The sequence below is a fragment of the Hemicordylus capensis genome, chromosome 2 (assembly GCF_027244095.1).
Source record: "Hemicordylus capensis ecotype Gifberg chromosome 2, rHemCap1.1.pri, whole genome shotgun sequence".
Classification (NCBI taxonomy): Eukaryota; Metazoa; Chordata; class Lepidosauria; order Squamata; family Cordylidae; genus Hemicordylus; species Hemicordylus capensis.
The window spans coordinates 334,724,645-334,796,733 of NC_069658.1; the positions used below are offsets into that span (position 1 = coordinate 334,724,645).

The 72,089-nt window shown below is 43.2% G+C and overlaps 1 long non-coding RNA gene across 3 annotated transcripts; it reads left to right on the top strand.

Annotated features, from left to right (window-relative positions):
- The first annotated feature begins 4,542 nt into the window (after positions 1-4,542).
- On the top strand, positions 4,543-39,216 carry LOC128344599 (uncharacterized). Of its 3 annotated transcripts, XR_008315939.1 has the most exons (8): positions 4,543-4,690; positions 7,750-7,917; positions 10,692-10,771; positions 10,860-10,927; positions 18,204-18,346; positions 21,503-21,610; positions 34,763-34,971; positions 36,209-39,216. It is a non-coding gene; the product is annotated as an uncharacterized LOC128344599 (long non-coding RNA). The 3 variants fall into 3 exon arrangements; XR_008315937.1 differs by lacking the exon at positions 10,692-10,771; XR_008315938.1 differs by lacking the exons at positions 10,692-10,771; positions 21,503-21,610; positions 34,763-34,971; positions 36,209-39,216 and adding an exon at positions 19,268-19,399.
- The last annotated feature ends 32,873 nt before the right edge of the window (positions 39,217-72,089 follow it).

Below are 72,089 nucleotides of genomic sequence, written 5' to 3' on the forward strand. Positions count from 1 at the left end.
ATGTTGAAATGGGCAGGGGGGCTGGCAGAGGGCATGCATTGACAGCGTCCTCATAGCAGTTACCAAGACAGGAAGGGCTATTGGTGGGTACCCTTCCCCACAGCTTGCTTGTATAGAGCATCGGCTGCCCAGCCCCCATGACCTGGCCCTGTGGCCTGGCACTCTCATGACAGAGCAGTCTAGGGGAGAAGGGATGTTGTCACACATTATTAGAGATTCTGCCTGACACCCCTGTCCCCACAGATTGTTCTTCTCATGCGTTGTGAAAGGGCATGGCCTTACACTCTTATGAGTGAGTGTTCCGCTCAGAAACAGCATCCACCCTCATCACATATGAGGAATCACTCCTTTCAATGGGGCAATGCTAATCCTGCTGCCCAGTCATCCTCATGAGTAAGCCTAGGGACCATACAGGTACACCCAAGGGGTTCTGGGGCCCCATTCACCAGCATCATTGTACAAAAAATAGACCTTAGTACTCCTGGTTGAGGCTGCTTTTTAAACCAAACCCCTGGTATAACCGCCTTGCCATTTGTTTCCATTCCAGTACTCTAATGGGGTTGCCCTGCCTGTGTTGCCGTTTTGAAGGGATGTGCTTGTGAACATACATCTTTGTTGCTTCATTTTTGGAGAGCACAGCACTTAGTGCCCATCTTGCCATCCCGTCCTCTTTCTCTCCTGATTGTCAGGATGTGGGAGCAAGGGACTTTGCCATTTGACAGGCTGCTGTCTCTATGATTACGGCCCCAGAAAGTGGACAAAACCGTGCTTATGGCTTTGTCCACATTTGGACATAACGCTATAAAAAACCTTAGGTTATGGTGGGAAAACTAACTAGAAACCTAACTAGAAACCAAAGGTTCAAATTGGAGTTTGACGAGGCAAACCGCAGGTCACTTTTGCCATGAAACCATGGTTGCACACATTTGAACATAATTTAGTTCCAGCCTCTGTCCTGTTTACCTCCGGTTTCACATTATGTGCAAATGTGGCCACTCAGTGTCTAACTGAAGCTGAGGAAAATGTCACAGAAACCTAGTACATAAAGTGAGAGGAGGAACTATTAACTGTACCAATGGTAGCAGAGATGTAAAGGGGCTGGTTCAAACAACATGAAGCACACGTGGACATGAAAGGATGTGCCAAGCATGCACCCATCTGAACATCTCCCATGAACATTCCAATGCCCTCTCAGCCTATTCCTTAATAACATGTGGGCTGTTCATTCAAATAGCCCTAGATATGTGGTCCAAATACTTGTTTAAACAGGCATTTGGAGCACATGATTAGAAGCCATTCAGATGAACAGCCCCCACATGCTCATGGAGGATATCCAAATGGGCATGCTTTTGGATCTCACCTTCCTGTTCATGTGTACTGCCAGGCTGTATCATTTGAACTGGCCCAAGTAGTAAGACAGTGGTGGTGGTCAATTCGGTACCATCTGGGGGACCAATTATTATTGTGACTTTTCGGCAAGGTCTACACCCCTAGAGATGGAAAATAGGTGATGGCATTACAATGATTCAGCTTTCAGTGTGTTACAATGCTTTTCATTTATTTTTTAGTTTCGCAGCCAAAACCTCAGTTTTGAAGGTGGCATTGTGTCATCCGGACTCTGCCATCAACACTTCTGGTTTGTGCAAGCTGCACAAACCAGAGTTAAGGGAGGAAGCACTTCCCTCTCTCATTTGCAATTGGCTGCTTCAGCTGTCCTTCATGCAAAGGAGGAAGCCCCCGCAGACAGTTTCTCCCCCATTGCAGTCTCCCAGACTGCAGATCAAGATCTTCTGGGAGTGCGGCAGGGGGAATGGAGGCAAACTATGGGATTACTGGATCCATAGTTTGCCATTATGTCTGAAGGTGGCCTAAGTGTTTGGGGGGCAGGGATAAAGAAGGGTGATAACACAGAGAAAACTGTATATGCAACAATGCTATCACCTATTTGCCATCTCTAGGGGGTTAAACCTTGCCAAAAATCACTATGAGCATCTACCCTCTGAAATGGTACTTATGGCCAAAATATGTGGGCTATTTAACTAAAGGAGGATGAGAACCGCATAGACAACTTTGGATTTGGTAGCAAGCTCCATTCTTGTTCTTCTCAGCAGAGATACCCAATGGAGAAGAAGAAAAGAACTTGATGCAGGTCAGAGTAAGACTCTGAAGCTCTTTTCACTATCAGTGAGAAGAGCTTTGGAGTGGGCTTAGCCCACTCGTCCTGCAGACAAGCAGCCGCTCGTAGCTGGGCTGCTAGATTGGCTGCCCACACAACTGCCGGCTCCATTACGGAGCCAGCAGGGGCGGCAGGGATTGGGGGGGCGCACGGCACCCGTAAGTTCCAGGATGCCCCACGCGAGTTCACGGGGCATTCTGGAGAGACTCCCAAGCCTAGGAGGCTACTCGTGTGTTGCCGCACACTGCACTGTGGCAACACACGAGCAACAATATGAAGTTAACGGAGCACTCGCTCCATTAACCTCTTCTTAGGGGAGTGGTAGTTAGGCAGGCTAGCTGCCTTGCGAGCACTGGGCTCTCCTGCGAGCCTGGTGGCTCCCACAATCCCTGGAAAGTGGGGTAAGCTCCCTTAGCCCGCTTTCCAGTGATCGTGAGAATAGCTTCTCTGTGCAGCAGGGAGGCAATGGGCTACAGCTCCCTGTGTGGAGTGGAAAGAGAAAGGAGCTGCCTGGCCCTCCTTGCTTCTGGCCAACATGGCCACCTGGAACAGCCATACAAGTGTTTATTATACAATGGGGCTGTTGTTGATCCAGCATCATGGAGATTGCTTTGTCTTTAAAGGTTAATAGCACTTGTGTTTATGTAATACACCAATATTTGTATTTAGAGTTGGTTGGGTATAGTCATCTTTGTTTGCCTGGGGAAAGTAACTGCAAAATACATTTTGATTTTTTTATGGGTTTGTAATAGGTTCAGATCTGAATTTTGCATTTGGGGGCTTTTTAAAACCCTTTTCTTGAAAATGAAGGTTTCCTATTTTCCAGCAAAATTCTGCTCCTGAAACCTTAAGAAGAGGTTTGTTGTTGCATTAAGATGGAACAGACATTTGGAGAAGGACATTTGTATGCACGTGGAACTTCTTGTAATTTCAAAAGCACTCTTGTCTATATATAGAGAGAAAATCAAAGATATTGCACAAACTTTGAAACAACAAAATATCAGGATGGTTAAAAAAAAAAAAAAACCCCAAAAACCCAAAGATCTGTTATTTTGTGGGAACATTCTTTGAGGAACAATAGGATAGAAAAGTAAATCCTTCTTCTAAAAAGAAATGTTCAGAATAAAAGGCTGCAGACTGCCAGTCCAGCTGGTGTAGCATTTATTATTTATTCCTGGGATCTCAAAAAGGCTCAGAGCTGTGACCCTGCACTAGAGGTGGGAAGAAAGGAGGCAAACAAGTTCCTCCTTCTAGCTTGCAAGAGACAATTCATGCTTCAGCTGAGTTACACAGAGAGGTGTAGAATACAACCTTGCAAATACATTCAGAAAATGTACCAGCTTTCCAAAAGTTGCAATAGCCCACCAACAAATACATACGTGGATTTTTAAAAACGCTCTAATCACAGGTTCTGAAAAATACAGATAGAAAACTCAGCAATTCTAGAATTGTGAAAGGGGGGGGGGAATCCAAAGAAAGAAAAGCAATGCTATTTGAGGTTTTTTAAAAAAACACATTTACCTTTATGTAGCTTCAAAAGAACACGGAGGAACATATAAAACAGGAGTGTCCAACCTTGGCCCTTCAACTGCTGTTGGACTACAACTCCCATCATTCCTATCCACAGTGACCAATAATCAGGGATGATGGGAGTTGTAAACTAACATCTTCAGGAGAGCTGAGGTTGGACACTGATGATATAGAACAATCACGACTGCAGCTGCATAGGAGGCTTTCATTGTTTGTTCCCCTTCCCAGACTTTAGTTAACCATTTGACCAAAGTCAAAATAAAAGAAAGAAAGAAAAAACACTAGCCCCTGTTTACAGCAAAGCTATGCAGGGGTTGGAAGATGAAATCCCATAATTGAGGCAGTTTCCTCAGAGACCGGCCACAATTTGCTTCTATGCCAAAATGTAGCCCAAGTACATGTGAAGCGATAGGGAACTCTGAGCATAAGCAACCTTAAATATCTATCTGATATAAAAGCAGTTTCCAGGCTTTTTCCCCTTAAGGCAGCTGCAGGAATGCAAACAGCTAACTAGAGTTCATTGCACCTTTCCTATATGACTTGACCTTAAGGCAAGAAAAAGGTAAATAGAAGATATTTCAAAGACAAAAGCCCCAGAGCTGCCACTCATCCCCCCCACCCAGCCAGTCACTCACAGTTATGGCTCTGTTGGTCTGAAGTGGGAAGCACCATAAAAGTGACGGCCGGTGCTTCGGTGAGCAGCAACCTCGGGCAGTCATCAGAGTTATGATGCTTTCCCCTTCAGACAAATGGAGCCATAACTGGCAGGAGCGGGTGAGTGACAGCTCCAGGGCGGGACTTCCTCTCTGCTTCCTGAGCTGTAACTGTGAGTGCTGCTTGCACTCATAAAGTCTGAAGAGGGCTAATGATCATAGAGGACAGACACCCTGCTGACTGAGTCATCATCTTAATTTACTAGGCCTTGATCAGCACAAAATGGATACAAACAACTGCGCTCTTTGCAAATAGGCTTCCAGTGTGAAGGTAATGGCTCGTAATAGTAACCATGTGGCAGTAATAAACAAGTCAGCACTGAACTGAGTATGTCCAATTGATCTTTTTTTAAGAAACTCATGCTGAGGATTGTACTGCAGACCAGTTGTTCTGAGTCACCATCTACTCACCTGGGAGGCAATTGCTCCTCACCAGCAACAAGCACCAGGAACTTGTTAGTGGCACGTTGTATGGCAGTTGTGTGAATAGAAAGGATATTATTTGTTGGGATTTCATTTCTCCACAATTGCTCTACACAAAGACGATCTGGTTCTGTATTCCCCTTTCTTTTCTTTTAATCCAACATAATGGCTACTCAAATGGCACATTTAAAACTGAATCCTGTTTTTAAGTGCCATTTGTAGAAAAACTGATAGTCTTCTCAAAGGAAAAAAGATAAGTTTAGGGGAGAAGGGGGAATTCATTTTGGTGGCTTAAAAAATGGGTTCAACACATTCATGTATGCCACATTCATGTAGAATAGTTTACCAGCAACTAGTAGCCATAAAAGGTCAACAGAACCTCCATTTTCTGATGTAGTACACCTCTGAAAACTAATTGCATATGGTCAAGTGAGGACATTAGACTCTGGAATAGAGATGTGCAAAATGTTTTGATTCGAAATGGGCCGTTTTGACTTGAAAAGGGCCTTCAATTGTTTTGAGCTTCAAACAAAACACCCTCTAAATAAAGGGCCTGTTTTGAGCTTAGAACAAAACAACCCCATTTCAATTGAAATGTTTCAATATTTTGAGTGCCATTTGGGAGGCCTGTTTTTCCCTGGGGGGTTAGTTTTCTGGCATTGGCTTCCAATTGGCTTGCGATCTCCTTGCTTCTTGTTCAGAGGCGCACTTACCCCCGGACGCTGGAGCACCAGCCTGTGACCTCCAAAGTCCCAGGGGGCCTCCTGCCACCACCCCACACCTGCCGCCAGTGCCCCACCATGAGGCCAAACCGCCATGGCAGCAGCGGTAGCAGGCAGAGCAGGAGAGGCCACGGGGCCTGACCATCCTGCCTAGCGGCCCCTGAGCACTGTGAGACACTTCAGCGCGCCTGCACAGTTATAATAGAGTGTTGTGACTCTCTATTCAGCTGTCCCTTTTCCCAGTGGTGGGGACAATTTGGGGGGCTGATGCACATGCCCCCTGGCCATTTGCGTGGCTGGGTCATGGCCCAGGTCAGACAAATGGCCAGAGTGCATGCATGGCGATCTTAAAAATGGCCGCCACCACCAGGAAAAAAGGCCAGAATGGACCAAAAACAGGTGGAAAGGGCCCTTGCACGACTGGGGGGAGGCCAGTGGAGGGAGAGGAAGACTAAGGAGATCCCCCCTGCAGACGCAGCAGCACCCTCCGAGGCTGCCGGACCCGCGCTGCTGAGTTAATTAAAAAAATAAAAAAAAAGTTTAGAAGCCCCAAACCGGCCCCAAGCTAGCGGGGGTGGGGGGCGTTCAGTTCGAGGTTGAGCCTAACTGAGCCTGGTCCAACTCAAGGGTGAGCCCTCAAGCTAGATCAGTTCGATGGTGAACTGGCTCAACCTCGAGCTTGTTCACAGAGGCGGATCAGTCTTTTTGCCACCTGTAGGCAAAAAAGATTTGCCACAATGGCTTGAGGAGTTGGGGGCAAGTTAAATCTTTTTTTAAAAAACAAAACGTTTTTCAACCGCTGCTGTGCTGTGGGGATGGTAGTGGAGATGGGGGCTGGCCAGCAGGGTGAAGGGAGGGGAGACTGAGGCGGGGGAGGTGGCAGCAAGAGCTCCTTCCTTGAACCCACCTGCAGCCCAAATGACAGGTCGGGCCATTTATGGCTCATTTCGGGGCTGTGCGCACACACGTACCTGTGCAGAGGCTCAAAAGTGGCTGAAAAGGGCCCTACCTGTCATTCGGGTGGCAGGCGGGCTCAGGGAAGGAGCTCTTGCTGCCACTACCCTCTGCCTTCCCCGACTCGGTATCTCCTGACCTTCACAAGTTCCCATACCCCGCCAGTCATGCCCATCTCTGCTATTGTCCATCCCCGCTGCACAGCGGCAGCTAAAAAAAGTTTTTTATAAAGATTTAACTTGCCTCCAACCCCAGAATTTGCCACCTGTCATAATTTGCCACCATAGGCAAGTGACTATCTTGCCTCTGCATTAATCTGCCCCTGCCTGTTCGCACATCCCTACAGTGCACTCTGTGAATGCAGCTTGTTCTGGCCATAGGGATCAATGAGGAAATTCGAAACATCCCATTGTTTCCCTAAGGCAGCTCCAAAGTGGCTACCACTCACCCCACGAAAGAAATGGGCAAGCGGGCTTTTTTAAACAAATGTTTGTTAAAATCATTTGTATAACAAACATAGGATCCTATGGGGTTTGGGGAAAAGGTTAAAATATCATTTGCCCATTTCTTTTGTGGGCTGGATGGTTGGTAGGTAGCACCCATTGTGCCCTACCACCCAACACACTCTGGTGTCCCTAGGAGCTATCCATGGGAAACAATGGGGTATTTTGAGTTTCATGTTGAGCCCCCCCAAAAGAAAAAGTAGAATAAAACAAAACAACACATCAAACCAACTTATAACTAGAGGAAAGCCACCAACAATCTGATCCTCTTTGAAGGATCAGATTTGGGGATGAGGCTGTAGCTCAGTGGTAGAGCATCTGCTTTGCAAGCAGAAGGTCCCAGTTTCCACCACCACCCCAACACCTCGAGGTTGGGCTGGGAAAATCTCCTGCCTGAAACCTTGGAGAGCCACTGTCAGTCAGTGTAGACAATACTGAGCTAGAAGGACCAATGGTCTGACTCGGTATAAGGCAGCTTCCTATGTTGCTATCCATAATAGCAGTACTATCGCAATCAGTGGTTATTGTGGCATCCTAACTGGTAGCAAAAGAGGTAGAACAACCTGGGCAAACCCTCCATCTAGCACAGTATTGTTACCTGTTCCATTTCCAATAAGACCAAAGGTATAGGCCATTCAACACAGATGGGAATACTAGGCTTGAGTACAGACCTGATGAGACAGACTCCAGAATTTCTGGACATCATAAAGAATCTATTATCATTGCAGTCACTTTCAGCTACATTGGTTTCATTGCCATCTGTCTTCATCCACTGGTGCTTCAGGAATTAATACAAAGATGGAGATTTTTCCCCCCTGAAGATAAGTCATTGAATGCAGGCGGAGAAGCAGCTCTTCAATTCTATGATCTCACACCATCATAGGATGGGAAATAAGGTAAGATCATTAGGTCCATTGAGTTGAAAATAAGGTTTCGTTTTTCAGTTGAGCAATAATTCTCTTTGTAAGGTGGGCAATGTTTAAGCAATCATCCCTACAAAATTGTTCATTACCACTGGCTAATGACCGATTTGTGAGCTAATAGCCCAAGGTGAAGCCAAGGGCAGCAAATGCTCTTGCAAACCACTCATTGACTGCGGTATTAACAGATTTCAAGGGCATCATTGCTATTATATACCATGTTCATTGATTTATAACAACACTAATATGTTTTAGAAAAGAGCAGGTGCTGTGAGCGGGAAAAATGAATTGTTTCCTGTTGCTTCACAGCTGATTGTCCACTATACACAGTGCCAGTATAAGATATCCAGTCTTGTACTTAGTGGACCACTTAGACTGGAAAACTAAGAAGCATTGAGGGAGACTGAATGGACAGAAAAATGTAGTATTTCTTATGCAAAAGCTCCTGCCTGCTGTGGAGCAAAGCTCAAGTCCTGCTTGCTATAGCAGCCAGAAGAGAAGGTCAAGCAAAGGGACCATTCAAGAAGGAGGTTGGAGGTAACACTGCAGCACGCTGTCTCAGAGTCTCTGGGTTGGAATCTGGCAACTCTTTCCACACAAGTTCTTCAGCCTGCTGAGGTACAAGGGTGTGCTTGAACCTTTCCCAAGGACTTGTCTCACCACTGAAAATTTCAGCTGAGATAAGGATGCCCATGACTATCACAACAATCCTTTTTCATGCTTATCCCCAGTTCTTGTCCTTATGTCTGTTATGGTACTGGTGCCCTGCTGCTTTGGTGCACTGACAGCTAGATATCTCAAGATTGGCTATAAGCATGTAAAAGGGCTATCCAACTAGTGTTAACCTGCCACTGATATCCATGTTTACTATGGTGAGGTGGGGGTTGAGGAAAGATTGCCATGTTCATCTGGTACCAAGGGAAAGAAAGTTACTGAGGCAACTTTGATAAAATTGAGACAGATTGCATGCTACTGGCTAAGGATACAAGGCAGGGATGGGCAGGGTAGTGGGTAGTAAAATAACAGAGCCATCAATTTTAGAGTGGGAAAGGACCTTGGCGGTTCTACAAGAGGTTCCAAATTCTTGTTCAGTGCAGGAAAATCAGGGAGTGTATTTCTGTGACACAGAATGGATTGATTTGAGTACTTCTGAGTTGATTAAATGTTTGGGGCTATGAGTGTTTTTGTGTGTTTGGGTGTATAGGTCTTCCAAAAATAATTCCAAAATAGTCCTCGGCTCACTGTTCCTCACTTGCAAAACCTAGAAGGATCACTTCTTTTTCACACAAACTATCACAGGACTCCTTCCCCCTCTCCTCCCACTTCCAACCCTTACCCTGTGTTTCAGCAAGGTGACACCAAATACAAGATCAAAAGTCTGATTTGTCCATAGACAAAGCTGAGCAGCAGCTAAAGATATTTGTCAAACCTCTCAGACTCGCTAAATATAAAGAAGGCTACCAGTTCCCATTCAGCATTTATCTTTCCATTTCCCAGCCCTGTTAGTATCACTGTAGGATACTTTGACAAATGTAATTGATTATGATGATTTAGCTAGTTCCTACTATACTTTTTGCCCAAGTTGTAAATTATTGTTATTGTTCTCATTTTTTTAAAGGAAACTCAAATCCCATACAAATTATTTGCATTGGGATCATGGATTAGATTTCATCATGGCCATTTCCCTTTGACTGCAAATGGGAATGATTCCAAGAAAAGTACCAGTTACAAGAGGCTATTTCTCTGGATTAGCATCACAACATGGCATGTCAGTATTTTGAGTGTTCTCCAGGGCCTCTTGTGAGGAATCCATCATCATGTCTCACAGAAAGTCCACCAGGAAGAATATTCATAGAGAGCATCAGCAAAAAAATGTAGACTTTGCATCATTTAGCTTTTCTTCACTTGGCAGATTGATATATTTTGAAAATTGCTGCCATATTTAACACACACACAAAGTAAGAAATTTTTGACAGCTGCATCACACATTACTGGTTATGTGGCTACTTCTACATAGAAAGGATTTTTGCTATAAACAAATTCGTTTCAGTTCTTTATATTGACCCTTCAAGGCAAGTCCAAAGAAGCCCAGAACATGAAGAAATTAAGAGAAGAAACCCAGTCTGGCAGCTAATTAAATCCTACTATGCTTCAACCCTCTAGATTTCTAAGACATTGCTGTGCTACAGTACAATAATGGTTTCTAGAAGTGCAGGGCAACGGTCAATGGCTATGAGATAGATGTCCATTATGTCAGCAGTTTGTTGTTTATGGCATAAAGAAACAGAAAGAAATCTATGGCCTTCATCTGAACTCAAGATAATATGAAGGAAGGCCAGTGAGGGGGCAGGTAAGACCAATGAACTGCTGCCAGAAACAACCAATATATGTTTCCTGTTGTGCTACTCACTAAATGAGGTGCTTGCTGCCTGTATTCTAGTGTTATGAAGATTTACCTGCTGCCTCACTGGCTTATCCTCACTTTGGGTGGACCCATGGCCTGTGCAGTGGTCCCATATCCACCTGCCAGGAGTGTCGCTATAATTGAGCAGCTATAATTGAGCTAAATGGGTTCAAAGAATCCACGCTCAAAGGCTCCTAAGGGCCCCCAAGCTCCACCCCTCCCAATTTTCTTCATTATCTCCCTGTGCCAGGACACAGGCAATATTCTGTTTGTGCAGCAACTTCAAACTCCTTCCTCCTTGACCTGATATTTCTTTAATATCATCATGTCTGGTACCATCATATAGCAAAGGCTGACCACCTTCTCCCAGACCAGCTGACCAGCTCTGAGAGAAGAAAGTGGGAGCTGGGATGACATTGTGGCTAGGTGAGTTCCAAAGCTGGCTGAAACTTTAGTTGTAGTCCCCACTGTTTCAGTCTGCTAACCTGCTTCTGCTTATGTTTCTTTTCAACAGAAGGCAGAACTACGCATGAAGTAGGAAACGCATAGTTCTCAATCCTGTGTTTCCCTCATAATGCCAATGTAAGTATGTGGAAGGGACATGCAGAAAGAATCAATGGGCAGGAGCAGGTGCTTACTCCTTTCCTCTCCACTAATTCTTCCCTTCCCCCTCGCCAACAACTGTATTTGGTTCCCTCTTCCACATCTGGGCTTCAGAACTGGAAATGAACTTCACTGGGGGTGGGGTGGGCAGGAGCAGTCTCGGGCATTTGCAGTCAGTGGGTACTGATTAATTAATTAAGCCTCCCAACTACTGATTCTCTCTGCAAGTGGATCCTCTACTTTTGTACTGTGGAAACACAAATTTCTTGAAATAACATGCAGTTCTGCCCTGAGACTTTAACTCTGAACTAGTGTGACTTGATATATTCCATTCATTTAGTCTGATTCTGGTCCTCTTTCTGGACTGCTAACTTGGCTCTGCAGAGTACCCCTGGCTAGATGAAACTACAGTATGCCAAAACAGTGTTCTAACACTTCACAATCTTACAAGTTCTTATCCTCAGCATGATGACATGAGACGAGCTAGCTCTCCTGCCCCATGCATACAGTAAGGTAACCAACCAACAACATACAGTAAGGTAACCAACAACCAAGCATTGGCACATGGGCCAGTTAAATATACATGATCACCACGTGGTGATCTGCATTCACCCCATTATGGGCTCTGCATGGTGGGACCCAAACACTTGATGGACTCTCTCAAAAGTTCTTTGTCATTCTCCTCATGAGAAAACAGTAGATAACATTGCATATGAGGGGGGACAAAGACTTGTAAGCATGTGCAAAGTCACACCAAGAAAACCCAAAATTAGTCCCTGAACTATTTGTTCAGCCTACAACATATATTAATCCTTATTTCTACCATGATCCTGGTATTCTGGTATACCTAATCATTTTGACATAAGTTGACATCAGCCAATGAATGGCATCTCAGTCTCAATTACACACCAATTTGAAGGTCATTGAGTGAGAGGCCACCAGTGTCAGCCAAGTACACATTCTCTTGCATAATTCTGACCTTTTATCTCCTAAAGCAAGTCTCCAAACTCAGCATCCTTCAAAAAAGACAGACTGTTTACCCGTAGATTTCAGTACGTATGTTTTTGCCTGTAAATATAGATCAATCATAATAAGAATTCCAAGTGGACATTTCAACCCAGTAATTTTAACGGAAATGAGGCTCTAAATCTGTATTATCATACCAAGAAAAATAGAGCTATTTTCACATTTCAGTTACCTAATGGACTAGATACACATTTTCCTTTGTCTTGAGGAATGAGCTGTAAGCGACAGGCTTTCCCTTGGCAGTTAATGGTGTTCTGTTCTGTTGGCTAATTCATAACAGCCCATGGTGAAGCCTGCATTAGGACTTCTATTGGTATTCTTTTCTTTTCAGCAGTTGTAGCACCATTTTTGCACTGATCCCACAGGAGTTTGGAAATGAGGTGCAAATATATAAAAGTGGATTTTTTGCTGTAGATTGTGGAAGGACGAATGGGGAATCTTCGTCTTGGGTGAAAGCATATTTGCCCCTCTTATATTTTAAAAACAAAAATGAACTCCTGAATGGGTGGAACATCTATACTTCAAAGAGGGGGTGGCGGGGAGAAGATGTCAGATATTGATGGTACACTGCTGTAAAGGGTAGCCTTGTACTTTTTTTCCTGTTTAAAGAGTTATGTGGTACATAAGATAAGTATTCATATTTTACAGAAAAAGTATTGATAAATAATCTAGAAGTACAAGAAAGTTGGAGACATGATGGGGAGAGATGACTGTTTCTCATGACAATAGTGAAATATTTAATAGGTGCCTTTGAACTATTTAATAGGTGCCTTTGACAGTCACACGTCGATATTACACTCCTCTTTCTCAGGTAACAATTACAATGAGAATAGTATTTTCATAGCATTGCAAGTCAGGGTTTGAGTGCTGTGAAAAGAATATTCTGCTTACAGAGGGATGGCCTGGAAGGAAGACACCTGTCTCCCTTCTAATTAAAGAGCTACATGTGTGCCTTCTTGAGTAGGCTAATTCACATGGCCAATATGCCCTGTGATAGGGTAGGTTGACTGTCCTTGCAGCCATCTGATGGATGAAACAACCATCTGATCACTTTACCCACACTGGTGATCAATCCACAATAAACTACATAATCAGGCCCGGCCCCAGCTGACCCAACATCTGAGGTAGCTGATGATCTGCCACTGTCCTACCATAGTGTGTGGAGCATATCAAACAGCAAAATTTCCACTCCTTTCACAGTCCTATTCCAAAGCCTCTTTCCAATGCAATGACTATGTCAGGTGGTAACTTCCACAGCTTTAATTTCCACCCTCCCCCACCACTTTCTACTTGGTGGTGGTGGTGGTGGCAACAACCACCATTGCTATTGCTCCTTCTCCAGGCTGTAGCTGAAAAGGTCCTGCTTTCAGCCTGCCTTAAGGCAGGGGACAGGGAAGGGAGTGTCAGGAAGTATGGAGTCCATGTTTCCTGCCATTCCATTCTCTAGCCCCTGTCTCTTGGAAAGGCAGAGAGAGTGGGACTTGAGCAGCTGGGGCAGGGGCAGCTATCACCCCCAGGTCAGATAGGGCTAGGTGGCCGAAGGCAGGGTTGGGGGTGCTCTTGCTGCCATATGCCATATGAGGTGCCACCTCAGCTGTGGTCAGCCATGTACACAATTAACACAATCAAAACATTATGTTTTTCATATTTTTAAATTTTCTCCAGATTGCTTGGGTTCCCTACATCTCTGGGTTTTATTTCATTACAATTCATGCAAACTGCAAGAGAAGTTTTCCATCATCTGTTTCGCTGATAAACTTTCAGTATGGGTTTATCAACTGTGTGTCCCACACCAAATTAACTCCCAAACACTGCAGAATGTATTCATTCGTTTGTTTGGGATTATTAATGTTCCTTTATCCCCAAACCTGCACAATGCAATTTGGATTTTTAAGCTTGAATGATATATAGGCAGGGAGTTGAACTGAATCAGAACCATGAAACCAGTTCAATGTGGTTTCTCAGTTAACTAGAACTGAACTTGAACCTAAAATCTCATGGTTGCTATGAACCTATGCCAGAACCAAATCCCTAAACACAAGAAGTAGTGACTGGTTCAAAATCAGTAATCAGGCATGGAGGAGATTCTTCTGAGAGATGGTGAGGGCTCCCATCTACTCCAGCTTTATTTGAAGAAACTGTATTATTCACGAGAGCAGGAGAGACTATAGGCAGGGCCTTGGACAGGTAGTCCTCACAGTGCTCAAGTAAAGACCTGCCCACTCACAGCCTGTTGTCCAGCAACCTGGCCTCAGTATGGTGGATTCTTGAAGTGATGCTGAAAGTTTCTTGTGTTTTCTTGGCTCTGCAATTCCTGCCATTCTACCATTCATCCTAAACAGGATGTTTGTGGAAAAAATAAAAATAGGGGTTTTGGAGGGGAAGTGTTGTTATCGAGTCACATAATTATCATTGTATTCATTTATAGGGCTGCACTGAAAGCAAATTAGCTCAATATTATCCTGCATGAAATGTATCTAAATTGGTTCAGAACTGATCCAAACTATCTGAACCACTTTTTAAAGGCAGTGCCTTAACTGGAACTGGACCAGAGAGCTAAAAAAAAAAATACTGGTGAATAAGAATCAGAGCTGAATCCAAATTTTGAATGGTTCATCTCTCTAGTTAAAACAAAATATTATACATGGTTATTCAAATAAATCTTGGCACCAGTTTTATGGAAGAAGCCAGAAAAGATAAATTTCACTGGCTCTTTTGCCTCTGGGATCTCTTCAGTTCATCGGTCAGGTATGATCACACACAACATATCCATGATCCTTATCCTTAATAAAATCAGTTATTTATCTGACAATAGAAGAAGCTCTGCCTGAATCAGGGCTGAAGGATCTGGTCAGTCGCATTTTGGTAGGCATGGAAAATATGTCTGGAGGCTCCTGAGAATCATTATACAAGACATTCCAAAATTGGCCCCATCCAACAGAACTAATAAAGAGTGTCAACTGCAATTAAAGAGCATTGACAAGTAAGGGAGAACAATTGGAAACATAAATTCATTCTGTTGATCCAGGCTGGCACCTCAGCAAACATTTACTGCTTGCTATTCCTCCTTTTCTCATGGAACGCTTGTTTAAAAAGAAAGGAAAAGAAAAATGACAAAGAATTAACTGTACTATTGTGGTTTTATTGGGTTTCCTAGAATTTATTGCATTGCCAGAAATTAATTTATGGATAATAGTAGGCTTGGGATCACAAGGACCTTCATGTAAGAACAAAAAAATATATATCTACCCTTGAAAATGTTCTAGCTGGCAGGAAAAGATCTAATCCATCTATTTCAATGCCAAAAAAGAAGAATAAATTTTGCATACCAGCTTTGAAAATCTTTTAAAATTTTCATATTATAACATATTAAAGATAATAGTACACTGTCGCACCTAAAAGACTGTTGGCCTTTGCCCTTTTGGTTATAAGCTTAGCCAGCTCTGGAATTGCATTGCATTATGGATGCAATCCAATTGTAGTCAATTCCCTTTGAAGGACGATGGTTATTCTTTATTTATTTTATTTTATTATTATTTTTGTTTGTTTGTTGCATTTCTATACCACCAAGCCATTAAAACGTTATGGATTTATTTTTACAAAACAAATTAACCCTTCCTTTGTTGATCTTCAGTACATCCAAGGGCTTGTTCTTATGGCCTTCCTGATATCTATCCCAAATGACTGCCAGTCTGACAATGGGGATAGATGGGTACAATTAATTTAACCTAATGGTTTACCCCTGCTAATTTGGCCAAGAGGTATCTTAAAGTGGTGCCTCTCATATTTAGCAGGGGGAGAGCAACTGTCCCTGTTCAACCTTATGTAGCACCCCATTCAATGGTTCTTGCTATGTTGCCTTGTGTTTCTTTTAGGTTGTTAGCCCTTTGGGGACAAGGAATCATCTTATCACTGTGTAAACTACTGCATGAACTTTATGTTGAAAAGCGGTATATAAATATTCTTAATAATTAAAAAATAGTTCCCCTTATCTTGGGGAAAAGCTGTTCCCCATATTTGAAAGGAGTGAAAGATCATGACTAGAAATATGATTGTTTAGAGCTTGAATCTACAATCTCATGTGCTTTTATTTAATCATTGGGCCAGTTTGCTTACTCTGCCCCTGGAGCTTCATTCACCCAAGTTCATTCCAGAACACTCTTGTGAACACAGGCCCAAATTCAGACCGCTCTATTATTCATGAATGAGCTTGTACATGTAGCACACTGATCTGCTTCCCTAAACAGCATTGCCTTGTCATCAGCGACATTCTCACTCAGGGCATTTTTAAAGCTTCTTCTGATGCAACATGCACATATCTTGACCTGGAGCCACCCAGAGTTACTGACCTTTATGGATTCTTTGTTGAACTGTGAAACAAAAAGTTTATCTTGACTATTCACATGGAATCACCCAGATGCATATTCTCACTATGATAGCAGTACAGGCTCCCTTTGGGGACCTGATGCAGCTAAAACAGGAGGTAATATATTTCAGAGGAAAAGCAATGTGTTCTTTATGTAGGCAAACATTTAGTGTTTTTTAAAATGCTGTTCATTGGCCTGAGTGTATGAATAGGACAGTATATCAACATAAATACATATAGGAATTGTACTTATGTTTATTCTTAAAAGATGTGATGTGTTAACTTTTGGGGCTTTTTAAACATAATATAGATTCTGTAAATACCATTGAGATTTTTGGCACAGAAAACAAAAGTTGCTGCGACTTGATATATTTGTGATGTTCCCTTCCATGCCAAACTCTTTATTGTCTCAGTGTGAGCATAGTAGGGATCCAAATCAGAATAGAATCACTTTATACATGAATGATAGAATATGGAACAGCCTCCTCTAAGATGAGCAATAGCATCACAAACTTTACTGAAGGAAACTGTCTTAGGTGTGCAATTTACTCTGTTGCAGCAAAACCTGCCTTGATCATGATGTATGGAATTATTAAAACCCACTAATTTCTGCTAAGCATGTATTGAAGTGACAAAGCAACTGGTTAAAGTGTCTTAACCCTTGCTCCACTGAGCCTGGCTGATTCCAGCTGATGTAAATCAGCTTCTTCCTGTATTTTAATGGGTGACTGACATGTCTCCCTCATTCTCCAAACTTAATAAAGGTGAGTGCTGTCAGTCAGAGAGAACAGAAGAGTGGACACATCACCAGTGAATGACAGTTCGTCCATTTTCTCTGCTTCCTACCCTCACTAAGTGACAGCCCTAACGTCCACTTTCCCTCTTCCATCCAGTGAATGACAACTATCTCCCAGCACAAAAGTGGAAAGGTCAAAGGAACTTACATACAACAACATACCTAATGTCAGTGGGAAGAGTTGAAAAACTTGTAAAGAACCATCAACAGCACCCCGCCATAGCTCTGTGGCTGAAGATATGGTGGCCAGATAAACAGAGAGAGAGCATAGGTCTCCTCCTGTATTTTTAATAGTGATGTGGCAGAGGGAATTTCAGCAAGTACAGCTCCTAACACATGTATGCGCACACACACACATCATGACAAGCTGTGCCTGTCAAAACTGTCATTGGCCTGCTTGTCATGTTATAATCATTGAAGAAGAAGAAGTTGCCCAGATGCTACCATGATGAAACCTGAAGGTGTTTGCAACTTATTTATTTATTTTAGTTTCCTCTCCACCCCATTGCAAGAGATATAATTAACTCTTTATTCTCACATCCCTGTCAGTTAAGCTGTGACACAGCCTAAGCATACTGAGTGAATTTCATGGCCAAGCAAGAATTTGAACTCGGGTCTATTTGGTTGCTCACAGTCATACAGAAAGACAATTTAGTGCAATGTGGCAAAAAAAAAAAAAGTAGAGTGTAATGTGGGGATTTCTGGAAATAGACCTTTGTGGCTTGGTCAATGTCTCACTTCCTGTATGAATTCATTGCAGGCACAATGGAAAATATGGGGGGGGGGTGGTGGTGGTGGTGGTGGTGGTGGTGGTGGTGGTGATGGGGAAATACTGGCATGCTTCATCATATAAAGAGTCATACTACATTTAAAGAGACAGTAAATCACATTTAAAATGATAAATAAAAATAGCGAACACCATATACTGATAAATCATTAATATTACCAATATTATAATTTTATAGACAGGAAACTCAGGTTAGTAATGACTTGTCCATGACTACCCTAATAGCTTGAGGCTGGACATGGATCTGAACTAAACTCTTTTGTTTAAATCCATCATCTAGATCTGAGATCTGTGTGAGAACTTCTTTCAACTACCCTAATCTTCTGCTATCTTCTAGAAGATCTGAAGTTGCACTTTATTTGTAATTACTTCAGCCCCATGGGATAGGCAAAAAAGAATGACAAAATTCAGAAAAGGAGGAAGGTTGGTAACTGCTTTTAACATAAGGCTTTTCAATATAGTTTTATGTTTGAGTCATAGAGGAGTAATGGAGCAATCCTGCTTTTGCCCAGATGAATTTCCCATGACAGATTATACTGGCTCATCCTTTGTGCTAACGTTAAGACTCCCAGTATTTTCCTTTCACTAAAGCATGGGTAAAAAAGCAAAAGAGCTCTTGTTTTCCTTGGGACATTTGTTTCCAATTTTGCAAACACCGTGAATGTGGTTATTTTTATAGCCCTGTTATGAAAGCATGGCATTTGAGTCTTCATCTTTTAGTTAATTATAAATCATTTCAGAGCTGCACTGCCCACAACAAAGTTCTCAGACCCTGAAACTGAATCGTTTGTGATCGCTGCTCTCTCAGCCCCCTCCTCTCTCGCGCTGTCAGATCCTCTTTGAGGGAGGGAGAGGGCGTTATTTTAAGATGTTGTTATTGGCTTGGAAATATATAAAGTGTCAGTTCCAAAGTCTTTTTTTTTTCCCAGAGCAAGATAAACTCCTTTGGATCATCCATCATTGGGCTTTTGCATTACTTGACAGGACCCCACACTTAAATGCCTTTCCAGGACCATATCTGATGGATTATGGGAGGGTTGCCGTTTTTCATGAGGCTGTATCATGAAAAGCCCCTTTCAGAAGCATTGGGCCTGGACCCAGGTTTGCTTCTTTTTTCCTCTTCTCCTGGTTTTTTTTCCTTCCCCTTTTTCTTTTTAAACTCTGCCTCACTTGAGCTCTGGCACACTCTAATTTCTGATTTAGGGTGTGTGTGTGTGTGTGTGTGTGTGTGTGTGTGTGGTGTTCCTTTGTTTAGCTGCTGCTTTTGTTCTTAATATTAATAGTTTAGCTCTTTTGAGGATTTTGTGGCCAAATTTGACTCACACATCATGTTCTTTAAAGCAGATTTTAAAAAGAAAGCAAAACTTCAGGTCAAGAGATCACATCAAGTTCAGCTGAAGGGGGAAAAAAATTAAGCTCCTCTCTTTGTAACTTGCATTGTGCCAGCTCCAGTTGGAATGTATGGTGCTTATAAGAGTAAAGAATGAGATCAGAAACACTTGTTTGCTTCTTTTTTATAGAAAGATGAAAATCCAGGTTCTCCTTGATTTTTTTTTTTTAAATGGGTAAAAATCCATGGCTTGATTTTATTTCTCATTCATAGTGGATGTGTGAAATTGAATTTGTGACACTGAACTTTTGTCACAGCAACTTGTATAAGAGTTAGTCCCACTGATATTAGTGGCCTGTCTTATTTTAAACATGGGATTTTTTGTATAGAAACGTTTATGGACAAAACCGTGCCCTATCACCTATGGCAGTGGCGATGGAGGGTGTATCACCATATGTGTGATACAGTGACTGGGAACCCCTCAAATCTTTTCACACGGGGCTTTTGAAGCCCTTTAACTTGCATCTCCTCTGGAATGGCAGTAGTGCATTCACATATTGGCTAGATATGAGTGAGTTATCAGGGAGCAGTTCACACACAATTTGGGTTTTTCACTGTGCATTAGAATGTACTTGATTTATATCCAGGGGGGAAAAATCCACTATTTGTGTTGGGGTTTTGGGACAATTTTGCAGTAAAGCCTCCCCGTAACCTCGTGGTAAAACCTGTTGTGCGTAAAAACCCCTGGAGAACCGAGAAAGATAGAAAGTGTCAACAGCCACTTTGTGGTAAAATGAAACCTACCAATCCAGATCCACCCAAAGATACCATGGATTGTGCAACCAAAGAATGTCCTATATCACAAAAGGTATGAAAGACCTAGCAAAGTATCTGGACTGGCCCGAACTAGCATATCAAACTAGCAACAACTTCTGCTCTGTATGAGACTGACATTGTTGTGGTCCAGGCCTGATTTGTATACTAAATATGCTCATTAGCTAGCATACAAAATTAGGCCTGTTTCATCAGTGTCACCAAGTGACCAGTTCTTTTATATAGTGACCATGTAGGATCTGGGAGCAAGGAAGAAAGGAGATCGAACCAATCCTAAATGATTCAATGGGCTTTACTGAGTATAAAAAAATAACAACATCAATCTAACTGGGCAGAAAGCAGAACATTCTATCAGTATTACTAACAATATTTCAACTCTAACCAGCATCAATATTCACCCAGTGTTCCTAACTAACATATGTGTGTGTGTTAAATCTTCCTAGAGCCTAATATAATTCAGATATAGATGGAAGGGGGGGGGGGTAAGGAAGGTTGAGGACTGGCATGGGTTGGGGAGATCAGGAATTAGTCGAGGGACGAGGGGAAGGGAGAAGAAGGGAAAAGGATGGAGGGATCCAAGGCTTGTGGGGTGGCATATTACCCAGATCAGAGGCTTGGGAACGGTGGATCTTTCAGCTGAAGGAGAGAGGCTTTGGCTGGGGACAGGAGCTTTGAGAGCGCTGATCAAGCATGCAGTTTGCTCAGAGCACGGCTGAGAGTCAGAGCACCATGGCTGGGGAAGTCTTGACTTCTCACTGCGCAGCAGAAGTCACAGAGAGTTCCTGTCCATGGACAGAGTTCCTGCTTGTTGCCCCGCGGCTTAGCAGCAAACTCTGGGATAGCTCTTGAGCAAGTATGCTTGTTAGGCAAGATTGCTAGGGAGTATCATGGCTGGGGAGTCTTGACTTCTTACTGTGCAGTAGAAGTCACAAACAGACAGTCCCTTCTCCCATGGAAAGAGTTCCTGCCTCTAGCCCCGCGGCTTGGGCAGCAAACCCTTGGATTACTCATAAGCAGATCTTGCTTGTAGGCACAAGATTGCTAGCTCTCTGTCCAGGAAGCCTCATTCTTTATAGTTGTATGTTCCTTTGATCTCTCATAGAGTCTATTCAAAATATCCTCATCCTTCCTGTGTCCCAAAAGGTGACAACTTGCTGTTAACTTCTGGATATGTCTTTTAATTATTCAGCCAGCCCAGAGAGATCTGAATCCAATCTTCTGTAAGCTGTAAGCTTAGAAGGGGAGGGGGGGACATTGCCCAAAGCAAATCTTCATCTCTGAGTTGCAAATGGGCCCCTTCTCTTGTCCCAGATTTGCTAGCCTGATTCCATAAGGTGTTAAGGTGTTAGTAAAGTAAGAATTAAAGTCTATAGGTGTTTTCTTTATGTGCATTTACCTATTTTGAATTTCTATAGAGAGCAATTGAGTATAGGAGAGCAATCATTGACAAGGATTAACATAGATCTCTTGCAACAGGAAAGGGGAGATCAGCCTCTGGCCTCTTCCACAGACATTATCTGATGGTGAGTTACATTTTAGCATATTGATTAGCTCAGGCTTAGCCCTTGTGTTTCTGTGAGTGCCCATTTCACAATACAATGCTGGATCGCCTCTTCCTTCTCAAAGCAGTTGAGATCTGGGTGTCAGTTCATCCTGTGTTCAGGCATTTAATTCATTTCTTAATAAAATGGAACCAGACACAGGCCTGAATTCCACATACTTCTGGGTTGGTATCTCTGGGTCTAATGTTGGGGTACATGTGCCCCCAACAACATGCCACAGTAAAGAGTTCCAAACTCAAAAAAGGAAAGGGTTTTCTCTGGGGGACCCCCTGGTCCATTACAAGGAAAGTAAACCTGTTCTTTATGAATGCTATTTTCATGATGTGTAGTAGGAAGGGAGGGAGGGATCCCAAAACATTTGAGCAAGGAAGCTCTGCCAGATGAGTGGACACTAGTTGGGCCAAATCATACATGCATAATAAACTGAAGGAACGTTCATGGTATGAGAAAGTGAGGGCATACACCCTTTCGTAGTTGGGTGAGAAGATGAAAGTGGACTGCAGAATGTCTTCCACCTAATGCCTGAGCTGATGGGGGCAAGTTTAGGAGGGCAGGTTTATGCTGGAAGACACTAATCGTGTTTTCTGTTTACTATGCACTTAAATATGTAATTAACTGTATACTTATCCTGATTTGTTTCTGCATCTAAGCTCTTGTGGTTTCAATGTACTAATGTGCATTTATTGTGTACTTACCATTTCCTGTAATGGAGTTCTAATGTCTGCACATGTAAGAGTTGCTTAAATTTTTATTTTTTTAAAACAACCACCTGATTTTAGTGGCACTACTCTGGATTAAGTGGTTTGAAATTAAAACTAGTATCCAATGCACTCTAAAGCAAGAAACATCAGTGTAAAGAAATTTTGCTTAGCCAATTTGAATGTATTTATATTTAGTATGCCATTGCTGGAGTCAGATACTAGAAACTTTACATGGAAGTTATGGCTTAGCACAAAACCCAGCAGTGATTGTGAATAAAATCTTTCAGTGTGGGTAGTGAATGAAAAGCTCTAATCAGATGTTACTGAGCACAATCGCAATGGCTGCAAAAATGAGGAGGAAGTCCCGCCCTGCTGCTGTCGCTCAATCACTCCTGCTGCTGAATACTCATGGTTAAGATGCTGTTTGTGTGAAGGGGGGAGTGCTGTAGCCATCATAGTCAGCTGTGATGAAATGATACAGTGGTGCATGGAGCAGAACTATTCTTATGTAAATTAGCTTAGAACACAGTGAAGCTGTCAATCACAAATGGCAATTAAAGTATGACAATTGGGAGTTGAGTGTTAGCAGTAGAGAGAGGAGTGGATTTTGGGGTCTGGTGAGAAGCAGTCTCAAAAGGAGATGCTTTAGACTCAAAGGATTAAAAACAGTCTGTGACAAAGACTGGGAATAAGTCAGTCTGTGATCAGGACTGAGTAAAAAGAACAGTTCTAGGAAGGAACTGGGTTAAAGTTTTACATACTGAGTGAAACACAACCAAGCTCTGTAAAAAGAAACATCAATACTGTAACCAAACAAGTTAATAGCCCTACTTAATAGTAGTATACACAAACTTCAGAAAGCATCTTTAATAAATTTTTATTCTTGTTTTTGTATGAAACATCTCTGAGTGATTCCTGTCAACAACCTTCCCCACATCTGCAAAGTCACTTTACCAGAGTAAGAAACACTCAGCATTACAGAAACTTCATAACAAACAAATGGTGGTAGCAGAGATATAGGTGAAGTGAACAAGCCTAGGTAACCTTAGAGATGAAAAACGTCTGGAAATAAACTTCACAAACACAACAGAATCAGACCCAAATGCCACACTGGCATTTTAAGGAGCAGCAGCTTTAGGCCATCCGGGCTGCTCACAGAAACATCAGCCATCATGGTTACAGTGCTTCCCCCTTCACACAAATGGCACTGTAATCATGAGGACCTGGCAGGCAGGGGTGAGAGACAGTGGTGGGGCGAGACCTCCTGCCAACTTTAACATCTGTAACCATGAACTCTGCCACACTCAGTAACATCTGAACAGAGCTAAACTCATTCAAGTGTACTGGCTGTCTAAAGATTCATGCGTATTACAGAACCATAATATCAAACTTCAAGTGGCTCTTTCAACCCTTTAATTTAAATACTTGTTGCTTGTGAGGGAGAAAAGAAAGACTCAATGGCAAAAACTAGCTCATAAATATTATTATTATTATTATTTTGCATTTATATCCCACTCTTCCTCCAAGGAGCCCAGAGCGGTGTACTACATACTTAGGTTTCTCCTTACAACAACCCTGTGAAGTAGGTTAGGCTGAGAGATACGTGACTGGCCCAGAGTCACCCTGCTAGTATCATGGTTGAATGGGGATTTGAACTCGGGTCTCCCCGGTCCTAGTCCAGCACTCTAGCCACTACACCACGCTGGCTCTCAACACCACGCTGGTGTATAATATAGGCTTTCCCATTAAAAACAGAGCATTTCTTGCCAGATTACACTTTTATACTTACATTTTCCTGTGTAAATCAACTGTGTAAAGATTTGCCTCAGGTGGCAAAGGGGTGGAGGTGGCACATTAATGGGATGGGCACAAGAAGGAGGGAAGTGGAAGAATAGCACTGGCTGCTGCCATCACCAAATAAGGGAAAGTTGAGGGGAGAAAAATGGGCTTGTAGTGTGCTCCATGTGTTGGGAATTCTCTCTGGTAAGAGAGACCCTTCTATTACAACAGAGTGCACAGAGGCAAACCACAGCAGAGTATGCCCAGGCATGCATGTTTGCTGAAAGCAAAAGAAACTTGGAACCAGTTCATAGTTTCAAATCAGTATAAGGAGTCTTTATTGGAGAACTCCATTCTAGATAGGAAAGTGAAGAGATAGTATCTCTAATCTATCTAGCTGGCTGGATGCAGAGAGATGTTGCATGACTCTCTGCACACATGGTGCAGAGAGAGAGGCGAGTGTGTGTGTTAGGGAGAAGAGAGGAAGGGAGGGAGGCAGGGAGGCCGGAAGTAAGTAAGTCCCTGAGAGTAGCAATCTACATGTCAAAGGGATAGTGTCAGAGCAGTAGAGAGGATGAATGACCAATGTCTTGACCCCTCTAGCCTTCTGACTCACTAGTTCGTCCCCCATGTCACTGAGGCATGAGGCAGCGCAGGAAAGTGAGGCACCATACCATTTCCAGACCTTCCTTCTAAAGTGGCAAGATGGCCACTAACCTCCCGCAGCAGGGTGATAAGCCACTTGGAATCAGTCATTAATGGCACCTCAGAAGACCCACGAGCAGGCCCCACTCCAGCTGGGACAAGCCCTTCACAGGATCTGCCCACCGGCAGCCCACTCAGACTCTAAGCAGTGGCCATTGCTACTGGTGTGGTACGTTTATAGCCAGGCTACAGCCACCTAATGGCGTTGCGGGGAAATGGCTTGATGATCAAGCCGGTTCGAATCCCCGCTGGATTATGGAGCTGTGGGAAACCCCTATATTGGGCAGCAGTGATATAGGAAGATGCTGAAAGGCATCATCTCATACTGTGTGGGAGATGGCAATGGTAAACCCCTCCTGTATTCTACCAAAGTAAAACCTCAGGGCTCTGTGGTCACCAGGAGTTGACACCAACTTGACAGCACAGCTTTACGTTATTTTACAGTTGCTAAACTGATAATGCTGGTAGATTTTACAAGATGTCCTGCAAAGCCAGCAATATGCAAGGAACACAATTTGAAAGGACATTTTGATAAAATTTGTAAGTCAGCAGTTGCTAGTGTCAGAAGCAGGGGCATAGCCACCACAGAGACAAGAGATGTGCATGACAGGGGGACACAGGTATCCAAGGGTTGTGCACTGCTCTACGCGCTGCCCCGCCCCCGCCCCTACTTCCCCAGTCTCCAACATCACTGACAGAAAGAGCATGTGGCCCCTTTAAGGCAGCCTGTTCTCATTGCATGGGGCAACCCTGTGTCACCGAGTCAGCGCAGTTGCACCTGCTCGGTGACATCACCAAAGAGCATTGACCACACAGCTCCTCTCTACTTCAGCTGTAGAGTGCACAGGGCTGGTGGGTGAGGACAGTGAAGGTCCAGAGTGGGCCCTAATAGAATCTATTTTTATAACCAAACCTATCCATAAAATCTTTTTTTCCCCCAAGATCCAAGAAACAAAGTCCCTCATTGTCTTGGCAAATCATGCTATAGGCTAGAGTTTAAAAATGTTAATTTGCCATTCTAAAGAAACTTGAACAGCTGAAAGTTATTTTGCAAACCAAAAGGAAGAGTCATTAAGAGGTATTGGGACTATTCACAGGACCACGCACGGGTGGGTGGGTGAGGGGGAAGGCAGGGTTCAACTTACCTTCCCCCAGATGATTGCTCTTTGCCCCTGCAGTGCACAAGCCATACGCCCACACAACCCGCCCTGCCAAGAGCAGCGGGGATGATTATCTGTGCTGCTCCGGGCAGTGTGGATCAACAGAGGCCAGGACTCATTATCCTGGCCTCTGAGCATCCCACAGTGCACTGCACATCGCATGTGGTGCACTGGAGAATTCCCCCAGGAGACAGGCACTCTAGGTACCTGTTTCTGTGTCAGTGCGAGCTGCAAGCAGCTCACGCTGACACATGATCCTGGAAGCCGGGTTATGGGTGCATTTGTGCCCTTAACTTCAGCTAAGATCCAGGCTTCAGCACTGGGTTTGGAACCACTGGAACACCAGGATCCACATGGATCCTGGCAGTTCTCACAGTTCTTGGCTGCCTAAGCCTTGGGCTTGGCTGGTCATGAGAACAGCCTCATTCAGTACACTATCGACCCCTCTTGTGTCTCTCTATTCAGTGAGGCCTGTTACTGATTTATCCATACTGTTCACTCCGAGTATGTGCTGAGTGTAAGACCTCAATCCACTGTGTATGAATGTAAGTATGTCCACAGTTCCTGGGCATGTGCAGAGTCATAAACTTGGTTATAAAATTAAATAGATTCTATCAGTGAATCTCTGTTTATAGAAAGCAAGCAATAATCCAAGCAGTCTCAATGGCTTCTGTGCCCCTCACTTGCTGCTATTAATTTTTCTTTCTTTCTTTTTTCTCCTAAAGAGCCCCTGGTGGCGCAGTGGTAAAACTGCCGCCCTGTAACCAGAAGGTTACAAGTTCGATCCTGACCAGGGGCTCAAGGTTGACTCAGCCTTCCATCCTTCCGAGGTCGGTAAAATGAGTACCCAGAATGTTGGGGGCAATATGCTAAAAATCATTGTAAACCGCTTAGAGAGCTCCGGCTATAGAGCGGTATATAAATGTAAGTGCTATTGCTAAGTGAGGATCATGCTTGGGGGTGGGGTAATTCCTAGAAAGTCAGCTGCTGTGTTGAAGAAAAAGACCCTCCTGAGAATTTCTGAGAATATTTATAAGCTCAATAGAAATTTCTCAGGATGCTCCCCACCCTCATATTCTCCTCCTGAGAAATTTCAGAGAATATATTGAGGGTATATTCTCCTCAAGTCTACCGAACTATATGTGTTAAGTGAACAGAAATTTTATTTTCTCATCAATAATATTTTTCCAACCTATTGAAAATCTATTGAAGAACAATTTTAAAAGTCACAGGAAATATGACATCCAAAGATGGTGCAAAAGTCCACTTCATGGTATGAGCTGTTCAATCCAATTTAAATATGTTTTGTTGGTGTTGTGCGCCATTACGTGTTTGGTCTTGTGAAGATATTGTGGAAACTGTCTTCAGTCCAGAGAAGCTCATGCAACAGAATGTTAAACAGGAGGGGAGAGAAAGGAGAGAGATAGTGCAGAAGAGTCACTTAACAGAGATTTACTTCATTAAAAAAATTATAGATTTAAACCCAAATGTCTCTCCTAGTCATCTGAGTGAAACCCAAGGCTTAAGCAATGCATACCAAGATCCAATGCCAAGATGCTACAACCAAGTTGCTAATTAAGATGAGCATAATCATTATTCATTCAGTACATGATAGAAATACACCTGCTCCTATTAAGTAAAACTGCTGCAGCTTATGAAAAAAAAGAAGATTTCTTATTTTAAAGTCATCAATCTTAATTTTATTTAAGCACAGTAAAAGCCCAATTATATCCGAGGAGAGCAGCAACAGATAGTATATGCTAATTCAGTACCGATGCAGCCAATTACACAAACTTCACAATATTTGTTAAACAATCAAGTCTGTTCTTAATTAGCATGCAGCAGCCGTTTTATTAAAAAATCTCAATTAAATTAAGATATCGGTAGTGTGACCAAATTGTGTAAATTTTAAATAAACCCATCTGCAGAAGTGACAGCTGTGTGTTTTGCACTGCAGTGGGAACCTATTGTCTACCAGACACAGAGAGGTGACAATAGAGGTAATTACATATAACTAGGGGAGGTCTGCAAATCTATATAAGCATCATGACAAAGTGTAGAACAGAGCCTCTGACACATTTACATTCTTTCCAAATGTTCTTGAATATGAAGGGCATGATTCTTCCCTGTTAATTAGTCCATTTCCCCCTCTTCTGATCATATTAGCCATGGTGGCCAAAGGAAACCTCTAGAATTAGAGGTACTGTAGGATGCCTCAGACCCCTGCTAACTGAGCAAAGAAGCACCTTTCAAAGTGGTGATTCTCTTATATTCAGCAGGGAGCAAGCAACTGGCCGTATCCAACCCCAGCACAGCATCCCTCCAGTGGCTGTTGTTGATGTCTACCTTACGTTTCTTTTTTGACTGTGAGCCTTTTGGGACAGGGACTCATTCATTATTATATATTTATTTTTCTATGTAAACCACTTTACAAACTTTGTTGAAAAGTGGTATATAAATATCAGAAGTAGTTGTAGTAGTAGAAAACCTATGCTGTCAGAAAAAACAATGGCTTCATGCCCTGCTGTAGATTTCCCAGAATTATCTGGCCAGCCTATTAGAAACAGGTTGCTGGAATAGAGGGATCCTTGGTCTGATCCAGCAGGGCTTTTCTTGGGTTCTTATGCATTCTCTTCAATTTTATATAGTTTGGCATTGCTCACCTCCTTCCCAAAAAGCAATTTCCTCCTTTCCCTACAGCTGAGAGCCATTTCACAAATTATACTGACAAATGTCAGGAGACTACTCTAAGCTCTCCAGTTAAGTTACCTATATAGTACACAAATGTCACAAAGTAAATGGTATGGTGGCAGTTAACTCTGATATAGCACAGAAAGATTATTCATTTTGATCCCCACCTACTGACTCATTCCCTCCCAAATGAGGCTCACTTCTACTTCTTCTTCTGACTCCTTCTGTTTGTCTCATGTGATCAAGAGAGAACTAGGGATATGCAAACAAATTCGACGTCGAACCTGTTTGGTTTGACAGTTTTGGGGTCCATGCCCATGTTAAACTATTTGGGTTGGGAGAGAACACCCTGTTTCTTTTTGGAAATTTCAGTTTTGTTTCCCCAGATGATGATGGTGTCTCAAAACTAGTCTAAGGCACTGTATAGTTCTGTGATCCTGAGTTAGGAAGGCAGATTAAACTAGCTCCTCCCACAATGTCAGATCCATTGTATGGAACAAGTAAAGCATTCAGAAGCATCTGACTTCACAGAAGCAGTGATTTAGTCCACAGAACAAAGCCGAAAGGATCTCAACAGCAGCAACCACAATCTGTCAGCTTCCGTAAGCCTGGTATCAGTTAATCAATCATCTGTAGTACATTTCTAGTCTTTTCCAATTTCTGCTACAGAGATACAGCCCAGAATGTGAGGTGTTGGGGCTTGGTACCAGATGGAGTGAGCAAGTAGATGTAGATGTGGGTTGTGTGGCACTGAACAGTCTGCTGAACCTCATTCACCTGCCAGTGAAGGTACCAAGATAATGCGTTACATAACAAGCAGAAATGGCAAAAGGTGGTCTTCAACCAGTTTATTATGAACATGACAGAGGTGGGGACTGCATCCTTCAGTGAGAGACCAGCAGGAGGAAGTAGTGAGTGAAGCAACTCCCTGTCCTGCAGTGAGCGGGGAGGGAGAGAGGACCATCATGAACACTGAGGGAGGAATCCAAATACTGCCTGAAGTCCTGGAGAGCCACTGCCAGTCAGAGTAGACAATGCTGATCTTTACGGACCTATGGTCTGACTCAAAAGGCAGAGCAGTCAGAAGCAGTAAGCTTCCTGTGTTCTGTTGGAAGGACCTTAACCTAACAGAACCTAAAGTGTATCTTTGCCTGCTAGTCCCAGCTGGTGTGTTTTGACAATCTGGAAGCACTGCAAGGACTATTGGCAATACATTTGGGCCAATATTGGAACTTCTGTTCCATGATGCAGCTGAGATGATTGGAGGACATTACAAATCATTTAAGATTCAATGACGAAGCCACATGACGGGAGAGAAGAGTAATTGCCAAGCTGGCAACCATTATAGGTTTCTGGACCTTGTTTGTGCAGAAGCTGCAGCACAGCTACATTCCTGGGTCTGGCCAGCAGTTGATGAGCAGCTATTAGGATTCTGAGATGCCTTTCCTTCTAGCAACACATTCCAAGCAAGCCAAAGAAGTAGTTTGAAATTATGGTGGTGCTGTGATGCAGAAACATCCTACCCACTGGCAGGAGATGTTTACCTTGGGAAGCAAGCTGGAGGATAAAGACAAGTAGTCTTTCAAGTTGTGCAGCAATGTGTACAGCCATGGAACAACCCTTAGGGCCACTTGCTGAAGTGCTTGTAGAAGGATGATTCAGATGAGGGATAATTCAAGTGATTAAAGGATGTGCCATGAGTGCATCAGTGTATCCACCAGTGACATCAGGGCAAGTGTATTCTTGCCACAGACCTGATGTTCTCATGAGTGCAAAGCCATGTTCATCTGAACCTGCCCTCAGAGAACTGTGGTGAGGGATAACATTTCCCCCCAGTGTATAGCTGACAGAGACTCACTTGAGCAAGGGGTTGACTTGTGTAGGCACTGTGAAACACAACAAGCCAGACATACCCCCAGAGATGCAACCACATTCACAAAGGAGCACTGTTGTGGTTTGGATGGACAGAAGATGTTGGTATTGTGTGTACCAGGAAGTCTGTGCCGAGGACAGCTGACAAGAAACCAAGCAAAAGATGTGATGTTTGTGGGCGACTGACCCGTAGAATGTACTTGACAAACTCCCAGATGGTCTTTAGGTAAGTTACAGCATGTCCTTTCAGCTGAAATGCTGAGAACAGAACTGTTGAAATATGGATCTTCATTAGTCTGGGGTTTGAAATGTTCATTTTTGTTGCTAAAAGCTCACAGTGAGTCATACAGTACATGCCACAGGGCCCCATGCTTGGGATGTGGGGGTCACAGCTAAACTCCCCTGGACTGACATGTTAAATGATTACGGGTTCTGTGGCCTGAAAAAGTTGGGGGGCATTCAATGTAACCAGTGGGCCTACATGGGAGTATGAAGTTCTACTCATGTGTAAAAAATCATGATTCCAGATGAGGGTTAATATGGATATTTAATATGGATGACATCTTCAGTATGAAGTGATCTGCTTCAGTGCAGGAGAAGATATGCTAAGTTGACCCTTCCAAGTTCACTATTACATGATTGCCTATTTCCTATTGTTGTTTGAGCTGGGACAGAGTTTCTTGGCCATGTGATCCTTCCCTTAGTTCCTCCAGGACACCAGAAACTTCTGTGACCGTAGGCAGGATGTGGGATGCCATGGAGATGTACTCAAATTAAATTTTCCCAAATTATTGGTGAATGAATTTTACTGTTGAACAAAATCTAATTGCTCACCACCATAGTTGTGGTCATGAAGCAATTTTCCCTCCATATTTCATTTGCAATTGAATGAACAAAAGTGGTATAAAGTGTTTAATGTATTTAATTATGCAGAACTGTGGCTGAAGAGTCCCCCCTGCCACACACACACACACCCTTAAAATCAGGCTTGTGAGACCATAGGCAAGATTCATAATCTGGATATAAGAGGTCTTGGATTCAGTTTTCAGAAACGGCAGAGAAAAGAGCAGGTACATCTTTTTCAGTGACTGATGAATAGATTGGTTATTTGGAGATGCACATGCGGAACACAGGATTGCCTGTTTGCTTTGCAAACAGAAGTTCCAACTTCAGTCTGTTGCACCTCCAGTTAAAACAGCTCAACTATCAAGGAAAGGATCTCTGCCTGGAACTTTGAAGAATGACTAGAGCAGACAATATTGAGCTAGATGAATCCTGGCAATATTTTGACACCTTCATACATGAATTAAGAAAAAGAAAGAAAAGGGCCACAAGTCTAAAGCTACCCACAAATGAATGGCAGTAATAAAAATCAGCCAAACTTCCCATGAGTAAGCAGTTCCAGCTTTGCAGCCTACGTGACTGACTTGGAGGGATGTAGCACGTCTGCCGTAGACAAGACCATATGATACAGAGGATCATGTTAAGTTAGCAGCAGGATTCCAGCTTCCCTGCTGAGAAAGACTTTATTTTAGCTGAGTTTTCTGAGCCAAACTGCACAGTCAAAACAGAGAGACACAATTCCTCCATTAGCTGCCTGAATTAGGCAAAATCCAGACCTAAGATATTATTAAATTTCTAACATTCCTGTTTGTGCCTCATTATTTTACATGCAGCTCATATGTCGCAGTTACTCAGGAGTTACCTGCCCGAGATCAGAATCCCTACCCTGTATCAGATGTGTTTCCCTCCCTGAGAGAAGCAAGCACAATTTTCTGTGAGTCTGTAATCAAAGGGTGGAAACTGGCTCTCTGTTGCTCTTTTACACTTAAGTGCCCATATCAGTTTTAATCCATATGTAAGAATGTGTTTCACTGAGATAATGAGAAAGGCTAGCTTTGTTCTTCCAGAAGCATAGCTACAATTGGCAATGAATTTTCAAAAAAGTGAAAAACAAAGCTAATTTCAGGCCTCCTCCCAAAACAAAATATCTGAGAATGTTCACAACCAGCCAAATGACTTGCTACAAGACAAGTGAAATTTCTCAGGGGGTTTCTGCACATCCTTAAATTGTACCAGGAACAAAAGGGAAAGAGAACTCAAGCTGCAGAGATCATTAATTCCCCATGCATTTCAAGTAGGGGACAAATCATTCCATCAGGGACAAATCAAATTCAGTGCTTTCAAGGAGATACCAGAAATGTCTTCTTTGCCATCTTAAAAGAGCTTAATCAGAGTCACCCTTGATGAAAAGCTACAGTACTTGAAATACATTTGGCAATAAATTACCTTTGCTGTACCTTAAGGTCTCTGCTCCTTTTGTTCCTGTATTTATTGAGGTTATTCACATGACCTCATTTCCCAAGGAAAGGGAGGGTCAGGGAGAAGGCAGGATCAGTTCTTTCTTCCCCACATGACCACCACTGCCACCCCAGTCACCTCCCTGCACACCCAGACAAGTGCCACTGCAGCAAGCAAGCAACAACAGAGAGAGACCGGATGCCCGGCCTCCAGAAAAATGCCCAGCCTCCAGAAAGCCCACAATGCACCATGCTGATCATGCGATGCATTGAATTCATTCTAGAGGCCAGGGCACTCCTCCCGCCAGTCTCTATGGTAGCATGGGCTGCTAGCAGCCCAAACAGAGCTGCACGCAGTCCGTGCTGACACACGACTGGATGGTGGGATAGGAGGGCACACCTGCACCTTCCTACCTCACTTTTTGCCTGGGTAAAAAACCAGGGCAGTGCTGGGATTGGTCTCAATTCTGGCACTCCACAAGCACAGCCCTACCCAGAGGCAGTGCAAGCTTGGGTAGGGCTTCTCGTGTGAATATCCTTGGTGTCTTTTCCCTTGTTGTTCAGAATCATTGACAGGCTGTGGTCATCAAAGTACCAATAAATACTAGCACTTTACAGTTTATATCTACATCACAGTAAAAGAATGGATGGCAGAGATTTGTATAATCTGACTTGATTTGTACAGCTTTAATCTGATTGCAAGACAGGGTTTCCAAATGTGCGGGGGGAGGGGGAGCCCTTCCAAGGATTTTAACAGTGCATGCATTTGAAGAAGAACAACAATCCTGCTGAGAATGAAGAGAGTTGAATGGAATCAGGACAGTATAGATGACAACAGTGACAATGAAGGCAATGTTCAGGATTCTGTGGTGACCAGTGCTCTAATTCAGAGCCCCATTCAGGCCTATGGAGAGTCCATAAACCTTTCTGAAAGCTAACATCTGGCTTTTCATCTCCATGCTTGAAATATATAATTATATATAATTATATTTTTATAATCTCCAACTTGGATTTGGACCTGGGGGGGAGGAAGAGGAGAGAAAACCAAAGCTGTTCCAGCTGGGCTGACTCTGCAGTTTTGTTTCTGCCTCACTCACTTGCAGATATAACTTGGCTGAGCTTGCCAAAGGCACAAGCCTTTAGCATGGGCCTAAGGGTAAGGGCCAAAGGGCTCTCAGCCTGTGGTGGACAGTTTGTGGGCCAGAGATTATGAGCTGTGAAGAGAGAAGCCTTCATGGGGGGGGGGGGGGAGAGACCACAGTGAACAGTAGTACTGGCAGACCACAAGCAACTGGAGGACTTGTAAAGACTTTCTATAGCCAAATATGGTGTCATCTAGAAGACAATGTTCCTTAGGTTTTACTGCACAGTCACCCATTTCTGTCAGGCAGAAAACTAGGATTCCATTTTTCCTCCTGCTATGCAGGATAATGTGAAAGATTCTGACACAGTATGGGTGGGGGACCTGGGTAGTCCAGAAGTGAACCAGGTTGCATCTACTGTGGACACTGGAACTTTCACAGGGCCTGATGCCACAAACTATGCTACCTCCATTTTTTATTCAAATGACCCTATAGTAAAATTGTTTGACAACCATCAGTTCCTCAGGCTACCTGAGATTAGCCCTCAAAGGCAACAAGATAATTTAGGTCCCCTTACTTCACCACCTGATTTTAACGTGTTGACACCAAAGCCTTTTCATCAGAAGAAAGTCATGACTCTCCCTCCCTTATCAGCTTTGGGAAAACACTGTACTCAGTCAGGACAGTCAGTATTAACACTATTTGAAGAGGTCTCCCAAGTAAAGAAAGTTTTAATGGGGGTTCAAGCAACCTTATCTGCTATTTGTTCCTTGATTGAACAAGGCATTTTGAAAATTGCTTCTTCTTACTCTATTCCTGATAGGGATAAAACTACAGAAACTAAAGACCAGGCTGCCATAAAGGTAACTCCTTTCAAGATGAGACTTGGAACTACCGAATGTGGACAGAGATACACCTCTTTATTCTGAAAATTTTTATGATAGGCCTGTGGAAACAATGATCTGCCCTACATCTGATGAGCCTAGGAGCATTGAAGTCCCAGTCTCCACAAGCTTTGAAGAGGATGCTCTGGTAACAATAGACTCACCGCCTAAAGTCTTTGGAGGAGGCGGTGTATAAGAAAATTTAGATAGATAGATAGATAGATAGATAGATAGATAGATAGATAGATAGATAAGTTCTGGGATAGTTCTGAAATAACACCCATAGGGACAAATGACATTTCAGTGGAAAGGGATAAGGTAGATGAGGCTATCCTGGCTGGAAAGCCCATTTTTAAACTTCATGACCAAGTCAGTAGTAGGGAGCAAGGGGCTGCCCAATATAGCCATTCTTCCTTGGGTGCTTCCAGGGAGCCTGATTCCAAAGAATCTTTTATTCTTACATTGTCCAACTGGACAATAAAGGACAAAGCCAGCTCATTTGTAGGGGACAAGGCCATCCTACATGATTCAAGATGTATTGCTGGAATAACACTGGTCTGGGAAGAGGTGGAGATCTTAGAAATCAAAGCTATTCATGGTCCCATAGGCACAATATTGGTAACATTTCAGTCTGAGGACATTGGTTTAAAGATCAAAAACTGTATAAAGAAGCATCTGAGACTCAGGCTGCCTGCCTATAACCTAGGGATCACACACCCCTCAATAATTGGAAGGCACTTAAAAGAAAATAGGAGACAAAATAGTTCTACCCAGCTTCCCAGGGGGCAAAAACAATTTCAGTGCCTTAAGAGGGCTTCTCATTGGAGACCACATGTCTGACTTTTCCAACTTGGATTTTAATCTGAGCTGGGGAGGAATTTAAGCCCAGCCCTGTCTGCCTGCCTGCCACCTACTCCCAAGCCCCCTCTTCCCCTACTTATCTTTCTTGCAGGTAAGGTGCCTTACTGGCACCGGATCCTCTAAACCCTGGGTGCTCCCCGCCCCCCACTGCCGCAAGCAGTGTGGCCTGAATGACAGCTGTGCCTTTCCGGCATCTGTGCATGTGTGGAGGCTAGAACTACGCCACTGCCGCACAGACCGTGTTGCTGGGGGGCGGGCAGGGTTTAGAAAAACTGCCGCCACCATTGCAACTGCCAGTAAGGTGCCGTCTTGCTGCTCCCCCAACCACCGGATTCCCCTTTACAAGCATAGCCAAACTGGGTCAAACTAGTCCATTAAGGACCAAGCCTGGTTTGGTTCAAACTCGGACTGGCCATCTTTTGGGGGGGGGGCAGTTCTGTTTGGGTTCAGACCAGTCAAACTGGACCCGGACACTCTTAGACAAGAATAAGTAATGCCAGACTAATCTCATCTTTTTTTAACAGAGTTAAAATAACAGACCGAATCTCAGAAGATAAAATCAAGATTCAGTCTGATCTGAACATAGGCTTGAATATTGGACCAAAACAAACAAGATGAAGTTCAACGGAGAGAGATGGAAAATCAAATGCACAAACATAAGAAGTCACATGGCTTGTCAGCAGTACCTGTGAAAAGAAACGAGGTATCTTAGCAGATGACAAGTTGACCATGATTAGCAGCGTGATGCAGCTGCTAAAAAGCAAATGCACCCTTAAGCTGCACTGCATCAACAGAAGTATAGCATCTAGAGCATGAGAAGTCATTGTTCCACTTTATTCTGGTTAATTTCACTTACTGTTGTGGGCCCTGCAGAATAGTATTGGTCAACCTCACTTGGATTACTATTCTGGGCCTCACATTTTAAGAAGGATGTTGATAAATTGGAATGGTTTGGTTTCAGGGCAGGGCAACAAAGACAGTGAGGAGTCTGGAAACCAAGTCCTATGAGGAACACTGAAAGCAGCTCTGTATGTTTAGCTTTGAGGAAAGAAGACTTAGGGGAAATATGACCTTCAATATGTGACGGGCTGTCACATAAAGGAAGCCGTGGACTTGCTCCCTTGTGCTCCTGTGGGCAGGACTAGAACCAGTAGTTGAAACTACATGGAAGCAGATTTCGGCTGCTGCTACTACGAATTTACTATGGATTTTTATATACCGCTCTCCAACCAAAGTTCTCAAAGCGGTTTACATAGGCTAGACAATAGGAAGAATTTCCAAACTACACGCGCTGTTTGTTTGACAGCAGAAGAGTCTGCCATGTGTAATTGTAGGCTCTCCTTCACTAGAGGTTTTCCAACAGAGGCTGTATCACCATCTGTCAAAGATGCTGTAGGAGGACCCGTAGAGACTACAAGGTCCCTTCCAGCTCTAGATCGCTGTGATCCTTTGATTATGATTACCAGCCCTCCTTGCATCTGGCACTCTGTGCTGGCTCACATCAGGGAGGGAAGAAAGGAAAAGAAACATGCTCCATTCTCTTGCCATGGGGAAGCCCATGAGTCAGGGGAAAGAACTTTGGAAAAGACGGAGGAAGTTTCTTGAAGCCAACTGTGTCTGTGTTGGATGTCCTTGGCAATTTTCAACTTCATATATGTTCCGTTTGATAGCACTCTGGTCACTGTTCATGTTGTCAGCACAAGATGTGTTGACAACACATCTCATACCAGGCTCTGGGTGCCATTTAGTATTAAGGCCAGGTCATTTCCCATCTGGAGGTCTTTCACACAATCAAAAACCGTTCTACCCAGTTTTGGGGGCTGTGTGCTCTCCCAATTTTTGATTGTCTGGAAACAAGGTAGGAAGAAAACAGGGTAGCTTTTCCTCCTACCTTGTTTCCACACAATCACTTCTGCCCAGGTTTTCCTCTTAACTTGCTTCCACACAACCAAAAATTGGAAGCACACACAGCTCCCAAACCTGGGTAGACCACAGTTTTTGATTGTGTGAATGACCTCATAGTTAGTTTCATGACCAACTGTTCTAAGGCAGTCATTTAGGATATCAAGAAATCTGGTCTCTTTGTCATAACCTGAACATGAATTTATCCAGTATATGTGAGGGTAATTGAAGTCACAACACCTTTCCCTTGGGTGCTGCCCTGACTTTTATTTCCAACATAAAATCACCCTCAGCACTTTGTTGAGGAGCACAATGGCCCCTCATAATAAAATACTTTTTGTCTGTTTCTACCACCCACAAGGATTCGGTAGAGAAGTCCAGTCCTCCTAAATATCCTGCTCTGTTGGGTTTCATGACATACACAACTACACCATCCCCAGAGTGTCCCTCCCTGTCCTTTCTATAGGGTTTGCATTCAGGAATAGCAGTATTCCACTGGTTCTCTCAATTCCACCAGTTTTCTGTTATGGCCACTATATCTATGTTCTCATCTGCAATGAAGCACTCCATGCCCCACATAATGGTTCAGAGGCTTCTAGTATTTGCATATAAACACCTCTGTATTATGTCCTTTTCCAAATGCTGTGTGTGAGTGCGTCTTCTCCCCTTAGACTTTTGGTCTCTTTGACCAGCTGTCACATCCTCATATCTCATTTCAAAAGTGTACCTTCTCAGTCACTATACAATTAACATCTCTCTGTGAGTCAAACTAAAACAGAGGTGCAGCAAAACATGACTCAGGCACTCCACTCAGTCATGTGTATGTAGAAATGCAGTGAAATGTAGTTACCTGTTCTAGAATACGAATTTGGCCAACTAGTAACGACTGAGTGTATTATGAACATCGTCTTCATAAGTTCTTCTCTGGCTCAGAATGTATCTGGAATTCGCTACATGCACAGTCATTGTTTAGGTGCCCAAAACTAGTCACTTTGTAGCTGCATGTACCAAAGGTCATTAATGATAAACCCTCACTTTCAGTGAAACTCTCATTGGTTGCTTGAAACTACCTACAAAGCTAGCTGATATGTAAACTATTTGGGCAAATAATGTTTAACTGCTTACACTTTAGGAAACTCACATTGATTGCTGCAAACTATGTGACCTGACCACCCAATCAAGCAGCCTTTTGTTTGGATAATATCTTCTCTGTTTAGATTAATCCATTATTTGAATGGATTAATGGTTTTTTGGGGCATTGTTGTTCCCTACCCAGATATAAAATGTAACTTTGTTCCTGGGTGTATTTGTTGTAGAGACAGTTTTTTTATTTCCAGACACCTCTCCAACATGGCCAGTGCTATGAGTTCTGTTCAGGGCAGGTGCAAGAAAATTACAATCCCTGGGGGCAGTACAAGATTGCACATACATGCAGCATTATTAACACACATGCACCAACATTGCAAGCTGAGAAAGAACTCTTGCAAAACAGACAAATGTATTCCAAACATTCACAAGCCCCTTCAGACATTATAAGCACCATGGGTACTCATGCTTACAACTGCAAAGTGGGGAGGAAGTCCTGCCCCACTGCTGTCACTCATCTCCTCCTGCTGGGTGTACAAGCTTGTAGCGCCATTTGTCTGAAAGGGAGATGCCATAAGTGTGTTCACCAGCAATTCCATGAGTGGCAACCTGGATCGATCCAGGTTGCCGCTCACAGAATTGCCAGGGAACACACTTATGGCACTTCAGACAAATGGCACTGTAAATGTGTGTGCCCGGCAGGAGGAGGTGAATGACAGTGGCAAGGAGGGACCCTCCCAACTTTTGCAGTTGTAAGCATGAGTGCCCATGACACTCATAACATCTGAAGAGGGCTTCAGAGAAAGCTGGAAAATAACAATCCAATTCCAAATCAAGATGAGAATGTTGTACCCAACTTCACTACAAGTTTTAGGTGTCCTACAGATCATTTAGTAACTGCTTGAATCCTGAGGGTTTCACTTCAAGAGTAAGAAATGTTCTAGTCATTTTCCCCCAGACAAAAGATAGAAAACTTTAGGCTTGAAAAATCCATAAACATAATGCATGCCGTGTTTAAGCTAGCGATTTAATTATTTATAATTTATTTATTTATCACATCTATATGCTGCCCACTACCAAAGTCTTTAGGCAGTTTACAACAAAACTATTTTTTAAAAAAAAATTAATTAGAGATGTAAGTTTTGGGTGGTATAGAAATACGTTAAATTTAATTAATTAATTAATTAAACACATTTAAAACATGAATAAAATTTAAAGTTAAAACCGATCAATAAAATTCAACTAAAACATCAGCTAAAAACTTCAACTAAAAAGCTTGGTTGAAGAGAATAATCTGAGGGAGAAACTTCATTTATGTTAAGCTCTAGAATATCGTTTGCAGTGAAGCCTTCATCAAGAAAAGAAAAGTTGCATTCTCCACCACTAACGTTGTTCATCTTGCTTGATGTTCAGTTATATCACTAAGATTATTTTCAGTGCAATGAAAGTTCTGCTCCCAAGGGAGTTATGTCAGGAAAGCAAGAGATCTTGAAATATGGATTACTCTTCTTATGCCCCCAGGGTGGTCATCATAAGATGGTGAAGTCAATTGATCTCCAGCAAGGCTCCGAGAGCCTCAACAGAGGCGGCTTCTTCATCAGCAGCTAGTGGGATCAATGGGTGGGTCAGTCAGCCCGTCCCCCTGCCTTGTCCCTTGGGCCTGGAGAGCACTAGCTGTTGGAGGAGGAGGAGGCGCCAGAGCTTGTTGCCTGCCGCTACCATGGTAGCTGCTGCTCCTGTGTCCACCTCACCTGAAAGAATCAGCAGGGAACACACTTATGGCACATCCATTTTTCCACTGACCTTTTATGCATCTGATTGCAAATAATGTATTCTGAAGTGCAAACCGAAATCTCACATTTTTGAACTCAATTTTTAATTTATCCATACAAGAATAGTTTGTAGTCTGTCTTCCAAAGCTAAAACACTTCCATTAAAACATGATTCCAGCATAGTGTGGTGGTTAGCGTGTTGTACTAGGACCAGAAAGACCTGAGTTTGAATCCCCATTCAACCATGAAACTCACTGGGTGACTCTGGGACAGTCATGTATCTCTCAGCCTAACCTACCTCACAGGGTTGTTGTGAGGATAAAAATAAGCATGTACATCTCTCTGAGCTCCTCAGAGGAAGAGTGGGATATAAGTGTAAAAAATAAAATAAAATACGTGTATGTTATTGCTTGTAAGCCGTCCTGAGTCCTATGGGAGTAGGGCGACATATAAATCTAACTAACTAACTAAAATAAAATAAAATAAAATAAGCCATCCCAATAGCTATGTGTTTGTTGCTTATCATGCTGTCACAAATTGTGGACATGATCCAGTCAGAGTAAAGCACTTTTGAGACCCACTGTTTTCACTGAGTGTATTAAATGCATGCTTTACTACTGTTCCAGAGAAACCAGTAAGAAATTTGGCTGTATTGTGCCATATTAATATGAGTAGCCTTCTGCATCTCTGATACATTTTAACTTCGGCCAAGTTAAAAGATTATCCTCCTGCCAGTCAATCTGGGAGAAACTGAAGTATAACAGACCCAGCTTTGTTCATGTGGAATTTTGTTTTCCACAGTAATTTCTTATGTAGCTTTTAAGTACAATGGAAACCATTACAGTTGTGTTAGGAGTTGGTGGAGTAAACTGTTGTGTAAAATCGCTCCGTGAAGCAAGCCATTGTTTTGTGTTTGGTGCCCTATTCCAAGTGCTCCACTAGATGTCAGAGCAGAGTCCAGAACAGCCCAGATTTTGATTAACCACTTCTTACATGCTCTACACTTTCTTGTGACTGCTGACACATAGAGGAGTGCTGTTTTCCTTTACCCTCTCCTGACATCAGCTATGTTGAAACCCAATTTATAACTCTGGTGCCTTCTGTGTGTCACTGGAAAAATGACAGTGGCACTCTTTTGACAAGGTTCCTAGAACAAAAGATTTGCATGCCTGATTGACTTCACCAAGGAGAGTGGAGTTAAGTGTCAATTGAATTCTCCAGTACACACTGGCTGCTAGGAAACCAAAGAACTCTGGTCAATACATTGCTGCTCGTAGCACACAATCAACGTTAATAATTTAGGCAGTACTACTTCTGCAGCCATTTTATTATCTTGTCTTCTTCAAAGGGCATTTCTTGCTCTAAAAATGCCCTGGAATGCTGCTCTTGGTCACCATAACCTCAGTTTTTAAGCTCCTCAGAAGCCCACTGTGATAAATTACTCCACCAAACCTTAACCATAGCATGAACAATTGAAAGGTACCTCTACATTGATTTTTCTCTCGCATCTGAGCTGCTGTTTTTAAATGGTGGTGGCGATAAGAAATGGCCCACTGGGCTTCTGGTCTTTACCAGAGCTCCTCCGCTGTAGAACTATGGAAGCAGAACTACCTCCTTCTTCAGTGTCTGTCAGCCAAACACAGACCCACAGTGTTCCTTACAAACTGAAGGGCTCCACTAGGGGTGTGCACAAAACTGGATCACTGGTTCAGTTTGAACCAAAACTGGTTCAGTTTGAGTCTGGATTGGACTCGAACCAGACCATGCATTTTGGGTTTTGGACACCCTCGGACATTCCCAAACACCCTCCCTAGTTCGGTTCAGTTTTTAAAAGTGTTTAAACTTTTTTTTTTAGTCATAAAACTCACTGCCTCTCCCTCTAGGGGCTTCTCCAAGGCTGCAGAGGGGTCTCCAGAGGTTCCCCCTCACCTCCGTTGTGGTGGCCATTTTGGAGGCTGCCATGCATGCCCAATGGGCCTCTGCGTGGCCTGGGTCATGACTAGGCCACGCAGAGGCCCATTGGGCATGTGCCTCAGCCTCCAAAATGGCCACAGCCATGGAGGTAAGGCCCAGAACAGGCCAAAGACCACCCGAACTGGGCTATTTGTGAGTAAACTAAGGCCAGTGGGGGAAGGGAAACCTCTGGAGACACCCATCCCCCACAGCACTGTTCCCCCTAAAGCATGCACACATGCACACACTCATAGGTTTTCTGGTGTCCGCTCAGTTAATTTTAGATCCCACACAGTTTGAATTAGGAAGGCCCCACTCTGAATGCATCTGTGCCTTGATACTGCCACCCAGAACAAAACTCACTCCATAAAGAGATGGAAAAAATTAGAGGGACCACTGCCCCACAGCCTCAGAGAAGCCCCTGGAGCAGGAGGCGGTGGGTTTTATAACTGATTTTTTTTAAAAAAAATTCACATGAACCCCTGAACCCAAACCAGGGGGTGTTCAGTCTGAGATCGGGCCAAACGGGCTGGTTCAGATCTAGGGGTGGTTTTATATCAAACCATTGAACCAGTCATGTTTGATGTCAAACAGGTTCGAATTTAAACTCATTCACACATCCCTAGTCTCTAGTACTATATTTTAGCCTCAAATATGTGTTTAGGGTTGTCACTTCTGAATCTCCATATCCTGATGGGTCCCAGTTTTATCATGAGCTGCTGGCACACAGCCCGCCCACATACTCTGTCCTCAGGTGTATTGGCTGCACTATGCACTCAGCCTGCCCTGAAAGTGTCCACCTGGACAATTATGTAGTTGTTTGCATTACCTTAGAAGCACTGTCTCTACCTCTATTAGTTGCTTTTCTGGAAGACAGTTGACGGGCATTACTTCCATTCCCACAGCATGTGGCAAGATAAACCCATAGAATGCCTTTGACAAATGGCCATCACACAAGGGATATACAATGGTTCCATTCTAGTGGGGGTAATTTTGTAAAAAGAGACATGCTGGTTGGGCTCAAGACTGACAGTGGCCATATTCACACGTAACATGGAACCAGATTAAGGGACCAGAGGTTGTCAAACCATTCTGTCTGAATGCATGCAACTCTGGTTCCAGGATACAAGCAGCCTAAGGTTTTCTCTCTGGAACTCCAATTTGAACCTTTGGGTTGTAGTGAGTTTCATCACCCCAACCCAAGGTTCAGTGCAGCCTGCATTGTGTCCAAATTTGGAACTGCGGGCTGTGTTCCCTTCAGCTGGAGTTGAGGGAAGATGCTCCTCCCTCTCTCTGGCTGTGATTGGCTGTGTGTGCTGTCCTTCATGCAAGAAGGAAGCCTGAGAGCTTCCATCTCCTTTCTGCAGTCTCGCTGACTGCCGGCTCCCTGCTCTCTGTTATGTCCAAATTCAGACAGCAGAGTGGGGGTGGAGTGGGGAGGAGGACCACAGGTCCATTGGACCCGCGGTTCCATGTTACGTGTGAATGCAGCCAGTAAGTCAGGTCCTCTGACATAGGAATCCTGAGCTTTCAGCTTCAATAAGTGAGGAGAGTTTACTCATTACTGAGGGAGATGAACTCTGCACATGCTCATATCCATCATCTTCCTTATTCTATTTCCATCAGAAATCTGACATGTTTTTGAATTAATCTCTACATAGTCCTGGTTCATCTTCAGGCCAGGAACTGGCACCCTTATAAGGGTTTCTTCTCACAGACAAAAATTGATACTCAGGCATTGCAATGTTGCATTGCAGGATAAGGGGAAGTGTGTAAGCAGAAGAATGAGAGAAAGAGACAGACCAGTCCTGTTTCTTTTCTGAATTCCTTTGTGGGTTTTATGACAAAATGCTTTGTATTCGAAAGGTCAGGTCGAGGATGACACCCTGGGACTAGCAACTAGGAGCATGTCATCTCTGACTTGGCGCTTTTCCTCTGCTCATGCCTGGGTGCCCAAGCTTATCCCATCTCCCCAACATCTGACATCCTAACTCTTCCAGACAGGGGAGACACGCGACAGAGTCCTAACGTTAGCTGTCAACTTGAAAGTAGCACAAGTGACACTAGGAACAGATTGATGTGTATTAGCCCTTTTACTCAAGGCCAGGTGTAATTTTCACTCAAGGGACCCTCCTTTCCAACAGAAATACTGTTTGTACAATGGAGAAATAACTTCACAACACCAGCTTCTGAAGCGCTATTTTCCCTTTAAAATCCTTTATTCAGCTGCTGCAATACATGCAAAAAAAAGATCTGCCAGTATTGTGCACGTGCACACACGCACACACATTCTGATGAGTGCATAGCTAGCAGAAACATATTTCTTAAGAACACAGTCAGTCTTCCATCTTCGTTTTCCTTTCAAGAGGCCTCTCCACCCACTTTCCAGCAGCCTATAATTCATGCAAGGAAACACCCGGAATTGTTTAACTCTTTATATTTCCATGAGGGAATCCATTTCCCCAGTGACCTGCTTTGACAATTCATCTATTAGCAGGTGTGAATGTGTCCCCAGAATCCCCTCCTTTTCTTCCTTCCAGCAACCCTGGGGAGCCACTGATCATTCTCTTAGCATGAGGAAATGTGCTGTCAGAGTTAAGGAGAGAGCAAATGACTCCTCAGGAAAAGAAGGAATGTTTTGTTTGGGTTCCCCACCCCCTGCCCCTTTTAAACCAACAGAATGGTGAATTTATACGTTCAGAGAGTTGGGTGCCCTGCAGGGCAGGGAATGACTTTTGCTTTGTCAGTGTACTTCCTTTAGAAAACATGCATGTTGCGATGCCATGACACTGGAAGTCACCAGAATGTCAAAGGAGATTCAGGAGGCAGCCACTGATAGGGCTGGTTTTCATCTACACATCTGCGGTTCGTTCCAGAGGCATTACTAGCCACTGTTGTCAAAGAAACGCCTGGCTTGTAAGCACGCAGAAGAATTATCCTCTACCCTTAACAGTTCTGCAGACAGTTTCTGCAGGGTACAGCTTATCCTGTCACAGGGCTGAACAACAAACAAGAGCAGTTTTTAAGTACGGCTGTAACACAGGGCAGACAAGAAAAGAAGCAGGTGCACAGTAAGAACAGGCAAAGAATGCAATAACTTACCAAGATTTCTAACTTACTGCCTCATAGCTATGATCTGTCTCAGGTGGTTTTGATATTGTTGTTTGTTTGTTTGTTTGTTTTTGCTGAAGGCCTAATTTTTTCAAGTCTTATCCACCAATAGAGAAGCAGGAAGTGCCAGCCAGTCAGGGCCTATAAGGTGGACTATAGTTCTAGAATCATAGAATTTTATATTTGGGAGAGATCTTGAAAGTCTTTTAATCCAACCCCTTACTCAGAGCAGGAAACTGCTACAACGTCCCTGCTAGAAGACCACTGAGCCTCTGTGTGAAAACCCATCACTGATTGCACAAGGCAGATGGTTCCACTGTCCAACCGCTCTTACCATTAGGACATTTATTCTAAAGTCTAGCCTGAATCTGCTTCTTTCTGATTTCAACCAGTTGGTTCTAATCCTGCCCTCAGGAGTAGCAGAGAACAGGCATGCTCCTTCTTTTATGTGATAGCCCATCAGATGAAGACAGCTACCAAATCTCCCATTAGTCTGCTCTTCTTCAGGCTAAACAAACACAGCTCCATTCCCCATAGGATCTGACTTCCATCCAAACCCTTCAGCAACTTTATTGCCCTCTTCTAAACCCACTCCACTTCACCAATGTCCTCCCTCCTCCTTAAAATGTGGTGCCTAGAACTGAAAGTGGCACACATATTGCACAAGGGTATGGCAGTCCAGTAGAGGTGTGCATTATATATGTTACATAAGGTTGTACAGATTATGTCGCATAAGACTAAGCCCATTATTCCCAAAATAAACTTTATTTATTTATTATTGTAAACCGCATTGGCGACTTCTGTTGAAAAGCAGTGTGAAAATATTTGTTATCATAGCTGTAGTCGGAGAGGCCCTCTTCAGAGATTTAAAAAGCATAGCATCCTGGAAGCCAGCCCACATGCCCCACCTCCACACACTGGTGCACTCAGAAGCCCCACCCACCCACTGTCCATACTTAACAGCATTTTCTGAAGAGACCCACACTGTAACCGTGGACAGATTCTGCCCATGATTCTGCACCCATCTTCCAGTCATGGAAAGAGGACTTAGAGTGTCTCCCAAATATATTCTACTGTGGAAGGCTACTTTCTCCAGTCACAATGCTTTGTGTTTCCCTTCTATCTCATGTTAAATGTCCTGTTCACAAGCTACTGTTCACCAAAGACTGATAGTCACTTCTCCTGGAAAGGCAATCAGGTGTGCTTAACTGTTGACATATGGTGAGGATAAACAATGACATATATGGTCATTTATTGTGCCTATTTTGCATTTTTGATTCTGCAAATCTATGTTCCACTAACCTTAATATAAGCCTGAATGGAAATTTTGTTCCAAAAATGAACACTTTAATATGTGCAAAGGGAAATTTCATGAGGAAAATCTACAAACACTGGTACTAGGGAGGGGGGTTTCCTTTTTGAGGCAGCCCCTTTGGTGGCTTAGTGATGTAACTACTTAGCTCAGCTCAAATTTCACTTTCCTGAAATAGAATTAGGCAGATTCTACCGACTTCTTTATTGAAAAATGATTCTCCCTTTGTTATTCCAGTGAATATACTATTCTTTTGCTCTTCTGTGTGTGTGTGTGTGTGTGTGTGTGTGTGTGTGTGTGTGTGTTTAACTTATTTCATGTATTGCTAATGGAGAACAATAGTCAGAAAAACAATAAGGTTATTTATAGTTTACAAAAACTTATAGGAACATAGGAAGCTGCCATATACTGAGTCAGACCATAGGTCCATCTCGTTCAGTACTGTCTACACAGACTGGCAGCGGCTTCTCCAAGATTGAAGGCAGGAGTCTCTCTCAGCCCTATCTTGGAGATGCCAGGGAAGGAACTCTGCTTAGCTAAGGGACAAGTCATGCTTGCTACCACAAGACCAGCTCTCCTCTATAAGACATACTAGCACTGTCCTATAAAAAAGACACATGCTGGGTACACTGCAGATAATTGTCAATGCCAACATGCATTAGTATATTTTATGAAGGAACTATAGATACTTCCTCCACACTGGGTTGTGGTTGTTACTGTTATGAAATATTATGAAATGTTTAATCACACTTATTGGTGTTGGTCGCTTTCTTTTCCAGCTGTTACCAATGAAGTACAAAGCAGTGCATTTAAAAACTTATCAGAGCTATCAAGCCTGATATATACAGAATGTATTTGCCCTCATAAACCCTGCGAGGGACAAGATACAAAGAAACTGCCAGCTACTGGTGCCTACTGATAGGAAGAAAATGGGAGTGACTGAGGAGAAACATGATAGAGGTCTATAAAATCATGCATGGTGTGGAGAAAATTGATAGAGAAAATTTTCTCCCTCTCGCATAACACTAGAACCAAGGGATCATGAAACTGATTGCCAAGAAATGTAGGACCAACAGAAGGAAGTATTTTTTCACACAATGTATAATCAGCCTATGGAATTCTCTGCCACAAGATGTGGTAACAGCCAACAGCCTGGATGGCTTTAAGGGGGATTTAGGTACATTAATGGAGGACAGGTCTATCAATGGCTACTAGTTTGGGGTCTATAGGCCACCTCCAGCCTCAGAGGCAGGATGCCTCTAAATAAGGGAGCAACAGCAGGAGCAACAGCAAGAGCTGAACATGCCCTCAACTCTTGCCGGTGGTGGGCCACTGTGTGAAGCAGGGTGCTGGACTAGATGGGCCTTAGGCCTGATCCAGCAGGGCTGCTCTTATGTTCGTATGTAAAGAAAAGGAAAGGAAAATAAATTATAAAAGTTGTCAATAGAAGGCACAGTCTCTGTGCATACAGAGATAACCTTTCTCTTTTTAACTGCAGGCTCCTGCTAAACGGTTACTACCTCTATCTTGCTATATTGTCCACAAAATAGGAGTGGAAGGGTTCTTAGCATTCTTTTAAAAACATATCTATCTATCTATCTATCCATCTATCTATCTATCTATCATCATAACTTATTCCCTGTAGAATGCTATGGATAACATCAGTTACATGAGCACACTGCATGTGTTTGGCAGGATGGTGGGTTAACTCTGCACACTTTTTATATATTATAAAAAATAATATAAATTATTTATATTATGTTATCTCATTCTTCCTCCCCCACCCCATTTTTAAAGCCCCCTTTCCAGCCCACTTTCTGGTGCTTGTTGGAACCACCAGGCTCGCAGGCGAGCCCGGCGGGTCCAAGGCGGCTAGCCTGCCTAGCTACCCCTCACCCTAAATGGGGCTAATGAATAGGGATGTGCGAACCGGTTCGGGTCCAAACCGGTTCGGGTCCAAACCGGTTCTGGTTCGGAGGTTCGGATCGAACCGAACCACCCCCGGTTCGGTTCGAATCCGAACCGAACTGGGGGTGGTTCATTTCGAACCGGTTCAGACCGGTTCGGATTGGTTCGGAAAGCTGAAAATTGGTCAGATGGTAGCTGGTACCCAGGGGTACCTGTCACCCAAACCCCAAAGCAATCGGACACTCGTATGATTTTTTATGATTTTTTGAAAAATATTTTTATTTTTTTCTCATAGGATATAATGGGACCCGAACCAGGCCATTATTTCTTATTGTGGAGCACTCATGGGTGCCAACAACCATGCAAACCCTGAAGCAATCAGACACCCCTATGATTTTTTATGAATATTTGAAATATTTTTAATTATTTTTCTCATTGAGTATAATGGGACCCGAACCAGTCCATATACCCTGTTGTGGAGGACTTAGGAGCACAAAAGCAGGGTGGGTGGTAGACAGGCATGGGTGCCTACCACCCAAAAAATCTCAAGGCAATTGGACACTCCTCTGATTATTGGTGAATTGTTAAGTATTTTTGAATTCCTCATAGAGAATAATTAGGATTGCAGCAAATGTATAGCTTCACGTCGGGGGGAAAGGGGTGTCGTAGAGTGCAGTGTGGTGGGTGGTAGTTCCTAGGGTGGGCAAGGAATCTATCAGAATTATTTGAAAGGAATTAGGCAAAGAGGTGATTTTTAAGTGATTTTTGAAGTTTACGCGTCTTTAAGGTTTTTCCTCATAATAAGTTATAATGGAGCTTTCAGCAGCCCTATAAGTGCACATGGGGGTGCTGGGGTGGCCCAGAGCAAGTGGTGGTGTAGTGCACATAGGGTGCCAACCACCCCCATGGGTTTCTAACCCATGGGGTACAGAGATCTCTGGTAGGGGCACCCCCATGGGTACAGGGTTCTCTTGTTTCTGAGGTATTGAGTGTGGATTCTATGATAGCAAATGAGATTTTCAATGAGACACCATCAATCCACTCTAATATGCTATCATAGAATCCACACTCCGCCTCCTGCTTCTTCTCTGTGTGTGTGCTTAGTATGCTGCTCCACTGCTGGCAGGCAGCAGCAGCAGTGGCCTTTTCGTTAGATCAGAGAGTTGGTGTGTTGTCTCTCTGAGTGTCATCTTGCTTGGGTAGGTGGTAGGTACTAGGTGTTAAGTGTTAGGGCGCCCAGAGAGAGGGGCAAAAAGGCTGGGGTGGCAATTGATGGGTGCTCCTAGCATTGTTGGTGGATTTCTTGAAAAGAAGAGAAAAAATCCCATTGGCTAGATTGGGGTTTTTTGGGGGGCAGCCCCGGACCCGCCTCTGTGGGGTGGCAGCACCCCCAAAGTGGGTCTGGGGCCATGGCAAAAATGGCCTCAGTCCCTCCCGGCAATCCCCGGAGAGATAGGAGTGATGGTTTTTTTATTAGGATTTCCTAAGGCATTAAATGAATAACTGTCTCTCTATGTGGCTTTTTATCACCTTTCACCCAGTGACACACATTCTATTCTTTCCAATTAGATATTATTTAATGCCTTAGAAAATCTTAATTAAAAAAACCATCACTCCTATCTCTCTGGGGATTGCTGGGAAGGACTGAGGCCATTTTTGCCATGGCCCCGGACCCACTTTGGTGGTAATGCTGCCCCACAGAGCCGGGTCTGGGGCAGCCCAAAACCCCCATTCTAGTCAATGGGATTTTTTCCCCAAAAAAATTCACCAATACTAGGAGCAACCAATTGCCTTGGGATTGTTGGGGTGGAGGACACCCATTGGTGGCTACCACCCACCCCAGCTTTTTGCCCCTAAGTGCTCCACATAGGGAGTTATGGGCAAAAATTGAATTTTTTTAAAAAAATTGTAAAAAATCAGAGGAAGGTCCAATCGACTTGAAATTTGGGTGGCAGGTAGAACACAAGGTCCCCTTTCAAACCAGCTATTTTTTGAGATCCGAACCGGTTCGGTTCGGATCCGAACCGAACCGGGGGGGTGGTTCGGCAAAACCAAAACCGAACCACCCTGGTCCGGTTCGGACCCGGTTCGGATCCGAACCGAACCGGGAGAACCGGTTTTATGCACATCCCTACTAATGAAGCGAGCGCTCAGTTAGCCTTGTTTATTTGATTGTGTGGCAGCCACGGCGGTCACACTGGGGTGGAGGGAGAGGGGAGATGCCAGGAAGGCACCGTGCACTCACACAGTGCCTTCCTGAGGTTTGGGGGGCTGGGGCGCCATGCGGGAGCACCAGACCAGAGCAGCCGCTCGTCTGGGCAGCCAATCCAGGTGCCCGGCAATGAGCAACTGCTCATGTGCGGTGAGAGCAGGGTAAGCCTGCTCTCCCCCCACAAACCCCGTCTGACGCTTCCCACCAATCATGAGAAGGGCCTCTTAAATGGACAAGCAGGCTGAAGAGGTATATTACCCTGACTGAATATCTATTGAATATCTATACATATGAAGAGGACTTCTTAGGTGCTCATTTTGAAACTGTTGTGTTTTGGACAATCAATAAATCTGCAGTACATACAGATAGGTGATAAAATTTGTCTCAAAGCTGCACCGTGCCAAATGTCAGGGAGGCTAAACATTCAGTGCTTATAATGATGGAATGAAATTCTTATACTTCAGCTTACAGGCACTACTATGTCAGCACACTGACATGGGAACATAGGCAGCTGCCCTATACAGACTCAGACTACTGGTCCATCTAGCTCAGTATTGCCTACACTAACTGGCAGAGGCTTCTCTAAGATTTCAAGCAGGAGTCATTCGCAGTCTTGCCTGAAGATGCCAGGAATTTAGTCTAGGACCTTCTGCATGCAAAGCAGATGCTGTACCACTGAGCTGTATGGAAGTGAAATGACCACAGAAACCCTGGGAAAAATGGGAACTTCCCACTCCTATTTAAAGCTATATCATCTGTGATATCCTGGAAAGAAAGTGAGGAGGTCTGTTTCTCATCAGCCTTTATTTCCAAAGGGATATGAATAAAATGATATAAACAGGGTTGTTGTTTTTCAAAGTATGAACTAAAAAAATGAGTTGGTAATGAAATGTCAAATTTTGGATCACTTCTGCTGAGATAGAGGGAAAATGAAATTGGCTTGCACTAAACTTGTGGGATATGGAAGAGATGTGTGAGATTAGAAGGCTGTTCACATGCGCAGCCCTACCAGGCTAGGGCTGCTTGTGCAGAGTGAGGGCATCGGGCCCAGTCCTGGCACTCTTTGCTGGGGTACCCTAACTTTTGTACCCAGGCTGATACTGAAGTAGAAGGGGATGTGCACACCCTTCTGCCCAAGTCCTCGGCCGTATGAATGCACAGGCTGCCTGCAGCATGAACAGTCATAGAGTCGGAGATTAGAGTGCCCGGCAGCAAGAAAATCCCCCAATGCACCACACACCTCATGTGGTGTATTGTGGGATTTCTGGAGACCGGGCTTCATTTCCCTGGCCTCCAGATAGCCGCTTCTCTCCCTGCAGCATGGATTGTGTGGGAGTGCAAGCAATGTTGCTGAAGGAAAGGAAAGGATTGTCTGTAGGAAAGGTAGGTGCGATCCTGCTTCCCCCCTGCAGCCGTCTCCCCCCCATCCAGTCACCCCCAATGCCACAGTATCAGGGTTGTGTGAACAACCTTTATAAGTAGCATAGGGGAAACTGTCCCAAAACAAAAACCTTTACATTAAAAATAATACAGTGAACAGTGCTGTTACTGTCATGGCCCAGGCACATTCCAACAAAGCTTAAACCGGTTAATCGTTGCTCTCAACTTTTCAGTGGAGGTTTATGAAGACATCTTTCTGTACTTTGGCGAGGGTGGGGGGGCAACTCAGCCAGCAGAAGAAAGATTCATTTTGATACCATTTTGATCCCAGCATAAGCCCAAACTGAGACATAATAGAGAGCACTGCCAATTAGAACAATGCTTCCATATTTGTCATGAAAGGGTATTCACAATTTTAAAAACCCATAATAAATGAAATCTAAGAGCATACTAATTCTACTTACATATCACATTATTAATTTTCTAATCAAACAATATGAAAACCTTAGCAGATGAAGGTGCAGTTCAGACAGAATGCAAAACTATGATTTAGCATTAAATGCAGGCACAATGGTGGATCTTGGGCTCATGCACTCCCGCTTCGCTTCTTTGCTTGCACACAAGCAGGGGGAGATTTACAACTTCCAGCTGTAAATTTACAGCTTTTGTAAAAAGCTTTACAAAAGATTTTTTTAGAAAGATTTACAGCTTTTTGTTTGGAACAAACCATTTTCCTCTTTCACCCAAATATGGAAAACTGTGGTTTGCTCAAACCACCATTCATTAAAGCCCTTTTCACACATGAACAACACACATACAATCTGTATGCATTATATATCTGTATGCACATATACTTATTCACACATTATGTTCAATACACATGCAATAATACACTTTCTATCCATATCCTGCATTTAAGAAAGCCTGTAGGAAGGTTCAGTTTCACAACAAATGCATGTATAGTAATTCACACAAAAACATGTACACGTGTAGAGGCAGCTGTACACATGTATAATGTAATGTCTGAATAGGGGTCGGTTTAAACAGCGGCAACTACATGTTATAATGTCAAGACCACTGTGAAAATGCACGCACCCTGACGTTACTAAAGGGTGTGCTAAAGCAATCTCTACATATCCTTGAAACTGACCCTCTATATGCACTACAAAGCCATGTTTAAACAGGTAAGAACTGCCTGAACTGCCTTAGCTACAGCTTCCTTGTCCGTCCTCTCTGTTTCCAGGTGCTCCTGAAGAGGGTGAATAGGTGAGCACTGGTATCAGGAAGGGGGCTCTCTGACTGGCTGTGGCAACCATTACAACAAATAGCTGTTGCAGTCAACTAAAGGCTTCTGTCCATATAGGGGTTGGATCATAAATTCTAGAGTGAGTCATCTCACAATCCTACATGAAATACGGGATGCTGGTATTCTTGCCAGGACAGCGAGTGCTCACTGCAGAGGATGCCAATTCCCAGGTCTCTTTAAGACAATTGTTCTTTGTCTGAAATCAAGTTACATGCTAGATAGGTAGGGGTAGCTACTACTCCACAGTTGTTCAATTGATTTTGCAGTCAAATCCTGAACATTTTACAAATATAAATGTCATACAGTGCTCCAAATCATAATTATTGACATTCTTCATCAGTAACAGTAATTGAACAACAAACTCAGCAAGCCGTGGTAAGCCTCCTGTAAATGGTTTAATGGTTTATTATGTCTCCAGGCTGCCAATCTATCTCTTTCTCTTCCTACTTGAGTCACTTTTATGTTTGCAGTCCACGTGTAATGTGTTCTCTTTTTTTTACACAGCTTTTTCCCCCCCTTTAACAAGCCTCCGAGCCAGCAGGAACATGCTGTAAATGAGATATGGCATCTCAGTGTGGCCATCCTAGGAACACATATTCAATAAATATGCAAATCAATTCAGATACATCTCTCATCAGGTGGGAAAAGGTGTGTGAATACAGTCAAGTTTCACTTTAAATTATCTTTGCTGATGAAAAGAATAACACTTTTTTAAAAATGAGCTTAGGATGGAAATGAGAGGGAATTGATGTTTTGTTGTGGAGAGGTTTTTTAAAAATCAGTTTCTATCACTGTATACACTAAGTACAAATCCCACTCTTGTTGGAAAAGTGTGTGCAAAATTTCCTTGAGAGATTTTGCAAGCCCAGGCTTCCCTCAAAATTCGTGAGATGTTATGTCAACACATGAATTGCCGATTTCACCGAAAAATTTCACTGATTTCACCTAGCTACCTGTAGGTATAATTTGGTGGGAATTCTGGAAATATGAGTATCTGTTTCATAACTTACTCTTCTTCTGAGGAGCTCAGAGTGGCATATATCCCCCACCCCACCCCCCGGCCTTCACTTTATCTTCACAAAAATACTGTCAAGTAGGTTAGGCTGGGAGAGATAGCAGCTGGTCCAAATTCACTCTGCGAGTTTCATGGGTGAGTGGGGGATTTGAAGCCAGGTATCTTAGGTGCTAGACTAACCAATACACCACACAGAGTCTCAGATAAATAGGCACATAGACCTCTCCCCTCTCCTCTGCTGCACCCCAACCGCCATGTTCAAGTATGTACAATCTTTGAATGGAAAGTTAACCCACTTTTTGTGCTAGCATTCCTGATATAAGCTCCTAAAGACAATGGAGTAAATCCAGATGTTTACACAAGCACATCTCGTGCAAACAAACTACAGATGGCAAGTCACTGCTGATTTTGTTTCCAAGTGTTTAAGGAGCCTCTTTCAGACTCCTATTCTAATTAATATATATTCAGAAAATACTAGTCCCAATAGGAGCTTTTCCCTCGATAAATAGCAGCCAGCGCCAAAGGGCCATGGATTTGTACCATATTGGGGACAGGGCTAAAGCCCCTTACCATTCATGGCCCTGATCCATGGGGGCCCCCAATCCAGCTGCTATTGGCTAAAGAAAAACTAAGTTCAATTGAAATAATAATGTTTTAAGGATCACATGCCACTTGGCCCCTAATTGGGCCCTTAGAATTGGGCTCTTTGGCATAAACCTTCAAACTGTTGGAGCCTGCTAGGAGCCTGGGATCATTAACTGTCAGCTGCAAAGTCTCATAGTGACCACTGGGGGCGGGGGTTAAGGTCATGGATAAAAGTGCTGGATTCCTCCCTTCTTTGTTCTTCCAGTGTTAGTCTCCATTTTGTCTCTCCAGAGATGGCTGTTTGTTTTGGTCTCTCTCTTCAGCCATGAGCTACAGCTGAAATTAAGATGCAGGCTTTTTCATATTCATTTGTAACCTTTTCTTTAAATAAATCCTTGTAGTTCTTCAATATTAAAGAACTGTCTCAAGACCTCTTGCTTTGCTGCTTTCTCACTAAACTGGTTTTGCTTTGCTATTTAGGGACTGAACTGCCATTCTTCCCCTATACAAACCACTTACTTCGGAGGTTTCCCATTCTATCTTTAAAAAGAACAGTGGCACTTCATTTCTTTACAGCAGCACTGGGAGGATAAATTTCCTAAATATATTTCTATATTATGTGGACTGCAACATAAGACTGCAAGGAGCTCAGGTGTTTTGAGTAGCGGGTCTTCTAGTACCATTTTCAGGCAGGATATAAGCCTCGCTGGTGTAAGCAAGACAAATTATTAAACCGTGAAATTCTCTTCAGGACTACCTTCTCCAAGAAAACTAGCTACACAAACTATTCTTTACAGATACAGATAAACAACTTTTAAAGGTATTGATCATATAAAATCAATGTGGGCTCTTCCCCCACCCCCTTTTTCATGGACAGTAGCTAATATTTTTGCAGTTGTCAGTCACTGGACTGTGATGTGCAGTTCAAACAGCAGAGCTGAGAACAGATATAACTCTGAGATGCCGCTCAGTTGTTTCTTCATACACACACACCCCGATGTCAGTATGTGACTGGACTGAAAAATAAGCTTCTTTCTAAGGATGCTCTAATAAAATTATCTGTACACATTCCCCAGCAGTCAACTAATTTCCATATCTTCCAGTCACTTTCAAAGTTAATTGTAATTCATTTGAGGGTAGGAAGAGAAAGATGCTGCTAAAGATTCTCAATCTGATGTGTGTAAAATGTCACCAGAGAGAATAGTTGAAAAAAGAAACAGGAATCAGGAGCTGAAAGGGCCAGAGGTTGCCAAACTTGAACCTCTGAGGTTGCCAAACTTGAACCTCTGAATGTGTGAAAGTCTGGTCCTGTAGGGAGAGCAACCCGAGGTTTTGCTCACCAAACTCCAATTTGAGACCTCGGGTTGTAGTTTTGCTGCTTGTACCTGAGGTTTCCAGCTGCCTACAGTATGTCCAAATGCAGAACTGCAGGCTGGGCTGGCTGAAACCGGAGTTGAGGGAGGAAGCTCCCGCCCCCTCTCCAGCTGTGATTTGTGGTGCAGGTTGTCCTTCATGCAAGAAGGAAGCCCACACAACCAGTTCCCCCTCCTCTCTGTAGTCTCCCTGACTGCAGAGAACCTCCTGTCCATTTCGTCTAAATGCAGACAGGAGAGCAGGAAGGGTGGGAAGTGGAACTGCAGGTCTGTTGGACCCACGGTTATGTGCGAATTAGGCAACTGTGAGGGATTCAGCATGCCTATGTATGAATGAAACTGAGTTTAAGAAGGGTATGGGGGTGGGGTAAGTATGTTTTAAAGGTACTGGCTGACAGGTTCCTCCACATAATATAGATGGTTCCAAGTTGCCTGCCCTGGCAATATTCTGTTTTTGTACAACCTCTGTTTTTGATCCACTGGCAATCTTCTGTTTTTGTACAAGAGCACAAATGCTTAAAGTAGTGTTTCCAGTCTAAGCAGAGCTCTAAGACTTTGCTACCTAGATTGAAAACACTACTTTTTGGTTGTGGGAGTGCTGAACACACTAAGTATTTATACTTTTGCACAAAGTGAAGACCACCAACTGTTCCTTAGAATCCCACAGCAGCAGAAGCAGGGTGTTCAGGGTGTACATAACTTGTTCAAATAGAACCAGGTTCAATTCAAATTGGCCTGGTTCAACTCGAGCTCAAACCAGACCGCCGCCCTCCAAAGGGAGCTGGTCCAAGTTCAAACCGAACCCGGCCTGGTTCCGATCAAACCAGTTCAACCCAGTCTGACTGACTATGCTCGGTTCCAGCCTCTGTACAGGAGGTGGTCCACACTGCTGGAGGAAGGGTGCACTGGCGGGGCCTAGACGGTCTGTCACTGCCATCACTGAGGAGCTGCTACTGTGCCACTGCCACACCACTGCTGGGAAGGTGCCTTCTCACCTGCCACCTGCCCACCCTTTGAACCCCTTTAGGAGATAGGAATCTTTTGCTCGCAAAAGGGAAACTTCACCAGATTCCCCTCTCCAAACATAGCCCCTCAGACCAGGTTGGACCAGGCCGAACCAGTTTGACCTGGTTTGACTGCACAAACTGAGCCCTTAGGCAGTTCTAACAAATTGGTCCACGGACCAGCAGTTCGGTTTGAATTTGATTTGAATTTGAACTGAACCACTGAGAACGGTTTCGTGCAGTTCCCTAGAGAACTTCATCAAGGCTGAAGTACATTTTGTTTTGTTTTGCTTTGTTATGAATAAATCCTGAAAACGGAAGGTCAAAAGCAAAATTTTTTTTAAAAAGTATAACTTTTAAAAATCAATTTTCAATTTTGGAATTTTGACACATTTCATGTTTGTGTGAAATCTCTTTTGCAGCACTTACATTAAACCAAACATACATTGAGTTCATACACACTGAAATGAATAGGGAAGAGCAGGGCTGGAGAACCATCAGAGCTTCTGCATAAGCAGAACCGCTGGATCAGCACTATCATTTTCAGCCTTATAGTCATTTGTCAACAGATGCAGTTCAGTTTACCAAACCTTCTCACTGCCAGAGCTGTCAGAGCCTATCAGCAGGCATCAGTATTTTAGGTCATGGCAATGGCAAGCTGGCAAAGCTGGAACATGAGGAAGCTAGCACAATTTGTCTACATATCCCTAAATGCCTGTCTCGAGGCAGTAATGGGCTGGAGGAAGGATAACAAACTGAGGTTGAATCCAAATAAGATGGAGGTACTGACTATGGGGAGCCAGGACCCAAGAGATGGTTTAGAGCTGCCTGTTCTGGGGTTACACTCCCCCTGAAAGATCAGGTATGTAACTTGGGAGTGCTCCTGAACCCAAAGCTCTCCCTGGTTTCTCAGGTTGAGGCGGTGGCCAGGAGTGCTTTTTATCAGCTTCGGCTGATACATCAGCTATGTCCATTTCCAGAAGTGAATGACCTTAAAACAGTGGTACATATGCTGATAACCTACAGGCTTGACTACTGTAATGCGCTCTACACCTTTGTATGTAGTCCAGAAACTACAATTGGTACAGAATGAGGCAGCAAGATTGGTCTCTGGGATAACAGGAAGGGACCACATAACACTGGTTTTAAAAGACCTGCACTGGCACTAATATGTTTCTAGGTGAAATACCAAGTGCTAGTTATTACCTACTAAGCCCTTAATGGCTTGAGTCCAGGCTATTTAAGAGAGCACCTCCTTTGTCATAAACCCTGCTGCCTGTTACAATCTTCTGGAGAGGTCCAGTTACAGTTGAAATCAGCTTGTTTGTTGGCGACCCAGGACCGGGCTTTCTCTGTGGCTGCCCCAGGGCTTTGGAATATGCTCCCTACTGAAATAAGAGCATCTCCTCTGTTTGTTTTCAGGAAGACCCTCAAGACTCACCTGTTTTTGCAGGCTTTTAATAAGAATTTTAATAATTTAAAAAACTTGTTTTAATAACTATTTTATTCTGTTGTTTTTATTGTGCCATGTATTTTAATCTGTGACTTTTAAAATATTTTAAAATTTGTACAACACCTAGAGATGTACATATCAGGTGGTATAAAAATATGATAAATAAATAAAATGAAATAAATCTCCACTATGCCTTGCTAGCAGTACATAAGCATGCAGTTCAGTCACAGGCTGGGGAGGGGGTAACCACCCTACCAAACTTTCTGTCAGACAGCTGCTCTGTTTCTTTGTCCCTTCTAGTTTCTGTAATAATATATTCCCTTGCAGTGGAGTGCCATTGCCTCTGGCAAGGTATCCCTTTTACTGAGGCAAATGAAAAGCTTAAAAGCCTTTAGATATGCGGAAGCTAGTATGCTACTAGTGCCATCTAGCTGGTTGTACCTTTGTGCCTTTCCCTGCCTTCTTAAGGATGCTGGCCAGCCCTCTTCCATTCCATGACAGGGTCATTAGTGATCAGGACTGGAAAACTATGGCAAAGTGCCTGTACTTTGCACCTAGGCACTGGGGCAAAGTGTTAACCCCATCATGACCTTTAGCATTCTGTAGGAGATGGTCTGTTCCATTCAGGGCCATCGTCATCATGAGGCAAATGAAGGTGGTCACCTCAAGCAGCAGATTATTGGGGGGCAGTGGTTACTGCCACCACCATTACCACTGCCTCTGCTCCTGCCCCACAGTCTTACTCACCCCTCCACTACCCACTGCTGCTTGGTAGCAGGGGAAAGAGTGCTCCTCCTCCTCAAGGTGCTGGATTTGATGAGGAGAGGCACAGAGAGGAAGCTGAAGTGAGGAGAAGAGAAAGGTGGCAGGGAGACACTCTAGCCCAATCTGACCCATTGGACCCAAGGACATTTGTCCCTGCTTGTCCAATGGATGCTACACCCCTGAGTGGAAGGCTAGTGTTATTTGGCACCCAGCCTCAGGCATACAATAGACTTGAGTCGCTCTTGGTTCAGTTCCTGTCAATTCTCCCAAAATGTCTGCATTTACTTCTGATAAAATTCAATATGATTTTTACTGATAGAATTGGTCTTATGCCTTTGAGTGACAAAAAGTCTGAATCCACATCTCATCTACACTGGTGAACAGAGAAAATCATGTCTATCAGAAAATTCATAAGCACAGTCTATATGTTAAAAGCCAACAAAAGCTCGTCCTTTTTTTCTATTTTTTCTTCCTTTTCAAAGTTACTCATGAAGCAAATATATTCCACTATATATTTTGCCTACTATATATGCTGTAGGCAGAAACTGCAAGACTAATGTGTGTCCAGTCTCACATTGCCTGCCTGATCCCAACCTGCTGTCTTATACTTCACAGCCAGTCCTGAAAATTCCTGCCCTCTCCTCCCTCTGAACTGAGTGAACAATTTGGGGCGGGGGGGAGACAAGGAAGACTGTATTGTTGAATGAACTGCAGCACTGAATTCTGGAAGTTCCATTCCAAAGTGTTCTCAAAGAGAAATAAGGAACCTTCTCCTGAGGCCTTTTTACCCAGAATCTCTGCATGGGAAGCAGTTGCCCATACCCTCAGACCATCATTTTCCAGGACTGAGCATATAATCCTATTTGCCAACCCAAATAATAGTCCAAAAGATACTTTCCCATATTGCCATCAACTCCGGTGGGCCCCAATATTCCCCTGCCTCTGTTGGCATTTCCTTGGAGCAGTCCCCCTGGCATCTTGCAGTCTAAGAGGAACAAAATAAATTTACTTGCAACAACTCAAGTGCTTAAAGATTAAGAAATCCCAACTATAGGATTATCTGTATGCAATACCCTGTGGATTTTCACAGAAGCTGGACGCTCTTTCCACTTACAGAAGAAAATGCCCCAGGCCACTGAATAATAAGCATTTTACTGCCAATAGCCATCTGCCAGGTAGAAAATAGGTATAAAGGACAAAATCTACTCCTGTAAGCAATTTACATGGCTAAGAGTGGCAAACCAACAGTTTGTAAATGAACAACCTCTTCCTCCAGTATCCAGCTGGTCCTAGAAATTTTTTCGACTTATATTATGTCCACTGCTCAAACACTTTCTCCTGCTTCCTACTAACCCAATTGTTTCCAAAATACAAATATACATACAAATGTCTCAATAAAATAGTGCAATGCCAAGACTGAAGATTATGTATATCTGCACACTCAGTTTGTGTAATACAGTCTGGTCTCAATCTTTATTTTGCTCCAATGGCAATAACATGAACAGATTGAATCTAATGCTCCAGTGAGTGGGGTGAATGCCTCAACCAACTCCCTGAGCCTTAGGAAACATGCCCAGAATATCGGTGGCAATGGTTATAAATGTGATTCTCAATTTTACTGACCATCTACATGTTTGTCTACAATGTGACAAAATTCTACAGCCACCAGTAGGTAGGATCCAAGCTTCTTTTGGCAGCTTAAAACTATCGTGCAGGTTTATGTTCTGGTGTTGCAGAAGACATGTTTTTCCTTAAAAAACCATTTACATCACAATCCTGCATATACTTGCCGGAGTGTAAGCCCCACTGAACGTTGTGTTCAGTGGAGCTTCCTTTGCATAGGCTTTCCCTGTAGTTTATTAATACAATATTATCACACTTGCTCAAACATGTATCAACTACCATGGTCTAACTATGCTTTTGCTCCTGCTGGAAAAATTAGCCATGAAACTAATCTAGAAGTGTGCAATAACAAAGGATCATCGTCTAGATCCAGGCAAATATCAGCATTAGAAGAACAGCAGAGAGTAGGTTTGTGAAAAGAGAGATGAAGTTTATTGAAATGACTGAAGCATAATACAAAACATGAGTATTTACGGTAGTAACTACGACAATAATACTGACTGATTGTGTGGGCAAAAATGCAAAGAACTCTAATTTAATCAGGAACAACCATGTGGACACACCAAAAGGGAAGGGGAGCAGTTATGTGAACAAGGAGGGGAATTGGGGAAGAAAAAGGGAGAGAGTAAAGAGCACAATGATTGAGGAGAATGGAGACTGAATGCCTTTCCTGCATTCTGCTAATCTCATGTGTGATGCCAAGGGATGCTAGGCAGTCCCCCTTTATTTGTATCCAGTGGAGGGCAAGAACAGGCAATGGGGTGCATTACAGAACCCAAGATAGCAGCTCTTTGTGAGCTCATAGCAATCTGGGGGAGCACTGAGATGCTCCCAGTCAGGCATAGATTTTTTTTGCATTTTAAATTTTTTATTGGTTTTTACAATATCTTAACAGTCAAATTACATTTAATTAAGTAAATATTGACTTCCCGCTCACCAATCTGCGCGGTTCATATTAGCTCTACAAATCTACCATTGCTATAATAATTCAAAACACATATAGTCCACATTGCAAACTCAATTTTACCCTACCCAACCAGCTGTTATTACTAAATTTCAAACCCTGCTGAAAGGTCCATATTTGAAAAATAGTTCTTTAAATAAAGTAAGAATGGCTCCCAATCTTCTTTGAAACATTCCAAGTTTTCATCCCTTATGAGTGCTGTAAGTTTTGCCATCTCAGTGTGTATTCCAAAATTTTTATCAAACAATCTTCTTTTGAGGGCATTTTATTATCTTTCCATTTCTGCACATATACTATTCTAGCCGCCGTGGTTGCATACATAAAAAATGTTAAGTTTCTTCTGGAGAACTCTCCTTGCGTTATTCCCAGCAGGAAGGATTCTGGGCTCTCAGGAAATGTCATTTAAAAATTTTTCTTCAACTCATTATATATCATATCTCAAAAGGCCTTTGCAGTCAGGCATAGATGTTTAGGCCATAGAAAGCCACTTGTGAGGATTCAGCCTCGAAAAGAATTGTCTCTGGGTTTTCCGCGCAAGGAGGTCGTTCTCACAATGAGCACTACCCAGATAGGGCAGTGCTAACCCGGGCAGGGCTGGTCGTGTGAATCACTGGGGTTGCTCCCAATATTGGCACTCCTCCATCGAGTAAACTGGGTTTGAAACCTGGGCTAAAAGTGAGGTAGGAGGACACACACGCCTCTTACTTCACTGCCTAGTCATGAGCACCATCTAAAAACAGACACCACAAGCGATGGCCACAGAGCCCCACTTGCAGCGCAGCCAGTAAGAGGAGAACACTGTCTCTCCACTGCCTGAACAGTGCACTGTGGGATGCAGGAGGACTTCTGATCCCATGTTGGACAACTGCTGCCACGCCAGCCATGTGGGCGCGCAAATGATGGCGTACGGAAGAGGCAAAATCACATGGAGGAAGGTAGGTATGATCCTGCCTTCCCCCTAGCCCTCCTCAACCCTAGTCCCCATGGTCATGTGAGCGCCCTTAAGGAGTCTTGGACTCCTCAACCAGTCAAAACACAATAAATCTCATGGAAGTCTTGTATATGAGGGTTCCCAGGGACTCAGGGTGCTGTGAACAGCCAAAGCAGGGTATACGTGTTCCACTCAGGAACACTAGTGATTCTCAAAAATCTGGATTCCATCATCCAAGTTCCAGGCTGAGCAGTCTAATGATTTCAGTTCAAGAGGAAAAGGGTTAAGAGTAAGTCTGGCTTTTGGTGGGGCAAAGCCCTGGAGCAATAATTAGCAGTGTGGGCCACTGAACTCCCATAGATCAGCCAGCTTAGACAGCTCGATCTCAAAAGCAGTGTGATAGGAACCATGTTCTGACTAGACAGTGGAGCTGGGTCTTTTATTTGCCACATATTCCAACTCTAGTATCACTAACACCCATCTCTCTTTCTATTTTATATTCTCCCACACATAACATGATAGGAAATATACAATACATCCAATAGATGCAAGTATGCAGCTTGGGGATATTACTGGACCTGGCTCTGCTTTTGGAAACTAAGGTGGAGGTGGTGGCCAGGGGTGCCTTTGCATGGCTTCAGCTAGTGCGCCAGCTGCGTCCCTTTCTCGAGAAGGCAGATCTGGCCATGGTTACCCATGCCTTACTCACGTCACGGCTGGATTACTTTAATGCGTTCTACATGGGGCGGCCCTTGAAGAATATCCGGAAACTGCAGCTAGTGCAAAATGCAGCAGCTAGGGTTTTATCTGTAGCTGCCTGATGGGAGCACATCACACCCATTTTGAAAGAGCTGCACTGGCTGCCAGTTTGTTTCCAGGTCCAATTCAAGGTGCTGGTTTTGACCTTTAAAGCCCTTAAGGGTTTGGGCCCGAGATATCTGGAGGACTGCCTGCTCCCAAGGGTTGCTGCCCGCTTGATGAGGTCATCTGGAGGGGGACTCTGCTCCGAGTGCCGACAACAAGGGAGGCTCGGCTGTCGTGCACTCGGGACATGGCTTTTTCTGTTGCTGCCCCCAGATTCTGGAATGCTCTCCCGGTGGTTATTCACTCCTCAGTCTCCATCACAGCTTTTAGAAAGCATGTTAAATCTTGGCTTTTTACCCAGGCTTTTATAGGATTGTCTCTGCTGCTGCTCTTTGTACTTTGTATTTTATATTGTTTTTATATTTGTGTCTTAAATTTTTAAATCAGATTTGTCTCATATTTTTAGCTTAATATTTTAACTGTATCATTTTTATAATCTTGTTTTTAAATTTTGCTGTAAACCGCCTTGGGATTGTTTTTAATGAAAGGCGGTATATATTTAACAATAAATAAATAGATGGACTATGTAGTTGGGTGGTTCTTTTGTACACGGATTCTGAATTTTGATATATATTTCCAATTTTTCATTGGCTGCATTAGATTCAAATAAAGTACACAAATTACAGAGCTGTCTGGAAATATACTTTAGAATAAACCAATGACAATGTGAATGTTCAAGCACTAAGCTTCACTTTTTCACAATTGATCGACCTTCTTCATTTGGATTCCCAATCCTCTGATCCACTCATCTTTGAATTTTGAAACATCAAATTCCATTCTAGGGATCATTAGGAAGGGGGTTGAAAATAAAAATGCTAATATTATAATGCCTTTATACAAATCTATGGTGTGGCCACATTTTGGAGTACTGCATATAGTTCTGGTCACCATATCTTAAGGAGGACACTGTAGAACTGGAAAAGGTGCAGAAGAGGGCAGCCAAGATAATCAGAGGCCTAGAGCACCTTTCTTATGAGGCAAGACTACAGCATATGGGCCTTTGTAGTTTTTTTTAAAGGCAACTAAGGAAAGATATGATAGAGGTGTATAAATTATGCATGGAGTAGAGAGAGTGGACAGAGAGGAATTTTTCTCCCTCTTAAAACACTAGAACCAAGGATCATCCCATGAGACTGAACAACAGGAAATTTAGGACCAACAAAAGGAAGTACTTTTTCTTAAGCATAATTAACCTATGGAATTCTCTGGCACAGGATGTAGTGATGGTCATCAGATTGGATGGTTTTAAAAAGGAGCTTAGACAAATTCATGGAAGACAAGTCTATCAGTGGCTATTAGTATGGTGGCTATAGGCCACCTCCAGCCTTAGCAAGCAAGCAACAGCAAGAGAAAGGGCATGCCTCACCTCTTTCCTGTGGGCTTTTCAGAGGCATCTGGTGGGCCACTGTGTGAAGCATGATGCTGGACTGGATGGGTCTTGGGCCTGATCCAGAAGGGCTGTTCTTAGGTCATCATATTGGCCCACATGTTACACAGTGGTATGAGAGGGTGGTGCTGATGCATCCATGCTGTTGCAAGTGTCTAACTAAGTGTTGGTGGGGTCTTGCAGAAGAGCACAAACATTTAAAGTGGGTTTGCCTCTAAGTGCACTCTCAACAGGGAGCCAAAGACAATCCTGTGTACCTGTATTCATGTATATATAGGTTTATACTTAAATATTGATTTGCAACATTTGGGGATCCCCCCATTTTCTTTTGAGCTGGCCCTAAAACAGCCAATAGTTGCTCATTTAGGGTCAAGTTAAGCATTTAATTAAGCACATGATTGGAGTACCATGTTATTTTTTTATTCAGTAAATAGTATCCAGATCAGAGGTCCATAAAAATTGTTATTATGGTACAGGTTGAAGTTCAGTCCTCTGTCCCTGCTCCCCCATGCATATGACCCTCCCCCGTGGCTGCTATTTGCCCTAGAAAAAAAGTGTCCATTATGCTAATGAGAATTTTTTTCCTAGGGCACATATCTACTGTGGCTGTCCCAATCTAGACTGAGACCATGCTGGGGGCAGTGTGTTAAACCCCCTTTCTTCATGCCATCATACCAATCCATGGGGGAGGCAGAGTGATCCAGCTGCTATTTAGTTTAAAAGATACAAACATGTCAACATTAAACATATGCTTATAATGTGTCATTCAACGCTTAGTTCTTTCAATACCAAAACTGATCCTTTGACACCAAGCTTGAATGATCCTTTGACACCAAGCTTGAATGTCATGATTAAAAGTACAAAACTGAAGCAGGCTCTGAATGCTGTACAGCCAGTTTTGCATTCTAAGCTTGTTCTTCACCAAAAATCAGTACAGAATCACTGTGATGGATAGAGCCTGTCCCTTCTCTGTTTTCACCATGTCTTGCTGTTCATTGACAGATAAAAAGTTTGCTGCCTGTCATTCACAATGTTGCACATGTCCTGCTGCTGGATTTGGCAGCCCATCAAACAGACCAAGTTTCTCAAGAAGCCAAAAACAAGTAGCAGAGTGTAAGTCACACGCAGTTTCTACACAGACAATAATAAATTATTTTACAAAAGGACACTGCTGAAATAATAGACAAGATAAAAGAAAAGTTGACATTCCTTTGAAGTAGTGGACCATAGTGGCAGTGCATAATCCACAATCCAATACAGAGTCAAACATGCCTAATGCTTTGCTGGATTTTGTCCACCCAAATCCAGCATGTAAACTGTGTATGTAACCTGTCTGACCAAATGCAAAATTGGTCTTCATGGCTATTTTTCTCTTTAGGATTTAAAAATTGTTTTAGGCAAACAGTTCTTAACTATATGTATACAGCCTTTTATTAAGTGTGAACTGACTTTTAAAATATTGTTACACAATCCACGCTTCCCAAAACAGTGAGAAGTCCCAGGGCAGGGGGCAGCACTATCCAGGCTTTGGCTTCTTTTAGAAGAGAGATCACTGGAGACGTATGCAATATTTTCTTTGCTTACAATTATGCAAATTGAACGTCAGGTAGAAGACTGCAACACTCCTATCTGGCTGTTTGCTACTTTTTATATCAAATCTCTAGAGAGACACCCCTGAATCTCAAAGGTGTATTCAATCAGCTCCCAACTCAGTCTCTCATTCAAGAGTCTCTTTCTTCTCCCAGAAAGTGCAAAATGCAATTTCTTAACTGTTGGGAATTCTCTCTGGTAAGAAAAACCCCTTTTCATTATAGCAGAAGGCACAGAGGCACAACATAGCGGAATTTGGTTAGGCATGCGTGTATGCTGAGAGTAAAGTAACTTGGAGGCGGTTCATAGTTTCAAATTAATATAAATGGTATTTATTAGAGAACTCCATTCTAGATAGGAAAGTGAGGAGATAGGATCTCTAATCTAGCTAGCTAGCTGAATGCAGATGGATTCTGTATCTCTGCACACATGGTGCAGGGGAGAGCAGCTTGCATGTTGCAAGGTAGAAGGAAGGGAAGAGAAGAGAGAGATAAAGGAAGTGGCTGGAAGGAAGGAAGTCCCTAAGAGTAGCAATCTACATATCATAGGGATAGTGTGAGAGCAGTAGAGAAGGGATGACTAATATCTTGACCCTCCAGCCCTCTGACTCACTAGTCTGTCCTCCTGTGTCATTGAGACAAGAGACAGCGTATAGTCCTTCACTTCCAACATTAACATTCACAAAGAAACACAATTTCTTTACATTCAGCCCCTCGCTTCAGCTCGGAGACACCTTACAATTCTGGTGGTTTTTCACATTCCAGATATTCTGAAGCCATCTCTGTGTATGCCCCAAGATTAACTCCCATTAGGAATATGATATCCACTGGTCATTAAGGAACATTGACTGGGCCTCCTGGATTATTAGGTTCTCCCAAACAAGAAAGACATTGCCGGAGTTCATAACATCATGCAACTCCACTTTATTTCCAGTCTAGAGAAATTGCCTACCATATCAGTAATGAGCATTTTTAGCAAATGAAACTGAGATATGCTAAGTTGAAAACAAGACTTACATAAGATAATTAATTTTGCAAAGATATTTTGGAATGCCATTTCCCCCATTTGCAGCATATAACCAGAACCTCTGTTTAGGTAGCAAACCCAGAAACCACACAATTAAGCCAGGCGCAGTGTCCACTGTTGAAATCAGAAGCTGCAAGCCCTGCTCCTCCATGGAAAGTTCTCTGAGGTTTTGCATGCCATCCCAGCATGCTTTTCACTGTCAGCAGGCTGGAAAAGCCTCATGACATCAACAGCTGCCCTCCCATTGGCCACAAAGTAGCAAGAGGCAGACCCAGCCCTGCAAAAGCAGCTCCAGCTTCAGGATCATAGAGTGTAATTTGCAGAGTGGCACATCCATGGACAGCAACTTTTGTAGTCACAGCTGTCTATTGTTTCCATATGAGAGACAGCCTGCTGGGTCCCAGTGGCTGGGTAAAAGAGACAAGTAGGTTCGCAGACCAGAGAATCAAGGTACAAGAGCTCCTCCTACCTTGGTTAAGAGGTAGGAAACCTGGATTATCCTGCTTTGAGCAACCTGGGTTAATGAATTTTTTTTGTGAGTTCACACAATCAAATAAATATGGATAGCCTGCCTCCTACCTTGATTTTGATTAGTGTGTGAACCTGGCCATTGTGTCATAAACCTTTGTGGGCCTGAACCTACTTCATCAGATGCATCATTATAATTAATTATATAATATTATATATTATCTTAGCTTAACCTGCACAGAGCATCTGTGTGCTAGTACTTGACTAAGTACTCCCATCACCCCCTGCCACAGCCCCCTCTCAACTCAGAGATCTCTCCACCCTCACCTGAGTCACACTCCTCCTCCTCCTCCTCCATCTCCATCCAGTCGCTTCCATCCCCCTCTTGAAGCAGAAGAAGAGTGGCAGAGAGGATCTACTTGATCCTTTTCTTTTTGTTTCTGATGAAAAAGCAACTTGGAGAGGGTTTTGAGCAAAACAACAACAACAGAGAGGAACAGTTAGCAACTTCTCCTCCCTACTGTTCTCCTACTCAGATGGAACACAGGAACATAGGAAGTTCAGTTTTTAACCTTTTCTAATTAGCTGTGTGTAGCCCTGCCATGGATCCTCACCAACTGCCGACTACCACCACACTCCATTTTCCACTACCTGAATATGTTTTTTATTAGTGAATAAATATGCTATTTATTGGTGAAGGTGAAGATACTGAATAAGATTGGTGAAGATACAAATCAAAGCTCACACTGAGGAGCAGTGCTGAGTGCATTTTCATCACCACTAAATTCTACATTTGCCCATACAAAATGGGTGCTAGTGATTAAAGTTTTCATGCCTGAGCTTTGTCACGGCAACCATTTACATCCTGAGAGAAGTGCATAAAATATAACACCAAAAGGACTCATTTTGATTTAGAATACTAGTATAGGCTGGAGAAGCAGAGGGGAAATTCATGGTGGCTTAAAGTAAAATTTAAAAACACACAAAACCAAAATAATATATATGTGGGTGGGGGGATGAACTAAGTTTGAGATATTAATAGCATCAACAGAAGAAAAAATACCCTTAGCTTTTCAGTTAAGGCTGCAATCCTATACAGACTTACTTGGGAGAAAATCTGATTGAAACCAATGGTACCGTACTTACTTCTAAACAGGCATGCATAGATTGCACTATAAAGCCAAAAACCGTAAACATTACAATACACAGATAGGCAGTGATTGACATCAAAATCAAGCTATCCTCTGAACTGCCCAACAGAATCTCCTGCTGACAAAAAACAAAGGCCACATTCCTCAGGGGGGAGATTTATTGTGAACCTCTCCCAGCCTGTGCTTCACCTGCCTTTCTCAAAGTCCAGTGGTTGAACAGAATAGTGACTGTAGGTTTTGCTGTTTCACTCTACCTCCACAAGGGCTAGAGCTGAGTGTTTTTTTGTTGTTGTTTTTGCTTTTTTTTTTTTTAATGAAAGCTGGGAATCCGGACAAACTGAGCTAACTGGGCACTGGGGAACAGTGTTCCCTCTAACAGGGATACCCAGATGCAGTTGATTACAACTCTCATATTCCCCAAGCAAAACCCATTGCAGCTGGGGATTCTGGGAATTGTAGTCAACAACATCTGGGAATCCCTGTTAGAAAGAAAACTGCTGGGGAACATGCTTAAAATCTGGAAAATACCCAGAAATCCAAGGGGGATGGCAACCTTAGCTCCAGCCCAGAATTAGAGGACATCTGGTCTCAAGCATCGTACCGCATTGAGCTGTTGCTCCTCATCAGCAGGAAAGGTCAAGAGCTCTTCATGGCTCCTGCCATAAAGAATTACAGTACTCTGCATAACATGCAGTTTGAAACTTAGTACCTTTAAAACCAACTAGTTGGTGATACTTCCCTGGTGAAAACAAGCAACATGCACAAAAAGCTCAGCTTTCATAGGCAAGTAATGCAAATCATGGCTGAAAGGCTTAGTCAGGCCTCTAACAAAAACAGTTTGGGGGGGCCCCTTCAATTGACACTTGAAAGATGTGCTTGTGCTTCAGAACAGCTCACAATGGCTCAGCACTTCTGGTAGCTTTGTTGGGGTTTTGCAGGGAAGTACATGTCAGTGACAGCAAGCACTCAGTGCTAAAAAGCTAAATAGTTTTTGAAAGACCTGATTGTCAAATGCTTCCCTTTTATTGGCCATGTGCTTAATCTATGGATGGCTTCACTGGATGTGCAACCCTAAGTGAGTTCTGTCCCAAGGGTGAGGTCCATTTGGTGACTTAAGTGCAGTCTCTTGTCATGATAGATTTTTCCACAAATGTACATTTTTCAAGTTTGCATGTCTTTTGTCAATACCTCAGCTCTCCAAGGGACAGAACGTCAACTTCCTACATTCTTACATTTGACTGTTACTAAAAATCCGTCTGTTATGGTTCTCTGAAGCCGGTTTGATGGGAAAAGGTTTTTGACAACTGCTGCCTCTCTAGAGCTCTTACCTTGCTGATCCTCTTCTCCTTTTATTCCTTCTCAATAACAAAGCCTTTTATTCCAGGTGGCACCATTTATACGCCTTCCCCCCACAACACCCCAGTCTTCCAAAGAAAACGTGCAGCAAATAGTTCCCCCAACAGAAAAATCTGGCAAACAAGCACCAAGTAGCTTGAGAGATTAACATTTCTCCCTAAGAATGCAAATCTTGGAGGTTGAAGGCTTGCATTAACTTCATGCCAGAGTGAGAAGAAACAAAAACCATGCCATCGCAATGGCCAGGAAATTAAACTATTATAAGATGAGAAATCATTGGGACTGTTGCTGGCTCATGAGTAGAAAGTCTGTGGCATTTTTTCACTCTATATGGCTTTTAGTGAGAATGTGTTCTGGCAAGGCAAAGCTTGAACCCAAATGGGCAGTTATACTAGACAAAAGGCTGGACAGAGCGAGAGTTTACTACACACACTGGGCTGTAGAAGTCCAACTACAAAAGCATTTTAAGCAGCCATTGATATTGCCACTGCTGTATGTCTCTTCAGGAATAAGACCAGGGCGTTTTCAAGACGACAAGATTTGCAACAGATAAAACACTGCAAATAGGGGCGTAGCTATAATTGAGCGAAAGCGTTCAAAGAACACGGACCCCCAGCTCCTGATGGCCCTCCAGATCCACCAATCCCTATTTTCTTCATATCTCCCTCACTCTGGGGGGCCGCCAGAGAGCGGGATGAACACGGGCCCCCTCCCCACTAGCTACGCCCCTGCTGCAAAGTGTGACGGAATAGTGCACCATCTCCTGCTCCATTTGGGCCAATGGAGTTGCGGTGGGGGAGGGGGGTGACATGAAATTTTTTTGGGTAACTTTTCAGCTGCCTCGCGCAAATCTGCCAGCAGGGGGAAGTGCCATTCAAAAAAAAAAGTCTAACTTTCTCTTGCATCAT